Below are 72,089 nucleotides of genomic sequence, written 5' to 3' on the forward strand. Positions count from 1 at the left end.
CCCCCTTTTTTCCATTTTAACAACAATGTCGCACAAATCTTCATTATATCTATATTTAGCAAAAATTTTAAAAATTCGAAGTAAAATATCCAAAGCTACATTAGTAGTAAGATAATAAATACCAATTAATGTATTAGTAAAATCGTAAAAAACTTTAGGAAACGAAAAGAAAAGTTTGCAAACTTCCCAATCAGAATTATTGATAACTTCCTCCAAATAATTCTTCCAATTGACGAACTCTGTAATTTGTGTTGTGCTTGACATAGTTGTTTGCAACATCAAGTACGTGAAGTTCCAATGGATAGGTATGTATGTACATAACTTCTTTGGTTCAATCGGCAGATCCTCTTGGTGACAATATTCGACATACTTAGCCCATCTTGAATTGCTACTAGTGATGAAATCGATAGCCACACGCACCCTTTCAATCGTTGAATTTATAGCTTGTAAACCTACTTTAACAATCAAATTGATGATGTGGCAAGCAAATCTCTAGTGAAAAAAAATTGTCTTTACCAAGCGGATCCAATCTCTTTTCAAATAAATAAATTGTCGAGGTGTTAGCAGCTGTATTATCAAGCGTTAGCGCCATAACTCTCTTTGTTAATAAATATTCTTGCAAAACTTCAATAATTGTGAAATAAATAGTCTCAGCGCTATGTTTTTCATATAATGGTCTAAAACCTATCAATTTTTGTTGTAAATGCCAACTATGATCTAGGTAATGTATTGTGACAGTCAAAAAAATCTATTTTGATCTAACAGCCTATATATCTGAAGTAAGTGCAACAGATATATTCCTAGTGCAACAGATATATTCCTAAAAATTTCAAATTCTATTTTAAGTTGATCTCTTACTTTATTATAAAGTTTTAGTATGTCCTTTCTAATTGTACCTCTACTAACAAGGGTAAATGCGGGACAAAAAGCATTTTTAAACATTTCAACAAAATAAGGATTTTCAGATAAAGAAATATGAGAGTCCATAACATATATGAATTTTGTTATGACCTCTTGTGCTTTGAGTGTTTTATATTGTCATGTTAAGAGAGTTGAGGAATGTGGATTAAAATTAAGTTGAGTTTGAATTTGCTTACTGGGTCCGGTTGAAGATGAACTAGACTGCTACATATATTAGGGGTGCTTCTTCTTCAGGTGCCGCCACATCTTCGAAGTCTCATTCTTAATGTCGATAATGGTTAAACAAAAATTACATACCCTGCACGTCTCTTCCCCCAACCCATTTGGCTTTGGCCATTTTGACTTAGTGAAGAATTGTCATACCTCAAACACGACCTTTGACGGTCGAGTCGTAAAGTCGTACCTCGCTTGTGTTTGGCTAGACCTAATCTCAGTCGTTCGTGGTTGTGGAATTGCAGTTGTTGCCTTTGGAAAGGGTGAAAATTGATCGAATCCTTCTATTTCTTTAGTTGATGGAACGTAAAACTCATTTGAGGATAATCCTCCGAATGCATAATTTCGGGAATCCATTATGAATTTATGATAAAATAATAAATAATTAAAATGAAAGAAATTGAATAATATAAATAATAATATGAATAATAGATGAAATTGAATAATATAAATAATAGATGAAATTGAACGATGGAAGAAATTGAATAATATGAATAAATATAAATATAAATTGAATTGAAGAGAGTTTGAGAATTGGAGTAGAGAGATTGAGAGTTGTGTGGGAAATGGGTGGATTAGACCGGTCTTATGGGCCTAAGACTAGTCTTAGGGACCAGTCCAAGCACTCAAAAATTTCATGGGCCCGGGACTAGTCCCTGCCTAGCTCTAGTTAAAATAAAGAAAACGGTGTTAGTTTAAGAGTGAAAATATGGAATAAATGCAACTAAGAGTATCGACTTGAGATTTTGCTAAACCTTGGGTGGGAACATGTCGTTCGCTCATAATTTTATTATAAATTTATCCTTTAAAGTTTTAAATGAGGGCAACCCTAATGTTATTCAAGCTCCCATGAATTATTAAGTTAGTCATGTTAATAAAATATTTCAGTTATAAATGATAATGAGTTGAAATTACTTTAAACTTAAATTGAAATTTATTTAAATTCTCATTTACACTCAAACTTTATACATCTAATTATTGTTATTTTTTTAAATTTCCAAAAGTGGTATTTTTTTTTTTTTTTTTTTTTTTTTGTAAAGTTGGGGGAACTCCTTTCCTATAGTATAGCTTTTTTCGGCGTCTCCCTACTTGCCTCACCATAAAAGTCATAACTCATAAACCCAGAGTTGAATACGTTGAGGGGAAATTTTAGCTTAACCCAATTTGAAGAAGTCCAAAGAAAGGCCTAAAATATATGAACAAGAGTCCAAAATTTATAAAATGTAGCAAACGGGCCAGACCAATGTGATAGAGCCAACTTGAGAAGTTAGCCCAAGGTGAATGACGTCGAAATATATTAATGAGTGAGGGGCCCTTTGGTTCACTATTATTACCCTATCATATTATAGTATTCTATCCTAAAAACATAAAAATGCATTTATTTTAATATTCTCAAAATCTAATTCTACTTTATTCAACTCTCAAAATATTAATAATTATTTTTTTTCATAAAGATACCCTAACTTTACTTTTTTTTCAAAATATTATTTTAAAAAATATCAAAATAGTCAAACAGAGTTTGAACAATTGACATGATTCATTGCACATAAAAGAGAGATGATTTCTAACAAACCATGATCTACTTGTCTTACACTCCAAATCAATTTCCTGTAAAATAATAATAAATAAATAAGTTGCATTTAACAATAATGTTTCCATCAAATTATATTCAATATAATATCCAATCGTATTATGGAATCACCAATTTCTAATTAAATGATTACTAGAATATTGACCAAATATCATTATCAAGTCAATTATAATGTTTATTTATTTTGACAATTGCAACTTCCAAATAAATTGAACCTCAATCCCTTCTCGTCTCCAAAGGCTTCGTCATAAGAGAGAGATTTTGATATTAAACTACCTGATGATCGAATGGTTCGATAAAAATTCTTAGGTGTATTATTCAAAAGGTCCTAAGTTCAAGTTTCTCCTCAATTATTAACAGGGGTAATCACTGAAACTCTTACTCGATTGATAATTCTAGGATGCTGAAATATTAATTAAAGTGTGCGTAAACTGGTTAGACACCCCCATCATAAAACAAAAAAGAAAAAAAAAAAAATTTGATGTTAAATATTAATAACATCACGTTACGTGTCATGTTACCTAAACGATGATGTAGGTAACTGAAACTTACTCCAAAATTGAAGGATCGATGATGAGAATGAGAAAACCCATTTAATTTAGTATACAATGATGAAGCCATCAAATCTCAATTATTGAGTTTTGTCAACATCATTTGAGCCACAAAAATATTTGATTGTGACCCATTTCCGCGTGGCCTAATATCAAGCATACAAATGTTTAATTTTATTTTATCTTGTGGAAAAAAATTTACATAAATTACAAAATAATAAAGTTTCCCTAGTTTGAACTATGTATATAGGACTGTCATCTTCCCTTTGTCTTATTATGTTATAACTTGTACCAGTATTAATATGTGGCTTCTATTCATTCCACAAGGAGAAATAATATATGTGTGGATCCAATAATAACATCACGATCAAGATCATCCTAATTGAGTGAGAATAAAATTGTGATCATACAAGTTTGCTTGTGGTTTTGTAAATCCCACCATACAAATTGAGTCTAGTATACCCGCATTTGATAAAGTTGGAGGGGGACCAGAATCCAACTAAAAGAGTGGCGTGATGGAGTGATGGTGACGGTGTGATGAATTGGGATAAGATGATCTTGATTTCTAGTTGAATCCTTATGGTAGGAGCGTAAGTTACAAGTGTGAGAAAGCGAATGGATGGAAGGTGACAGCAATGCAATCTCATTATTCATTAATCATGAAGATTGATGTCTGAGGAAGACAAAAATGTGTGTTCGTGTTTGTGAATGCATGTAATAGTTATGAAAATTATGAATGGAGATTGGTTAATGGTTATTAATTGAGAATTTATAATTGGTGATTGTAGCACACAACTGTCATAGAATGAGACCTCATTATCGCTTGAAAACCATTGAAGCTCCAATTAATCATATTCATATATATAATTTCACGTCTTGCTTTTACCACATTAATTCACTGGTCGAATATTGTGTAACTGTTCCCATCGTATCGAATTTATTTTGTGGTCTTGCATGCTTCTGTATTCGTATAGATAACGCCACTATATATAGTGACAACGACTAGTGAAAGAAGTGTAACTAGATATTTCTCCGAATTAATACACTTTTAACATGCCTAGAAATAAAGACTGATACACACTGACATCATCAAGCACCAATCAAAATATAGTAAATTATTCTACCATCCAGAACTTGACACATATCCAAAAACAAAAGAAATATAGCTGTCAAGACTCAAACCGTCTAAAGGATTTGTATTTGAGTTAATTTAGTTCGCATACTTGTCCAAGCCATATTTAATTTAAAGATATAAATGGGAGTTTTCAACGAATGGGAAGGAATGAAGAATCTTCATAACATCAGAGCACTTGCAAAATATAATCACTACATTGAGCAACCCTTTCCATAAAATAGAGGTTAGGCACACACAAATTACACAAAGCAAATAGCAAACACTATTAGAAAGATACTAGTTTGACATTCTCTTAGAACACAAGCAGTTGTAATCTCAAATCGCAAATCACGACCTTTTGTAATCTTGTGTAACAACCAGAAAGAAACACTTATATAAGCAACCACAGTGGATGTAGGAATCATTTTTAAGCTTCTGAACCACAACACAAATTCTCTTATCAACTTTACTTTTCGTATTTGCATTCTACTGTTATCACAGTATCTCATCCACTCACTATAATCTGCTCACGTGTGACTTTTTAGCATTTTACACATGTGAAGTCATTGGTGTCAAAATCAAGCATCAACAACTTTAATTTATAAAGATTGAAAGATATTTATAAGTTTATGTCAACTACAATACTATAAACTCACTAATGATACTTCAATTAATAATTTAACATAAAGTTAGTAATGTTTGAGTGATTTGTACTTAAAATAGTTTGACGAGCTCTGTAAATATATACTAAATACTAAATAGCGCTTAAAACATTTTTTCCCACCTAAAAAGTGACAATATATACCTTAACTCTTATAATTAAGAGATATAATTTTCTCTTCCTTTGCTAACAAACATTAACAGAATTGATGTTTTGACACAAGATACGGGTATAAGGACTAAAATATCATTTTATCTTTGTATTTTGACAGTTTATTATACCATGATATTATTTTTTTAATAAGTTAATTTTTATTGACTATTATTATCTTATTTTCAATAATCATTATTTTTGTTTACTTATCATCTATCTATATTTATCTATATATCAATATAATCCTGAAACATAAGCTATTTGAGCGTCATATAGGATTTTTTTTTTTTTTTTTTGAATAATTCACCATGTAGGATTTTAGAAGCTCTAAAATTGTTGCAATTGTCTGCATGTAATTGATTTTGGCTATTTGATTGTACATTTGGTTGCATGTTATTTGTTTTGATGATGTGAAGGTTTTTTGGATACATGTGGATTAACTTATGATTGGTTTTTGATATTTTGTATTATTAATGATAGGTATTAATATAACAATATACATTCAATTTGTTGGATGTGTTTAATTACATAAATACAAACACTTCACATTCACATTAAATATTAAAGAAATATTTATGTGAATGTAAAGAGATTTATACGTTTTATTATGTTTTATGTTTCACTGTTTTTTATGAATATTCGATGTTTTTGTTGAATTGAATGTGAAGGGTTAGAGATATATTAATATGAATGAATGTGAATGTTAAGGGATTAATAAGGTGTATTATCGAATTCCATTAATGTTAAAAGATACGCTGTATGTGTTATGTAGTAGTATTTATGTGTAATTAATATGAAGGGTTGGAGATATTTATTTGAATATGAAGGGATTCATCACTTGGAATCTTATATATATGTGTAGATATCAATAATGCTATGGACGCTGGAACTGTGCACCAAATTTTTTACACCGAATTATGTGTCAATTGATTCAGACCAGCTACGTATCCCATTAACAAATATTTTGTGAGTGAATAACCGTTCATCAACTATGGACGACTGTTCACTGTTATTGGATGGGAGTCCATTATATGTGGACGCCCGTCCATGCGAAAGGAACGATGGACTCCCGTCTATTAACACATTTAATGGACGCCCGTTTAAACTTTAAATTAAAAAAAAAATGTCTAAACAAAATTTGTAATCAGTTTCTTTTTTAGTGCCTTCTCTTTCTAACATCTCTTAACTCCCAAATGTTAGATTGTCTACTATCCTATAACACTACTTAACTAATAAGCAGTTGTCATGTTTCATTTACTCCTTTCATGTAGATGCATTCATGATTGACTAAATCCTTCTCACAGTGGTAGAATTTGGTTAGTCCATAAAATTTAAATTTTGGACGGGAGGTGGACGCCAGTCCATTACTAAGGGACGCCCTTTCAAAAAATTTGAACAGGCGTCCATTAAGTTGGGCATAATTTTTTTTTTTTTTTAATTTAAAGTTTGGACGGGCGTCCAATAACGGTGGACGCCTGTCCATTATTAAGGGATGCCCATCCATAACATTTAAACGGGCGTCCATTAATTTTGTTTTTAATTTATAGTTTGGACGGGTGTCTATTAAAGGTGTTCGCCCGTCCATTAGTATGGAACCCCGTCCATTGAATATGGACAAGAGTCCATAATTTTTGTTTTCAAATTTTTAAAATTTAAACTATGGACGGGCATCCATTATAGGTAGACACCCGTCCATAGTAAATGGACTCCCGTCCATATTATATGGATGGGTGTCCACCTCTGATGGACGTCCTTCCAATAACAGTGAACGATCGTCTATAGTTGATGAACGACCATTCACTCGCAAAATATTTGTTAAAGTGATACGTGGCTGGTCTGAGTGTGATGACATGTAATTCGATGTAAAAATTTGATATACAGTCCCGATGTCCGTAGCATTATTGATGTAGATATATTAAAAGTTTGGTATATGATTAATCGGAAGAAAGAGAAGCAGTCAATATTAAATTGTTAGATAATTGTTTTCTTTTAATTTTGCCAGTTTATTGTTAATATTTTTTATTGTGATTTGATGTAGGTATATACTATTGGTGGAAACATAAAATTTGTTCTCATAGTTGCAATTTATGTCCTACTGAAGGTAATGTATTGTCCTGAACTCTTTTCAATATTGTATTATATCAATTGACGTTTGATATTTAATTTTAGTTGTGCCTCTTTTTTTTTTTTTTTTGATAGTTTTGTGATGTTGTTGCATAATATATAATTGTATTTCTTTGTGTAGTTTATAATTTTTCATTTTTAAATGGAATTGTCCTTTAATTATTGTCTCCATCTTTTCCATCTTCATTTTCATCTATTTCAGGGAAATCAAGTGATGATGATTACCTGCGAGGATTGGTATCATTCAACCATTTCAGGATGAACAGGTGAGGAATTTTGCTATAAAAACGAGTTCAATTTTTGTGATGAAAAAGGAAAACAAATATTGATTTGTAGTTTTAATTGTATTTGTTCAATCTCTTTTTGTTTATATTTTTTTATGTTATATGCATATATCATGAAAGAGGTTGTTGCATAATATAACCAATTTTATTTGTTTCACAATTATCAACTAATGTTTGATGTCAAACTATGTAACTTTAATAAACCATTTGTAATAATGTCAAACCATTATTATTATCTTTGAAAAAAAAGATGGAATCATTGTTATTATCTTTAAAAAAACCCACCATTTAAATTACTATTGCCAATGCAAAAAATATACTAAACAATGTTTAATTGAAATAATATGCCTATTCAAAGAATTGTCAAACCATTGTAATGTGATCACTTTGTATTATTCGGAACCATTTTAATATGTCAAACCATTGTTATTATCTTTAAAAAATCCACCATTTAAATTACTATTGCCTATTCAAAAAATATGTTGAACAATGTTTAATTTTTATCATCACACATATTTCGGTTTCCCCTGTTTCTCAGTTTTCACTAAGCATTCAGTAGTAAATTGATCATAACTTGCTCAATAAAAATCCAACTGATAAGCGGTTTGAATCTTTAGAAACTAGATAGACAAAGATTTAATTTGATATATTATACGTTAAATTTGAATACTTGTATACCCACTTCTGAACCATTCATTTTATCATCACACACATTTCAGTTCCTTCTGTTTCTCGGTTTCCACTGAACGGTCAGTAATAAATGGGTCATACCTTGCTCAATAAATATGCAATTGATGAGAGGTTTGAATATTTGGAAACTAGACAGACAATTATTTAATTTGATATATTATACGCTAAATTTAGATAACAACAGACTCTCTGTTGAACCATTCATTTTATCATCACACACATTTTGGTTTTCCCTGTTTCTCGGTTTTCGCTATACAATAAGTAGTAAATTGACTATAACTTGCTCAATAAAAATCTAATTGATGAGAGGTTTGAATCTTTGGAAACTTGATAGACAGAGCTTTAATTTGATATATTATACATGGAATTTGGATAACTATATATCCGCTACCGAACTATTCATTTTATCATCACACACATTTTGGTTTCCTCTGTTTCTCGGTTCTACTGAATAGTCAGTAGTAAATTGGTCATAGCTTGCTTGATAAAAATCCAATTGATGAGCGGCTTGAATCTTTGGAAACTAGACAAACAGAGATTTAATTTGATATATTATACGATGAATTTGGATAACTGTAAACCTACTGCCGAACTATTTATTTTATTATTATACACATTTTGGATTCAATACAAACCATTTATATTTACATAAATACTATCACATTAAATTCAATAACAATTAATAAAAGTAATAAATTATCGACAAACTTATTTACTAATTAAAATTTACGACACAAAAAACAACAATAAGTAAAATAAAATTCTATAAACATACAAGCGCAACTCGTGGGGTTTAAACCTAGTTTTATATAGAAACGAAAAGATAATTTAGTATTTTTCTCAATATTTTGGGTTAGAACATGTCAGCGAAATTGGGGAATGTCACTTATTATAGGTATAGTAAAACTTCTCTATGGTGATACTTTATATAGGAATAAACTTTACATAGTCATAAAAATTATATTCTCAATTTGGAATAGTTATAAATAAGAATAAATTTTACATTGTAATAAGTTATAATTTTTCTAATTCCCGTCTTAAGAAAAGTTGCCTCCACATAGTAATAATCATCTGTATATTACAAAAAATATATATGCTATGTTACATTTAAGGTTTAAAATAAAATAAAATATTTATCTAAAATTGTTTGGGATAATGAATTATACTTCAGAGTTGTTATCACATCTTTTAACTTGCGGGTACATCACTTGCTAGCATGAACATCTTGTTGAAACCAAAATATTTCTAACTTCTAAAGTATGTTTATAACTTCTTGACACGAAACTTTTTGTATTTCCATAATATCATTTTCATGATTATTTCCTTTATCTTGTTGCCTAATTGTAGCAATGATTTCTTCTTCTATTAAAGCATACATGACTTGTTGCCCATTTGGATGATTGAGAAAGACATTAATATTCATTTAATTAGTGTAATGAAGTTGTTGAATCTGATTACTTAATTTTACATTAACTCTTTGATTCTCCCCATCCACTTCATTTGTAACTGGCAATTCATCGACATCGGAGGTCCTAATTGTGTAATACTTAAAACAAGTGGCAATAGTTTGTGGCTTCACATCAATTTGACCATGCACCAATTATATTTACAATTCCATCAATGACACTTATCTTTGCTGGTTCCAAGACAATGACACTTATCTTTGCTGGTTCTAAGACACGATCTTCTATTTGTTTCAAAAGTAGGCAATTAAAGTGCTGAATTTAAATCTTAATACTATTAAAACATGAATTGAAATCCTAATACTATACTACTAAAACATAAATTATAAAGAAATTTTTGTAACTACACCTCTATTAAGTTATAATCTCCTCGTAGTAATAAGATTAGTTAGTCTCACTATTATGACTATAGAGAGGTTTTACTATACCAGTGGGTTAAAGATCCTTTGGGTAAACTTGAAGAGGGAAATGGTTTTAATTCCTATGTCTAGCTTACTGTCAACTTCCAATTCTATACAATCAAATTCTATAGGCCACAGTCTAGCCTTTGACAAGTGAAGCACATACGTAAAGCTAAACCAATAGAGTAATGTTACAGTTATTGAAGGGTGTGCATCGAATTTGTATATCGAATAACGTGACGAAATCCTGATCATTGATTTATTATAAATTAATATTAATCAACGGCTAAGATTTTATCATGTCATTCGGTACACAAATTTAGTGTGTAACTTTCGGTAACTTTATTATTTTCTAAACCAATATAAGGTACGAAAGAGATGTTATTCCTACCGTAGTGGATCATTACCTCAGATGTGAGTTGTGGGCCAACCACGTGTTGGAGAGTCAGTGGTTAAAGGTGATAGAGATACCCACCGTATAAACACAAATTTAGCTAGCATGTGAGGGCCACTAATGAAACTGTGGGACAGGTGTCGAAGGATGAGAGGAGTGATGACAAGGATCAGTCTCAGCCAAATTTGGCGTTTAATATAAACAAAATGGGATTTTGCCAATGTAATGTAGCATGGTTGATGGTCCCCAGAAGAGGCTGTGATTGTGCGCTTCCGTCATGCATTGAAACTCTGATGCTCCGCTTCATATGGAATACCACTTCATCATCATCCATCGCCATCCCCAAAATTGAAAATACCAACCCATCCATTTTCCAACATAAATTCAACCGTTATTTGTGAAATATATTTGAGTGTGTAGGTAAATTTAATATGCAACCTATTATGACATGCCACGTATATTCGAAATGATAACTAAGAGGAAAATTCTTTTTACACTCCATGATAATATAATCATCTAACATTAATATTGATGTGATATTATTTATTTTTTTAAATGTTGAAATTTAGAACGGGGGATCAAATAAAATATAAAATAAAGATAAAAAATAATAATTTACTCTAATTTGTTCTAAATAAGAAATTATGTCTAGTATTCAAATAAAAAATTTTATTGAGTATCAAAATTCTATAACAATTACAGTGATAATTTACTCTCACTTTCTATTCTCACCTTACGTTTTTCACTATTATATAAAATACATATATAATAGAAACCTAGTCTCATTTAGACTTACCCGAATCTAACTCGACTTATGTCCAAATTTTAGTAAACTAGTTTTAAACCTAAATAGATATTTGATGTACTGTGAAGGGACCCCCAAATGAGTTACTGTAAGTAGACAATCCGTCAAAGTTAAGAGAAATATACGCCATATCTACCAATAGATTGTGACTCCAAAAATCTAACTCCAAATGCGTAAAGCTCAATCCTTCAATAAGATAAAACAAGTTTTAATTGGCTAATGTATACAAATGTATTAAACAATATTATTGTACAAACTAGAAAATTTGAACTAATATAACCCATTGTATTAAAATCAAAATGTTTTTATATAAGTTTTGTATAAGATTGTTAGAAAAATATTCTCTGGTCAATCCAAACTGAGCAATTAATTTTATTTTGACCATAATGGTGCATAAAGTTATTCAAACCCTCATCCATTTGATAACTTTAATAAATAAAATTGTAGCCGTAGCCAATCCATACATTAGAAATAAGTGCTCATTATTCGATTGACAAGTTTAATGGTTTTTTAGTTTCTTTATAATGAAATTATCACCCTGAAGAATCATTTATAAGACTAATTAAACTAATTTTATTGTTTGCGAGGGGATGGTGTTCAAAGAACCCACAAAGCTTGATGCAAAAAAGTAGTCAACTAAAAAATCTAACCATTCAAAGTGGTGCCAAGACCAAATGTTTTAAATAATGAAAGGGACAAAGGTATATAAATTAACCAGTGTCTTAAGATTAATTAATAAACTTAATGGGAATATATTGATTAATATTTTAATATCTACAAATCGTTGTCTCGCCCACCACCCGCTTTAATCAACTCCGACAAAGTTTTGTTGCGTCAATTAGTGGAGTTTTAATCATAATTAAAGGTCAATTATTATTTTAAATAAAGTCATAAGCTGCCACGGTGTCCTTTTGTTACACATTAACAATTTTCCAAGCATCAACACTTGGCATGTGTATAATGGAGAACGGGAGGAAAAAAATAGTAAATGATGATGAGAAAGTTTTAATTAGAAGGCAAAGTATAGGTTGTCTCATTCATAGGTTCAATAAGACTATTTATAATTATTTCAAATAATGACAATCATACAAACAAAACTTTTGAATTGCTTTCAGAAGCAGTGCAAAAGTTGATATTTGGCTGCCATTTGTAGAGATCTCACCAACGTTTTCTTTAGCTCTTACATGGACCTAATATAGTACTGAGGAAAAAAAAAAAAAGAATAAATACGTACATTAAATTAATTAATTTAGATAGCTCATTTAAAGTTATTAATTTGTTAGAATATCAAACCTTTGATCAACCATTTTTTAAAGTGCGGAACATATTCCTTTGTGAAGAAATATGTATATGTATGAATAAAGTACCCTGAATGAAACCCAAACTACAATAAAATATGATTTTATACAATAATATTAAAATCTCGATATAATTTATTTTATTATATCTTTTATAACGATAGTATTTTCTCAACGTAAAAGAGTATTTATATAAGACAACAAATAAATAGAGGGTTAACCATCACTCAGTGACCTGATGGTAAAAGAGAAAGAGACTTAACATAGGTTTGTCCTCCTAGACACTAATAAGAGTGATCATTGAGGAGATTTATCTAATTGTTCACTTAAAGGTTTTGGAGGATTAGTTGAAGTACTCACAAACTCATTTAGACACCCAGATCACCAAAAAAAAAACAAAAAAATAGAGTTAAATGATATTTTTTACGCCAATTGTTAATAATAGTTTTAATCTCATCATCAAAAGCTTTTTTATGATATGGAACTATAATAGTAAAAGACTTGTGTTATTGTAAAGTCATTTGTAATTATAAATAATATAAATTCTTAATTAGAGGTTTAACATCAAGGATTTTAATGCCCTTATTTAAATTATTTTCCTAATAAAGTTTGATGGATTTAGGTTAGTGGGCATTATAAGTAACACCTGTTATTATAATTAGGTTGCTTAGTTTTATTTTCTTTAAGTGTCAATTTGGTAAGTTGACTAATTAATAATTCCTTTATTGGTTTCAACAGATGATGTATGAGCAATGCTTGCTGCAGCTGTAATGCATTAAAAAAATGAAAGTCGTGACTCGTGATACAAATATCAAGCCATCAATTATTAATCATGAAAGTATTAAATGACAATAATTGTTTTGCAAGAATCCTAATTAATATTATGACAAATAAACATTGTTTTTGACTAATTACCTTCTTATCAGTGGCTCGTCAATCAACAACTCCGCCTTCTCTATTTGACATTTTGACAATCCCCAGTTTCACTTATACTTGCAACTTTTTACAAGTTTATAGACAACACTCTTCAATTATATAATCCTTTTTGCATCAATCTGCCCCCACATGTTCCTTGCTAGCTCCGCCCCAGGTCTCATCAATCAACAATTCTGCCGTATATATATTATTTTTTATCATTAAAGTTCTACGTCCGTCTGCTTTTATCTAATTTTTTAAAATCTTAAAACTATTAATTAGATAAAAATTCTAGTAATTACCTTTACTAATGTTTGGAGAACTCGAATTTAAGAACTTATAAAATTTTATTTTGCTCTTTTACTATCAGGCTATCTACTATTGATTCAGCCGTCTATATTTGATCTTTCATTTTCTTTAAGAGTAAACGACAAGTTCCCACCCAAGGTTTGGCGAATCTGTAGTTCTCGCCCCTAGTTTCATAAATTTCAAATCCTCATCCTTAAATTAATAGAAAATTGTTTAATTTAATGGCGAGGGTGAGGGGTGCCGACTCCTAGTCTCCTTCGCACCGTTGTTGTCGTGGCTTTAGCCGATCTATGGTGCCGATTATGGTGGTTGGGGTTTGCCCAGCTCGTAAGGGTGCAATAGACAAACTTCCATTTTTTCAAAAAGGTTTTAATATTTAACCATCACAATCAAAAGTAAAAGTTAAAAGGGCAGTTTGATAATAATACATTTTATACTGTTTCAGACCATAACATTGTTAATTTAAAGATGAGAATCTGAAATTTATAAAACTAATGGTGAAAATTTGTAGATTCGCCAAACCTTAGGTAGAAATATGTCGTTTACTCTATCTTTAATGAATAAATCAGGATTTATGTTGAGGAATTTTGTAAAAAATTGATGTTAAAATAGCCAAACCTTCTCCTTTATAGAATTTTGTTTATTAAAATTCTCTTCTAATTATTGTATTTGAAAAACAAAAGTTGGCGAGAATTCAATATTCATTCATTAATTCACGTGAAAGCGAACGTGGCTCTGAAGATTGATCACAATCAAACTGACGTGTTAAAGGCCCCACATCCAGTGATTACTGACTACTGAGAATTAAAAAGTAAAAAATTCACCGACCCAAGCCAAAACTTATTAGTCAGGATACTCTGTACAGATGTATATCTGATGTGGCAAAGACGAACACGTAACGAAATTCTCGGGAATTCTGACGTGGAACTTACACGTGTTGAATAATTAGAGGATACAATGCATGAACTGTCGTGGGACCCTTATCTCATGTGCCCCAACAATTCTCTCCTCCTGATGCGTGCTGCTTTGGGTTGGGTGGGCGTATTTGATTTTATGTGGAGTAAATTTTATTTGAAATTTGGTAAAATTTGTTTGTTGTATTGTCACATAGCACAGGGATTATTAACATAGGGAGATTATTTTGTCTTATTTCGTGTTGTGTACTGTTGAGAGAGTTGAAAGCTTTATTCACCTAACGTTCAGGATGTGTCCATCATCATTTTCAGATCAAATTTCTAAATTCTTGAAATTATAACTTATTCTAATTGAATCAATATTCAAAAACTATTCTAACTTATTTGGAGTTGTGTTTATCCAAATATGATAATGGAGTTCTTATTTACAAGTTTTCTGGTATTAAATCATGAATAACTTTTCTAAATTTATTCCATAATTAGGTGGATTTCCACTTCTCAAATCAATTCCACACGGATTATCACTTTAATGATCTTTATCATAATCTCTTCATTAGTTGTAAATAACTAAATACAGAAAAGAAGAAGAAAAAGATTCTTAAATTACTGAGCAGTTTCCTTCAGTAAGTTACTCCTTATATATGATTCCAAGAACAAAATCTCTTCTAGAGCTTTCATTCATATTGACAGGTGTTGAGAAAATTTATCATTATCAATTCATAATAATAACATGCTAATGCTCAAATTATACAACAAAAATAAATTCCCATGTCTTATCTTATATGCTCTATTTGGAATAAAGGAATTTGTGTGAACTTGAAACTATTTCCACATCGCGCGAATTGACATGTTTGTTGAAGAAGTAAGCCAAATGAGTGGTTCTAATAGAAACAAGCAATCCCGTTTTGGGACAACTAGCATATGCATTATTTTGTAGATAAATATATACTTGAAATTATGACCATAAGAAAACCCTAAAATGAAATTTTGGTGCTTATAAGATGCGCAAGGAATATTTTATCATACGAATAAGGATGTAGGGAATTTTGGTGAGTTAGGTTTTGATATATCATTCAGAGAATTAACACGTGGTTATCTTAAACAATTCATAAAGAAAATGTTGATAAGAAAACATTAAAGTCATATTATACATCTTAACATGACCAACCAATTATTCGAATATAAAACTTTTTCCAATTTGTTTATTGTAATTATAGATTTAGGGTTAGTTTGATACAATTTATTCAGGTAGAGTTTATAGAAAAATAGTTTATTAGAGTAGAGTTTTTGATAATTTTGTGGGTTAGGAAAAAATAAAAGAGTTTTCTAAGATTAGTTTACTAAAAGGGGTTTAACATATAAGAATAAATCCAAACAAATTTATAAAATATAATAGAGATATATTTGATTTTTTAACACTTTAAATGAGCTTATTTCGTTGATAAAAATTTGAGTTCCTCCCATAAGCATAAAATAGCTTATCTAAAACTATAAATATTTTTTATTTGCAACAAAAAAATTTTAAAAAATTTAATTTTTTTTTAATAATAATACTAGATGTACATACAAATATTGTTATACAAAATGATGTGACAAAAAATGAATGAAAGTGTGAATACAAAAAGCCACATATTAATACTAGCCAAGGGACTGCTAGTCGCCACTAGAAGTCACTAGAAGGGTGCACGGCTACTGGATTTGGCCAACTGTGGAAATTGCCAGATCTGGTTGTTTTACAGCCAAAGTTGTGGTCGTAGCGCACGATTGGCCGGTAGTGCACCGTTACAACGACTGTTGAAGGTGGTGGCCAGCGGCAGGCAGTCCCTTAGGTGGTGGGGGTGATTTTGTTACATATTAAAATTTTATATGGCTAGAGTGTTTTAACAAAATTTCAAACGTATAGGGTTAAAAGAATGATTCAAAAATTAATATTATATTAATATTTTAAAATGAAGACAATTTAGTAATTTATATAACATACTCAACAATTTATCTCAAACTAAACATATTAATATAATATATCTAACAATTTATTAAAACCTAACAAAACACATTTAATAAACATTCAAAATAATATTTAATTTCATTAATATAACATTTATAGTAATATAATATTATCTTAACCAAACGCATCATAATTTTAAATAAACTATTTAAGCTCATAAATAAACCAAATCAAACAGACTTAATTTTGTTAAACAAATTAAACCTTAATGATAATTGACATAATCACGCTGGCACTTATGATGAACACGATCATCTAACAAGATAATTAAAATGGAGGGGGCTGCAAACCTCAATGCGACATCAAAATTTTAAAATGAGAAGGCATGTTGATGTTTGTGTGACTGTAATTGCTTTCCAATTAGTGCTGACTTGACCCTTGATTGAATTGAGTATCCAAGTTGATGTTTACTAGTTGGTAGAGCTGAGTTGGGAAGTTTGACCCAACAGTCGAGGTAAACAAGTCACGTGAATGCGGTGCGTAGAAAGAGTCAGAGATTTGGCCTTTCCCAAAAGTGAAGGGTGGTGTGCCTTAAAGCCCTATCAAATTTCAGATAAACTTTTACAATTATCTTCGACAAAATCCAACTACTTGCACATTTTAACATGGGAAAACGTGGTTTCAGTTATACCCCGCGACGCAAATTTTTGTTTTAATTCATGTATAATGACTGGTCTTTTATTCAACCAATGATGATAGATAAGTTATTAGTTTAAGAGAAGTAGAGAACAACAAAGAATTTGGTATCATAATTTCTTCTTTCTAATTGAGGGATAATGAGAGATCGTATTGTTGAGATATAAATTGGTTTACTTCCTTGCATACCAATTACATAAAATTATCATATATTCAAACATAAAACGTAATCTCAAGAGGTTGGTTTAACGGTTAAAGAGGTTTGTTTCACTTCTTAAGTTTTTAGATTCAAATCTTGGCACCATCTATCATAATAATATTGTGGTTTACCTGATCCTTTAAACTTGTAGGGTGTTTAATGGATCCAGAGATTAGTTGAAGTGCATACAAACTGGCCCAAACACCTTAATTACCAAAAAATACTTAACCCTTTGGACTTGTAGAGTGTTTGATGGACTACAATATTAGTTGAGGTGTACACAAACTGATTCGAACACCCTGATTACCAAAAAAAAAAAGAAAAAGAAAAAGAAAAAGTAAAAGTAAAACTTATGAAATACATGTATAATACTTCATTTTGACTAGGGTCTTGATAGGAATACGAGATAACATGTTCTTCAACTATAAAGTCTATTGCAAGCTTATCTCATGTTATCCTTTATAATAGTAATAATATTGTATAAATAAAATTGAGATCCCAATTCTTGTGACTGAATTAATTATATTTAATTTAATTGGAATACAAAATTGAGATCTCAGCATTGTTTATATAACATTGTTCCTATAATAGTGACGACTTAGGTTGATATTAATATAACTGAGTTATTTTTTTACTTAAATTGTCAAAAATTTCAAAATTATCCTATTTACTAGATTATTGATAATAAATTTGTATCAATAATTTAAGTTAAAAATGTATTTCTTAAACTTAAGTTAGTAAGATCTCATCCCATATAATGTATTGCTACGGTATTCAATTTTGTTAAGGAGACATTTGCTATCCACGTTTAGTTTTAATTTGTATTGACCATAAAGATAATGGTAATTATTCATTCCAGAATTTAAAAAATTGTTAAAAATGAGGGTTTGAGTACACGCTTTCCTTTGAAACGAAGTAGCTTTACATTCATGTTCTTATCGACTTTACGCGGTTACAGCCGCAAAAAATACTGGAATTCTGCAACTGGGAAGTCTGGAATCACTCAGATTTCAATTAAAAAAAACAATTACTTTATTTTAAATAATTAAAATAAATTCTATTTATTTATTTTTATTTTATTGACGGAATTTACCAGAGAATAAAGAAAGTCCTGAGTGGTCTTTTCCTCCCTCAAAAACAAAAATATCCAAAATATTTTATAATATGAAAACAAATGTCTGTACCAGATTCCACGTGTCCAGATCTGGAAGGATCTAGTTTTGGAACATGTTCGATGTTTAACGCTTACACGGTATATAAACTGCAACACTCAGTGGCCAACTCACTTCATTGCTTCAAATTAGCTATTACTGCATACTGAGCATTGCCTGGTGTGGCGCTTTTCGTTTTTCTCCTCTTAGAAGATAGCGTTCCGCTGTGAATGCGCTTCTGTTGAGTGATAATTTTTAGCTTTAAGTTTTCATTCAGTCTCTCACTCTCGCTCTTTAGAGCTCTCAACGAAGATTTTCGTATCGGCTTGTGAAATCTGGTGAGTTTTGGTGGAGAATTTGGTGAATTTTTTGAGTATTTCAGATTGTTGTTGTTGATGATATTTGTGGATGTTTGAGCAAGTCGAGGCGTTTCAGGTGGTGAATTGAATTTTGCTTCATTAAAATTAAGCAACGATTTGAGTTGCTTGCTTCACTAGGAAAATTTCGAGTTCTGGTTCGAGATCTTTATCATTTCTCGGTGATTGAACTCTCTAAACGGCCATGTGTGAACTAAAATTCGTTAAAAAACGTTGAAATTTCACGTTACTTTCCTCAGATCACGTAGATCCGCGATCGCTTCCACAGTTCAACTTTGATTTTGTTTCAAAAGTTTATTGTCTTTTTTCTACAGTCTCAATCGAGAAGACAGGCTTTGTTTTATATGCATCTTCAAAACTTATTTCATTTAGCTCTTTTTTTTTTTTTTTTTTTTTTTTTTTTTTTTTTGGGAATCCGAATTAATTTTGTATTCTGTTGGTTTCAATATACTCTCTGTTTCGGAAACTTTTACGTAAAAAAGTTGTGTGTGAAGATAGAGCCCACCAAAACCTTTGTGGTCCACCCACACTTTAATTCTATTTATTCTTTCCATCTAAAATTGTTATTATTTCATATTTCTGATTTTTCTTTAACTGATTTTTTTTCGCATCAGAGAAATACATGAATTCCATGTGAGCTAAATTGAAGATCTCGTGACTCCTATATTTTTCATAAAAATAACAGGAAAAGAAGGAAAAATGAAGACTAATTAAATTTAGCCGCCTAATTTTCAGATGTGAACAATAGTGAAACAACAAGCACGAGTTCAAAAAGAAAATAAATGAAAAACCCAAAATTGACCATTACGTAACTGTTAGCGTTTTTTGACTTGCGGTTGAATAAGTTAGTGAAGATTGGAGAAGATAATAAGAAAGAAGCGTTAGAGGTTAAAAACCGGTTGGATTTTCTGAAAAACCTTTTTCTTTCGTCAACTTGTAGGCTGGGAGTATTAATGTAACACAGCTGTAGTTCTTTTCTTTCTCACTTTCTATTGGCGGGTCGTCTCGTTTTTCCAAAGATTTGGTGAGTGTGAATGCTAAGGACTGCACCAGTGCAACAACTGAGGTGGCTCCCTCCTTCATGGAAGTCACGTGCGCATCACTCTGTTCAAGTCTCACGGTCACGGCTACGAATAAGCTTAATCAGAAATTATAAACCCTTAGGTTAATATCATTAGAACCTCCCTTGCCCAAAATTTTCACCCACCTTTTTTACTGCTACTGTTTCATGCGAATTTTACCTCTTTTCTTTTGGTATGCATTATGTTCATGTTTATTTCTGAAGTGGGTGTTTGTTGTATTGATTACTTAGATGGATTTTGTTTATTAACGAATTATGTTTGTTATTTCATTTGGCTTACGTTGATTTACATGATTTGAAGACAGTTATTAGGTGCTCAACAATGACGGTCACACCTAAGATCTCTATCAATGATGGGAACCTTGTGGTTCATGGCAAGACCGTCCTGACTGGAGTGCCAGACAACATTGTCTTGACTCCGGGATCTGGTGTTGGGCTGGTTGCTGGTGCTTTCATTGGTGCTACGGCTTCTGACAGCAAAAGTCTCCATGTTTTTCCCATGGGAGTTTTAGAGTAAGCACTTGAAACCCCAATTTCATAAGTTTGTTCTTCTGCAACTGTGAATTGCATATTTGCTTAGTAAAAGATTGCTTATTCGGTTAAATCCGAGTAAGTCTATACTTTGGGAAAAGATTCATATTATTGTGCTATTATCAACATGTAAACAATTACTGCTCTCAGAAAGTAAAGAAAATAGCTCGGAAAATATTTTTGAGCTGAGAGAAAGGTATCACACAGAGCTCACCCGTTAAAAATTTCTTAAATTCTCTTCTAACCTTTGGGACGGGAAATACCTGATTGCTGGATTGATGAATAGAGGTTGGAATCCAACTAAACTTCAGGACCATTCTCTTTGGTGTGAGTAATTCGATATAGGTTATATTTATTTATGTAACAGCACTGGTTCCGTTACATGTTTAAAACTGGTGCACATAATATATCAATATACCAGGTGCATCTTACCTAATTCTATTTTCAGCATAGATGATCACTTGAAATTAATTTGATGACCACTATTCTTCTCCCCTCTCAGTTCTGTTACCAATTCCTTTAGCTCAAGATATCATTTTTTTTTTTTTTGTTAAATTTTGATTAGTTGTGAGTTAATATGAAATAATTGTGTAGTTACTAAATTCAAATTGGGAGCATACTAATTTGTTTCCTGATGTGATGCATTGGTGCCTGCTCTTAGTATCTGTTCTATTACGTAATAGGCTAATGCAAACAAGCAAATTGAATATTTTAATTTGACTTGCTTAATTTACAATTATCATAATATTATACTTCAATTTTGTCACAGGGATCTCCGGTTCATGTGTTGTTTCCGATTTAAGTTATGGTGGATGACCCAGAGAATGGGAACCTGTGGGAAAGATGTACCTTTGGAGACTCAATTCATGCTTGTGGAGAGCAAGGATAACACTGAAGGTGATCAAGATGATGCCCCAACTATCTACACAGTCTTCCTCCCTCTGCTTGAGGGCCAGTTCCGTTCAGTTCTGCAAGGCAATGACAAGAACGAGATAGAGATTTGCCTCGAGAGTGGTGAGTAGATTATGGCATCCAAATGTACATGGTGTAGGCTATAAGCACCCTGCCTATCATATTATTATCATGCACCGTACCTTAGTTTATTCAATCCCATACATCAGCGTTCAGTCAGTCCCATTTCATCGGCCATTAATGTGGAAGACCAACCATCTGAAATTGTGGGATGTAGCTGTCATTGATGCGAACACACAATGATGCTGGAGAAACCAATCAATGACTTTTCCATCCAAATGACTCAAATAACTGGAGTTAATTGCATTAAAGGAAGAATATAGGTAGAAAGAGTCGAGTTCGAAAGAACCGATACGACTTGTTTTTTGGTTCTTTGGCTTTGCAGGAGATAATGCTGTTGAAACCAACCAAGGCCTTTACCTTGTCTACATGCATGCTGGGACAAATCCTTTTGAAGTCATCAGCCAGGCTGTGAAGTGAGTCCTTAACTTTTTCTGCCTTCTGTGCACTGTTCTAAATATTCCATGGATTTTCTAGTTCAGTTACCAGACAATTTAAGAATTGTGCTTTATTTTGGCAATATGTTGCACTTATTATAGTTTGGATCTTAGCAATGGTTGCTTAACAAGCATTTCTCCATGAAACAGGGCTGTGGAAAAATATATGCAGACTTTCCTTCATCGAGAGAAGAAGAAGGTTAGAAAGATAATTTCCAATTTATTTTTAACTTTTTAAGTGGTAGTTACTGTTCTTGGTTTGTAGTATCTGATACTGCCTGTGTTATGTAAACATGGGTTATGTAAACGAATCTGATGATATTTGTTTGTTCATTGTGTGTAGTTGCCTTCTTTTCTTGACTGGTTTGGCTGGTGCACATGGGATGCTTTCTACACTGATGTCACAGCAGAGGGTGTTGAGGAAGGCCTAAAGAGGTAATCTAGAAATGATACCTGGAAGTCATGTAGCTTTATTTTATATGAAACTGACTTATGGAAATATTGACTATAATTAAAGAACCACTGAATCCTGCACTGTTTTTACTGCAGTCTTTCAGCAGGAGGGACACCTCCAAGGTTTCTGATCATAGATGATGGTTGGCAACAGATTGAAAGTAAATCCAAAGAGGAAACTAATTGCGTTGTACAAGAAGGAGCACAGTAAGATCTCTTTCTCTCTGTCTTAAACAATTTATCTTTTAAAATTAATTTGGAGTCTGGATTTGGTGATTAAAGTTTGAAGGAAGTGCAATATCTAAAAGTCACCTAGTATTCTGTTGATCTCTATGACTGGACTGTAAATTCTTAGGTATCTATTTCCCAACTTGTACTAAAGCAGTGGAAGATTGATCCCTTCATGATATAATTCTTGCAGGTTTGCAAGTAGGCTTACAGGAATCAAAGAGAATGAAAAATTCCAAAAGAATGGCCAGAGCAATGAGCAGGTCCCGGGCCTGCAGCATGTTGTAAATGAAGCCAAGCAGCACCACGATGTGAAGTGAGTGGCCATTAATTGTTGAGAATTTTGCCTACATAAATAGAAATTGAATTTGATACTAATTCCATGTTGACAGTATTGGATTTCTAAAACTTATTTCTATAGACTAAAAGTAAATGAATATTTGAAATATACTTATTCTTCAAGTAGTTCAAGTTCAATTTCTACCCGTAACACTTGATTTACAATTCCTCACCAGTTAGTTTTCTGTTTCCTCCTGCTGTAGGTATGTTTATGTATGGCATGCTTTGGCTGGTTACTGGGGAGGAGTAAAGCCAGCTGCTGCTGGTATGGAAGACTATGACACTGCATTGGCATATCCTGTTCAATCTCCAGGTGTGATGGGCAACCAACCTGACATAGTTATGGACAGCCTTGCCGTCCATGGCTTGGGTTTGGTGCATCCCAAGAAGGTTTTCAACTTCTACAATGAGCTCCATGCCTACTTAGCTTCATGTGGAGTAGATGGAGTAAAAGTTGATGTGCAAAACATTATTGAGACCCTTGGTGCTGGCCATGGTGGCAGAGTTTCTCTCACCCGCAGCTATGTCCAGGCTTTGGAGGCCTCTATTGCTCGGAACTTTACTGAAAATGCATGCATTGCTTGCATGTGTCATAACACTGATGGAATCTATAGTGCCAAGCAGACAGCTGTGGTTAGAGCTTCTGATGACTTTTACCCTCGGGACCCTGCTTCCCACACCATCCACATTTCTTCTGTTGCATACAACACTCTTTTCCTTGGGGAATTTATGCAACCTGACTGGGATATGTTCCATGTAAGTAAAGTTGAACCAACTATACTAGCTGTTATTTCATAAAGCCTTCATTCTGCATAGTTTTAAGTAATGTTGGTAAGTTATGTCAGAGTGCATTTTGATTGACCATTTGTTTTCCATGTGGGATTTCTTATGAGTTCCTTGCTTGTGCTCTTATGTTATTGGACTATTGTATGTGAAATAACATTCTCATGCTTGCTACTTTGAGAGGTTATAAAGAAAAATAAAAAAAAATTACTGATGACGAAATTTATAATTTGCAGAGTTTACACCCAGCTGCTGACTATCATGGTGCAGCTCGCTCCATTGGTGGATGTGCAATTTATGTCAGGTATTGTCTTGCTAAACTTTTGATTGCTTCACACATTGTGGCTAATACAACCTATTAAGTAAAAATGTTCTCATGAGATTGTTATCCTTTTGTTATTATACAGTGACAAGCCAGGCAATCACAACTTTGACCTGTTGAAGAAGCTGGTACTTCCTGATGGATCAGTTCTTCGTGCCCAACTGCCTGGTAGGCCGACACGCGACTGTCTCTTTGTTGATCCAGCCAGAGATGGAACCAGGTTTGTTATATCTTTCCTTTTTAAGAATTGGTCACTCTTTTTTGTTTCTTTGAAAATGTGCAACTTTAAGAGCAAAACTCATAATAAATTGCATATTGCAGCTTACTGAAGGTATGGAACTTGAACAAATGCTCTGGTGTTGTTGGTGTGTTCAACTGCCAAGGTGCTGGTTGGTGCAAGATTGTGAAGAAAACTCGCATTCATGATGCATCTCCTGGTACCCTGACTGCATCGGTCTGTGCAACTGATGTTGAAAACATGGCTCAGATTGCTGGTGCAGATTGGAATGGGGAGGCTATTGTTTATGCCCATAGATCAGGTATTTTGGCTGTTCTGAATTTCCGCTTCTTTTAGCAAAAGTGAGTGGGAAACAGAAGTGACTATTGTTTGCAGAAGCCTATATCAAGTCTTTTTTATAAATATATGACTTTTTAAAAGTGAAAAAGAACATATACAGGATTAACATTAGTAAATTAACGTGTACTGTGATGCAGTCAAATTTAGTACACATTATTACATTAACACTTTGTATTGGACCATCCTATAAGAACTTTTTTTTTTTTTTTTCCTCGTATATCAGGGGAGGTTATACGGTTACCAAAAGGAGCTTCAATGCCTGTAACCCTTAAAGTTCTCGAGTATGAGCTGTTCCATTTCTGTCCGCTCAAGGTGAGAATATTTTCTTTCCTTTTTCCCTTTCAACTTGGTATGTAATTTCTACAATGGTTCACTGAGTGATACTCCCTATTGTGCAGGAAATCACTTCCAGCATTTCATTTGCATCAATAGGCCTGCTCGACATGTTCAACACAGGAGGTGCTGTGGAACAGGTTGAAATCCATATGGTTTCTGACAAGAAACCAGAGCTCTTCGACGGTGAAGTTTCCTCGGAGCTTACCACTTCTCTCAGCGATAACCGATCTCCAAGTGCCACAATAGCTCTCAAGGTCAGGGGATGTGGAAGATTCGGAGCATACTCTTCCCAGCAACCACTAAAATGCAAAGTGGGCGATGCTGAGACGGAGTTCATCTATGATTCTGCAACTGGATTGGTGACCCTGAATCTTCCATTACCTGAGGAAGAGATGTACAGATGGCCAGTAGAGATCCAAGTTTAATTTAGTTTCAGCATTATGATATTTGAATAACAACATGATATTAGTAGATGGTCACCATGTTTAGGGGCAAATGGGAAATGCTGGTGACATTTGTAATGCCAGGGGAGACCCCATTATATGGGGAAAGTATTATGCTATTGTTGTTGTTGTTTCTTTTGCTGTAATAAAAGTGCTTTTATCTTTCCATAACCAATTTTCTTGCTTCGCTTATTCCCTTTGACACAGTTGTATGAAAGCTTTAATCTGATTCGTAATCTAATGATTGAAGTTGTACGCAGGGAGGCAATTAGTAAAGTCTCCATATAACAAGTTACCGTCAATTTAAGATGTGAAAAGAGTCTAACATCCACTCATTTTGTGGGAACATGGCCGAAGCAAAATAAGTAATGTGTGGAATAGCTTTTGTAACGCCACTATGTTTCTTATGAGTAATGATATTTTGGCAAATAATTAAAGCAGGAGCTTGCTTGTACTGCTTGAAGCAGCAACTGCAGTAGTTTGTGTGGAGCAATCAGTTTGACATTTGAAGTTGTAAAAAGGGACAATATTTGGATCTTACATTCAAATCTTTGCTTTTTCTGGGATTTACTTGTATTAGTCAGAAATAGTAGAGATAACCCTACCGCCCCATTGGATAGGTCAAATAGTCAATGACTATTGTAAGATCCAGCAAATGCTATCTCAACTATAAAATATAAGAACACCCATGCCATAATAATAGCAGTGACTAGAAGGATGGCTTTGTCGTAATATTTTCTAAGAATAACAATATTCATCTTAAACATATATTTCATATTCTAGATAATATATCAGCATAGGAGTATCATTCAATCTTTCATCACTTATTTTTATGTCAATGTTACATGTAATGGCCAAATCACTTGAAATATAAAATTTACAAGTATTATTGATTTTATGATTGTTTGGTCACTGGCATTCACAATAATGGTTTAATATATGAGAACAAATTAATAGAATAAACAATAAATTGATTTGATGGGTAATATATTTAATTAATAAAACCATATACAATATTAAATGATAATAATAATAATAATAAACCTAAAATATTATTTGAGTCTGAAATGTGTCAAAATTTTCAATATATAAATATAGTCTTAATTTGTGGATTGAAATATTTGAATAGTGAGCTGCGGTGGGTTATTGTATTATTTGGAGTGATGAAATAATTCTTGTAGAACTCGAAAGCTGAGATGGTTGTGCCGTATGTAGAATTTCTTCTACAACTCCAAAGTATGAAATGGGTTGAGTTTAGACAAAAACAAAATATGAATTTTAAGAGGATTAATTATGTTATGCCAAAAATACACACTGATATCAGCACTATTAATCAGAGTTCAATAAGCACTTAAAGATAAGATGGTATTAACTGTTAAAAACCCAAACCACCTCTAAGAGATATTTTATATCAATCATATCTCATTTTAAGATAAGAATTAAGGAGTGGTTCCCACGTGTCAAGATAACTTGCAAAAATACTCATTACATTGACCTCAAAGGTGTATAAATAGACACATTTTTTTCGTTAAAAAGGGGTTAGCTAGGCACATAAGAGCTAGACAAACACTTGAGTTTTATTATTTTTTTCTCTGTAAACAAAGCATTTTTCCATTTTGTAAATCTTATAAGCAATATCAGAAAAAAAAAGTCAGAGAATAATAAAATAACAGTGGATGTATGATTCATTTTAAGCATCCAAACTACTATAAAAATCTCTATTGTCAATCTATTATTTATGTTTTTGCAAACATATATAATCTCAGCACCATAAACACTTTTCATGAATCATTCACGTGTAATTTCTAAGTCAGCTTAGTACTTTACAAGTGTGAGTCGTTGGTGTCAAAATCAAGCATCAACAGTTTGGCGCTAGAGGAAGGGCATGATTCACATAAGCTCTCCATGTTTTTCCAGCAAGCCTAAAATTTTCACGTTATCAGATGTGAAAATCTGAAGCCTGTTATAGATCAGAGCTCTTAGATCGCAGATCGCACGCATCAGAGCTCTCAGATCAGGTGGTCAAATCACAGATCGCACTCATCAGAGCTCTCAAATCGCGTTGTCAGATAGCAGATCGCATGCATCAGAGCTCTTGGATAGCGTGGTCAGATCGCACGCATCAAAGCTCTCGGATTGCGTGGCCCTATCAAAGATCGCATGCATTAGAGCTCTCAGATCGCGTGGCCAGATTGAAGATCGCATGCATCAGAGCTCTCGGATCGCGTGGCCAGATCAAAGATTGCATGCATCAAAGCTCTCAGATTGTGCGTTCAAGATCGTTGAGATCATGCGTTCATATCATTTAGATCGAGTGGCCAGATCGCACGCTCAAATCATTCAGATCGTACGTTCAAGATCGTTGAGATCACGCGTTCAGATCATTTAGATCGTGTGGCCAGATCGCAGATTGTACGCTAATATCATTCAGATCGCGTGTTCAAGATCGTTGAGATCACGCGTTCAGATCATTTAGATCGTGTGGCCAGATCGCAATTTCACGCTCAGATCATTCATATCGCGCGTTCAAGATCGCTGAGATCACGCGTTCAGATTATTTAGATCGTGCTTCTAAGCACCCAGATTGTGCTTTCGAGCGCTTAGATCTTTGATCTTGAGTGCTCAGATTAAGCTTCGCGTTTTCTAATGGAACTTCTTCTATTCTCAAATCAAGCTTCGCACTTTCTGATCGAACTCCTTGTATTCTCAGATCAAGCTTCGTGCTTTCTGATTGAAATTCTTCTGTTCTCAGATCAAGCTTCGCACTTTCTGATCGAACTCCTTGTGTTCTCAGATCAAGCTTTGCGCTTTCTGATCGAACTTCTTCTGTTCTCAAATTAAGCTTCGCGCTTTTTGATCAAACTTCTTGCTTTCTCAGATTAAGCTTTGTGCTTTCTGATCGTGCTTTTTCTGTTCTCAAATCAAGCTTCGCGCTTTTTGATCGAACTTCTTCTGTTCTCAGATCAAGCTTCGTGCTTTCTGATCGAACTCCCTCTGTTCTCAGATCAAGCTTCATGCTTTCTGATCGAACCCCTTCTGTTTTGAGATCAAGCTTCGTGCTTTCTGATCGAACCTCTTCTGTTCTCAGATCAAGCTTCGCGTTTTCTGATCCAACTCCTTGTGTTTCAGATCAAGCTTTGCATTTTCTGATCGAACTCCTTGTGTTCTCAGATCAAGCTTTATGCTTTCTGATTGAACTCCTCATGCTCTCAGATCGCAAAGAGCTCTCGAGTTCTCAGATCAAAGCTCTTTTTGCTCTCTAATCGAGCTCCTTATGCTCTCTGTCTGAGCTCATAACCATGCTCATTTGCTTGAGATCGCACGCTGTGGATCGTTCATATCGCACGCCTCAAGCTCTTAAGTCGAGCCCCTATCAAATCACGATCAGCTCCTAGCTCTCAAATCGTGATCAACTCTTGGCTTTGAGATTGCGAACAACCTCAAGTCATGTTCTTAGCTCTTAGATCACGATCAGTTCTCAGTCTTAGATCGTGACCAACTGTTAATGCTAGAAAAAAAGCGTAGAAAACTTAAACAGCCCCAAAACATGTCAAAACGGTGGATTTTAGCCCCGGAAATGCCCCCTACTAAGTTCCCCTATTACCATGACATAGATCTCAGAACGAGTTTTCCGTGGATATCTTACGAGCTCCAAAACTCCTCCCAGATAAAAAGTTATAGTTGTTTTAAGTTGGCTTGTCCGTTTAAGGCCTCTAAGCTGTGCGTTTGGGCTTTTGGCGTCAACTCTCTTCGGGAATTCATCTATTGGACATTTTATGTCAATTCTCAGATTGTGCTCAGCTTTGGATTGCTCCAAACACTCATATTGCAGTCCTAGCTCTTAGCACCTGATTACGCCAGGCATAGTTTGAGCTCTTCAGTTCAAGACTGCAACCTATAGTGCGCAACCTTTTAGATCTAAGACATGAGTTTTTGAAGCGTAATTACGCACTCCAAAAACTGGGGGCAGGGGTTCTATTGTGCCAAAAATACACACTGATGTCAGCACCATCAATAAGAGTTCAACAAGCACTTAAAGATAATGTGGTATTAGCTGTAAAAAACTCAAACCACCTCCAAGAGATATTTTATATCAATCATATCCCATTTTAAAATAAAGATTAAGGAGTGGTCATTACGTGTCAAGACAACTTGCAAAAGCACTCATTACATTGACTTCAAATGTGTATAAATGGGCACATTTCTTCGTGAAAAAGGGGTTGGCTAGGCACATGAGAGTTAGACAAACATTTGAGCTTTATTTTTNGTTCAGATCATTTAGATCGTGTGGCCAGATCGCAATTGCACGCTCAGATCATTCATATCGTGCGTTCAAGATCGCTGAGATCACGCGTTCATATTATTTAGATCGTGCTTCTAAGCACCTAGATCGCGCTTTCGAGCGCTTAGATCTCTGATCTTGAGTTCTCAGATTAAGCTTCGCGCTTTCTGATGGAACTTCTATTCTCAAATCAAGCTTCGCACTTTCTGATCGAAATCTTTGTGTTCTCAGATCAAGCTTCGTGCTTTCTGATTGAAATTCTTCTGTTCTCAGATCAAGCTTCGCACTTCCTGATCGAACTCCTTGTGTTCTCAGATCAAGCTTCGCGCTTTCTGATCGAACTTCTTCTGTTCTCAAATTAAGCTTCGCGCTTTCTGATCAAACTTCTTGTGTTCTCAGATTAAGCTTTGTGCTTTCTGATCGTGCTTTTTCTATTCTCAAATCAAGCTTTGCGCTTTTTGATCGAACTTCTTCTGTTCTCAGATCAAGCTTCGTGCTTTTTGATCGGACTCCTTCTGTTCTCAGATCAAGCTTCGTGCTTTCTGATCAAACTCCTTCTGTTCTCAGATCAAGCTTCGTGCTTTCTGATCGAACCCCTTCTGTTCTCAGATCAAGCTTCGTGCTTTCTGATCAAACCCCTTCTATTCTCAGATCAAGCTTCGTGCTTTCTGATCGAACTCCTTGTGTTTCAGATCAAGCTTTGCGTTTTCTGATCGAACTTCTTGTGTTCTCAGATCAAGCTTTATGCTTTCTGATCGAACTCCTCATGCTCTCAGATCGCAAAGAGCTCTCGAGTTCTCAGATCAAAGCTCTTTTTGCTCTCTAATCGAGCTCCTTATGCTCTCTGTCTGAGCTCATAAGCTTGCTCATTTGCTTGAGATCGCACGCTGTGGATCGTTCATATCGCACGCCTCAAGCTCTCAAGTCGAGCCCCTATCAAATCACGATCAGCTCTTAGCTCTCAAATCGTGATCAACTCTTAGCTCTGAGATTGCGAACAACCTCAAGTCATGTTCTTAGCTCTTAGATCACGATCAGTTCTCAGTTCTTAGATCGTGACCAACTGTCAACGCTAGAAAAAACGCGTAGAAACTTAAACAGCCCCAAAACATGCCAAAACGGTGGATTTTAGCCTCGGAAATGCCCCCTACTAAGTTGCCCTATTACCATGACATAGATCTCAGAACGAGTTTTCCGTGGATATCTTACGAGCTCCAAAACTCCTCCCAGATAAAAAGTTATGGTTGTTTTAAGTTGGCTTGTCCGTTTAAGGCCTCTAAGCCATGCGTTTGGGCTTTTGGCATCAACTCTCTTCGAGAATTCATCTATTGGACATTTTATGTCAATTCTCAGATTGCTCTCAGCTTTGGATTACTCCAAACACTCATATTGCAGTCCTAGCTCTCAGCGCCTGATCACGCCAGACATAGTTTGAGCTCTTCAGTTCAAGACTGCAACCTATAGTGCGCAACCATTTAGATCTAAGACATGAGTTTTTGAAGCGTAATTACGCACTCCAAAAACTGGGGGGTGGTTCTATTGTGCCAAAAATACACACTGATGTCAGCATCATCAATAAGAGTTCAACAAGCACTTAAAGATAATGTGGTATTAGCTGTAAAAAACCCAAACCACCTCCAAGAGATATTTTATATCAATCATATCCTATTTTAAAATAAAGATTAAGGAGTGGTCATCACGTGTCAAGACAACTTGCAAAAGCACTCATTACATTGACTTCAAATGTGTATAAATGGGCACATTTCTTCGTGAAAAAGGGGTTGGCTAGGCACATGAGAGTTAGACAAACATTTGAGCTTTATTATTTTTTTTCTGTAAACAAAATATTTCTCTATTTTTGTACGCCTTATAGGTAATATCATAAAAAAAGTTAGAAAATAATAAAATAACAATGGATGTAGGATTCGCTTTAAGTATCTGAACCACTATAAAAATCTCTCTTGTCAATTTATTATTTATGTTTCTGCAAACATATATAATCTCAACACCATAAACACTTCTCATGAATCATTTACGTGTAATTTCTAAGTCAGCTTAACACTTTGTATGTGCGAGTTGTTGGTGTCAAAATCACACATCAACAAATTCTAAAGATGTTTCTTGACTTTAGTTTAGTTATTTTCAAATCTATATATTGACATCAAGTTTAGAAGAAGAGACGAAGATGAAATGTTACATGGTAATGGAGTTCAACCATGTTAGTGAACTCTATATAAGTACAATATATTCAAGGATTCGTTGAATTTAATTATATATTTTCATTTGTGGAATATATATATATATATATATATATATATATAATCTCCTCTACCAAATATACCCTAATACTTATTATTAAATAACAATTATAACTGAACAAATTAACCAGTATTTATATGTAATTCTCATAAAATGAATGCCGATTGAAAGTTTGATTTATGTCAATACAAATTGATTAAGATAGATGGTAGTGATCATTTTACGGTTTCTTATCTCAGTCAAGCTTCCAATTAAATCCAAACTTAAAATAAAAGCAGCCTTTTGTAATCTTCCTTCTGTTTTGTTAAGTCATTCGTCATACCATCATTTTCTAGTACTGTTAGATACGTTTTCCCATTAGAATCATGCTGCCATCGAGCTCACCAATCAGGATATGTTATATGGAAAAGTCCAGGGTTTATAATTTCCAATTAATTGTCTACTCATGTACTATATATCTCATAATAAATTCCAAGCTTAATTAATAAAAAAAATTGATTGATTATGTTATATTACCATACATTTTACAATTAATTAGATGATCACACATATTCTGTAATTAACGGAATGTCTATATATATATATATATAGGCTATCAAAGATTTTATTTATTTATTTAATCTTCTCCAAATTTTACATTTCATTGTAATATCATTATGTTAAATTTCAAAATACAAAATAGGCTATGATTGTTGAGTTAGATGATATATATATATATAACTCCAAGTATCAATATAAATATATAGTTTCAAACTTTCAACTGGTAAAACATATTTTCAAATGATAGATATGAATATAATGTAATGTAGAAATTCTCTAACCATACGTATATGAGAACCCAATTGTATAAACAAGATTTTAATAAAATTAAAATAGTGTAATGATGGCAGCCTATATAAACATGCCACGTGGAGAGGAATAAGTGATAGTTATTTGTTAAAAATAATTGATTACAAGAGCAAATAGTCATATATTTAATGATGGCATAGTTGAATTCAATAGAAATTAGAAGACAAAGTATCGGCTTCTTCAAAGCCTCATCCTCTACTCCAAAAACTTATTACGGCAACTAATTTTGCGTAGATGTATTGCTACTACCTTTAATTTCAACCCCATCGACTTACCCAAATCCACACGCTTTTCTACGCGTACATTACGACTATCTAGACCAATATATTTCATTAAAATTGTAATGTAGATGAAATAAATTATGTATGTGAATCAGTGTGACATGCATCAATGATTGAGATGAAAAATGTTAGGTTTGAGATTAATTATTATGATGATTACAAAATGACATGAATAATTTGTAATTTTATGGTATGGATTGTGAGAAAGTTCATAAAAACATTCCGTGTCCGTGAACCATACCTTCGTGTGATGTCAGGATTGTATGCACATGGGTTATTAAATTCATATATAAATATATATATGAACCGGTCTTATCTTACGTGATCTAATTCCCAATATAAAAAATTATCATCATCTAGAACCATCATTTGGAGAAGAAACATTCACTTTTTTTTATTCATTTTTCAAATCAAACCTACTATATGCTTTCTCAGCCACCATTAATTACATGAAATTTGTTAATTGTCCCTTCAAATTTTTAATATTTTTATCAACTTAATAATATGCTTTAGTGTGTTAAGATTTTCAATTGTTTTAAACTGCATATGATATTTGATTTAGTTAGGAAATAATTAACACTAGAACTCCAACTATTGAACTCGCTTGCCAATGTATTTCTCTTCTATTAGTTAAATCATTTTTTCCAAGCTTCATGTTATTCGAATTGGCTTCATTTTAATTACCTGTAAATGGTAAAATGGTTCGATAGGAATTTTTGGTTGTATTATTCAATCTTAAGTTCGAGTTATTCATCGATTACTAATAGCGGTAACCACTTGAGTTCTTATCGGATTGGTAGTTTCAGGATCTCGAATGATTAATTAAGGAGCGCGTAAGTTGGTCTGGATAACCTTGGTCATTAAAAAAAAAAAAAAAGAATTGGCTTAATTTTTTTATTTTTGGAAGGCGTATCCAAAAATATTAATAACAAAATAAAAAAAAAAAAAAAAAAAAGAATTGGCTTAATTTTTTTATTTTTGGAAGGCGTATCCAAAAATATTAATAACAAAATAAAGATATCATTTTTATTTGGAGGTGACTTGATTTGTAATGATGTGCCTTTACTTGCCGATTTCGCAAACCTGGAAGTTTGTTTTCACTATATATCTTTTTATCTTTTTCCTTCTTTCAGAAAACGATCGAATTCATGAATACGAAATAAATCATAATATATATAAAAGCATATGAAAGCTCTACGATATATATATAAAAATTTAAATTTATAAAGTATATGTCTTTTTACCAGATCTCTAAATTTCAACAAGCGTGTATGGAGCAAAATTGTGAGAGAGATCCTTTCGTCTGAATCTCTCGTTTCTTAAGCCATACCCTCTAGAGTCATGTACACTGACACCTAAACAAAACTCTTTGTCTCAATTTACAAGCCTTTCCTTCTCTATAAATAGCCCATATTCATCATCTCTTTCTCTTCACTTCCATGCCAAGCTAACTATCTTTATCTTTTTTATTCCTCTCTTTGTTTACTTGAAAGAAAGAAGATTATAATAATAATGGCTCTACTGCTACATCCACATCCCTTCTTCACGTTTTCTATTATCTTCCTCTCTTTCATTTCAAGCTATTTCTGTTTCTCTGTTAAGGACCCACCTTATAATTATTACCATCAAGAAGCTTATGGTTATGGACATTATTCTCAAGCCTATCCTTCATACTTCACCACCATTGAAGATGCAAAGTTTAAGGAGTACTTGATCAAGCTCATGAGAAACGAAATCTTGGTCTCCAAAAATGTCGGTACAATTTCCTCGGCTAAAACTACTGTTAACGTTGATGATTTTGGAGCTAAAGGCGACCGATCAACTGATGACACTGAGGTATATATCAATTTATATAGAATAAAGAGAAGAATGTTTGGTTTAAAATTTATTTGATATGTCTTTTCAATGAATAAACATTCATCTTTTGAGTATTGATTAGTTTTATATTTATATTTTTTTTAGCTACCAAATGATAAGACTAATAGCTTTCATGCATGCATTTTTAAAATGTACATAGCCAACATGTCGTAATTTTTTTTTATTTATTTTTTTTTGCATGAGATATTTCAGGCATTTAAAAAGGCGTGGCAAGAAGCTTGTTCACAAAAAGGAGCTGTTCTTGTGGTGCCCGAGGATAAAACGTATCGGCTTAAGCCAATTACATTTTCGGGTCCTTGCAAACCAAATCTAACAGTTCAGGTGAGGTTGCATATATTTATATTAAAGAACATTTCGAGGTTTCAGGACTTGTATAAGGGACAAAATTAACTGAATAATCTATCACTATCTGCAGATACATGGAACATTAGAAGCATCGGATGATCAATCAGACTACAAGAAAGATGGGAGGCATTGGCTTCTGTTTGATAATGTTCAGAATTTGTTAGTGGAAGGTGGTGGAACTATAAATGGCAATGGGAGGATTTGGTGGCAAAACTCCTGCAAAATCGACAAATCCCTTGTAAGTCACTCTTTAATTATCAACTCGAAATTTCTCATAAACTTGATTAATTGATTGCTTTATTCTAGGTTTATTAATTTTTCTTTTTCTTTTTCTTTTTCTTCTTTTCATGACCATTTTGCAGCCTTGTAAAGATGCACCAACGGTATGTATATATGTTTACATAAAACAATAGATTACCTAGTGAATTATTTGGAATTAACTAAACATGTAATTGTTTGACTTAACTATATATGTCTTGGCAGGCCCTGACTTTCTATAGAAGCAAAAATTTGATGGTGAAGAATCTGAATATCAAAGATTCGCAGCAAATTCATGTTTCTTTTAAAAAGACAACAAATGTTATAGCTTCTAATCTCATGATAACGGCACCAAGGAACAGCCCCAACACCGATGGAATTCATATTACTGCTACCCAGAACATAAGAATAACAAGCTCTACAATAAGAACAGGTATACACTACTCATACAAATTAAATATTAATGTCTCCAAATAAATAAATTGTAATATATTTATTTGAATTTGATTAATCTTAATTTTATTTTTCAAGGTGATGATTGTATTTCAATCGTAAGCGGTTCCCAAAATGTGCAAGCTGAAGACATAACTTGCGGACCAGGTCATGGAATTAGGTACTTTTATTAAACTTTGGAAATTTCTGTATTAGTTTTATTTTGTCTTGTAAATTTATTCATTTTTATGGTGAGTTCAGTATTGGAAGCCTGGGAGACAACAATTCAGAAGATTATGTTTCAGGAGTAACAGTGAATGGAGCTAAACTTTCTGGAACAACAAATGGGGTTAGGATCAAGACGTGGCAGGTAAAATAATGCATGAAAATACATTTATATAAATACTAGTCATGCACGTATATATAACCATTCATACTTTATATACATAATGCAGGGAGGGTCAGGGAGTGCAAGCAACATCAAATTTCAAAACATTTACATGTTTAATGTTTCCAATCCCATAATAATCGATCAAAATTATTGCGACCGAGATGAACCGTGCAAAGAACAGGTACAAATATTTTCGGAAATGAGTTATAAAATTGATAATATTATATGAATGATTGATTTTATTATTATTATTTTCTCAGAATTCAGCAGTGCAAGTGAAAAATGTTGTGTACAAAAACATAAAAGGAACAAGTGCTACGGATGTGGCAGTGAAATTTGATTGCAGTAAGAGTCATCCATGTCAAGCGATTGTGCTGCAAAACATAAACCTACAAGAGGAAGGAGATCATACTGCACAAGCCGTATGCAACAATGTTGATTTGGATGAAATTGGATTTGTTTCACCACGCTGCCCATGGGAATGATTAGGAGATAATTAATGGAGTTCAAGTGGGTCAATGAAGCTGTGGACAGCAGTTGAATCAAATTGAGGTAAGACAATAATCAACTAATTACGTTTCAATAATTTATAGTATCTAGTGAATTCGGAGAATATATGAAAGTTTGTCGTAATGTATATCAAGTCTTTAATTTAATAATCACCATACTATTTCCTTTAATTAACTTATTTCAGGTTTCACTGGTGATATATGTCAGCTTGCAGAAGGATTGATGGAGCACTTTGGACTGCATTATTAGGATATTTAATTAATTAGTGTATATATTATATTACACCCGAATAATTCGATGTTGTTTAATTTATTCCAATTATGAATAATGTTGGCAATAGTTTGGTGTGTCATTGTAAATAGTTTCATGAATAAAAGAAAAATAAATAAAAATATTTAAATTTGTTAATGCTGCATGGGGAAGTGATTGTTTAGTTTAATTTCTGGTTTGAATTGGTATCCTATATTAATTTTAATTAAAGTTAATCACAATTTTGTTATTGAATTAATAGCATCCTTTACATAAGTATTCATTTTGTGCGTACAAAACTGCAAGCTCCAAGCTGTTGAATGGATTTTAACCAATATAATCCTCAACTGTTTGATTGCCTACCCACTACAGCATTGATTTTGTTGAAATTTTTAAGTGAAGTTAAAATTCATTTTGGCAAGCGAAAGTCCATGCCTTTTATCTCAACTTCAACTTCGAGTAAAAACAAAAACTCCATAATTGTATTTGAAGGCATTGTCCATTCTTGTTAGCATAATGCCAAATTTCCAATTAATTTAGCAACCCGATTTTAAAAGTTAATTATTTTAGATTTCTCTTACTGTACAAGCGTGAATTGAAGTCGACCCAACTCTAAGATTATAGGGAGTGATAAATTTGTAACAATTGCTAGGTAATGTTTGTCAATTGGAGTTTTCAAAACAGGAGATAACTTACAATTCACTCATGCAATGAGTGGAGTTAGTTGAGTTCCACCAATTCTTAGCTGGTCAAGTGGTCGAATAGAGATTTTAGATGTATCACTTAATAAGTTTTGAGTTCGATTCTTCTCGCTTTCATATTATTCAGGAGGTCTTGAGTTTGATTCCCCTTGGTTGCTAAAAGGAATGACCACTGGAAGATTATTCAATCCTTAACTTCAGGGTTGCCAACAATGAAGAAGAGAGGTCTAGCAAGACAATATGGACCGCTGGTAAAAGGTTCTCACGGTTGGTGACTCGAAATCCCAATCAAAGACAAGTTCAACCAAGGCAAGGATCTGAAAGAGAATATTCACTTTGGGCTGGGTTGTGGTTTAGGTGTTGTAAATGTGTTTTAGATTTTATATATATTTGTATATTTAATAGATTATTTTGTTGAAATGATTTAGATTTAGATTTAGGAATTTGTTACAATAAAATAAATTATAGTTATAGATAAATTATTTATTATTATATTAATGTTTTGGTTTATTTTTGAAAAGTAAAAAATGCTCGTGCTCTATTAATTTTACACCAATGTTTTGGAGGGCGATTTCGAAACTAAAAAATCAAGGGCTTGTTTGATACATTATTTGAAATATGATATTCTAAAAAATTAATCTGAATAAGATTAAATCAAATAGGATGAGATTCTAAGAATGTGTTTGGTATTTTTTTGAAAATATTTAGATTATTTTTTAATCTCCTACATTTGTTAATTTAGCTAAACAACACTCCCAATAAAAGTTTATAAATTAACAAAAACACCTCCACCCACCCAACCGATTGTTGACAGCCAGTTACCACAATTGGATGGATGCCGATAGTCGCCGGAATGGCTCACGATCAGTTGGATCTGGTCGATCGTGCGCTAATCTCTATCCACCGTGTATCTGGCCTGAAACAGCTAGATCTACGGCCAAAATCTAGCTGTCAATGACAACTAAGATATGGCCATCGTTAATGGCCAGATCTTTGGCCATAGATTTGGCTGGAAATAGCCAGATCGATGCATGATCAGCCAGATCCAACCGATCATGCGTCGTTCTAGTGGTGGCAGTCGCGGTGGTTGCTGGCGATTGACAATGACTTAGGTGGGTGAGAGTGTTTTTGTTAATTTAAAAACTTTTATTGTGAAAGATGATTGTTAAATGTTTTAAGTTGAATATTATAGGATTGAATTTTGAATTAAATTCTATCAATATTAAAACAAACACATATTTTACTGTTTACTTTAAGTAGGATAATAGAATAGAGTTTTAAAAAGTTAAACAAATAGGAGAAATGTCTTTGACAATAGACCAAAATTACACACATTATAACGTTTGACCCTAAAATGTCAATATATAACAGTTGAAGAGGCATGGATGCAAACTTGTTCATCACTTCAGGATTTTTGGAATAATAATTAATAAAGCAAATCCTAACTCAATCTTATTAGTATTTTAGTCATATTAAGGTATGTTTGGTTGACAACATTGGACTGCATCAAAGGGTGGGATTGCATTATTTTAAAGTTGCCCCATGTTTGGTGTGATTTTAGGTAACTTAGGATTGAACTAAAATTTCTAAAACTCTTCACTATTTCTTAAAATTAAATCCTCACCCTCCAGGTCCACTTTGTGCAAGACATGAACATTAAAAAAATGTTAAAATAATATATATTTTTTTAAAATAATTTGAAAAGAATGAAAAGTGGTCAACGAGGTCATCAAATAGCAGCGGCTTGCAATGTTCAACCAGCAACGAGTTCGATAACATCATCAACATTCGACACCATTGAATAGATCGCTTGACAATCTATTCAATAGTGTAAACAGTGGAGCCACAAGCAATGGCATTTCATGGAAAAAGATTCATTGAAACATTATTTGTGGAACAACGCTGCTGATTCCTCCGTTGTTTACACCGTAGAATAGATCGCTTGGTCCTGCAATATATAGGAATAAAAAATTGCTTTGAAGAATTGAAATACAAACCCACTAATTACATTGTGTTATCATATAGTCTTGCATCAACGTGTATGTCATCATTTAAATATGTTTTAACATATAATTACTTGTACATGGTGTTGTGTGTGGTTTTTCCGCCAAGCTTGGGTCGACATGAGGATATAGCTTGACCCAGAATGACCTCGATGACTATGATTGATCGACCCAACATAGCCATAGCTCGACCAAGCACAAGCTGGTCGCGAAGAACCCGAATGATCATTCAATCCATTCCCAGATAACTTCAAATCTCAGATATCATGGGGCCGATCAGATTAACAGCAATCTTTGCTTAATCTTAGCACCTAATCGCGAGAATATTAGAGTTGTAGTCCCAATCAATTGTAATCCCCTTATTTTTGCTCTTTCCTTTATGTAAATCTTATATATATATCCCCTAAAACGATGAGGAAAAGGATACCAAATTCTAGTTTAGAAGTTATATTGTAAGCTTTCATGGCAAATAAGCACAATACAGTGGACGTAGGCTGTTAATCTTTGCCGAACCACTTTAAAAGTCCTTCTTGCCATTTATTTTCTAGCATTTTCGCTTACTCATAGCTGATTACCCATAATCACGTACACATTTGTTCCGATCTCGATAAGGTTGACCAGATCTCGCTGGTTGGTGCAGTTTCTGTATCAACATTTTGGTGCTAGAAGGAGGGCCTCTACCAATATTTTAAAGATCCTAGCAAACGTTCATCGCGATTTACGCATCCTGGGACAAAAATGGTGTTCACCAAATCAAAAACTGCCACCGAAAATCACGAAAACATGGAAGCTGCCCACCAGGAGGTGCAATAGGAGAACGCTGGGCACCGACCACCGGTGCCACCGGCCCAATACGTCGTGAACAATCAGGGGACAGGGACATCAAATCCCGAGAACGGCCAGCTAATGGAGATGATCAGAACAATGGTTGCACAAGTGGTGCAACAGAATATGGCTGAGTTAATGAACCAACAGCCAGTCGCCCAAAATCCCGACCAACAGTGCTTCACAAACATTACCCCAACAGGTATAAACTCTGCAGGTTGACAATCTGTTTCGTCATCGCCAGGGGGTGACCAACAGCACCAACCCTGCAGGCAACCCTCACGCACAAGTGAGAGTCTTACGGGCAAACAAACCTCGGATGGTGGCCAGGGAAACAACCAATGAGAGAAAATGAAGGCGACGGATATCACCGAGAAGCTCGGCGGTATCCCAGAATCAACATACCAGTTTTAACCCATACCTAAGACAAGATCGCCCTTCGTAGGCTCGCGAAGCGAGCCATGTGCGTCATTTTGCCAATGACCAATGTTTCGGTCATGACCGACGTCGCGAGCAACACACTAACGAGCTTGATAACACCTACCAACCTAGCCATCATGGCTTAACCTCATGTGACCACGCACGCCTCGGAGGGGCTTCGCAAGCAATAGACTTGGGAACCTACTTGCTCGAGGTACAGCTCAAAAAGGCCAACTAAGGGAACCTAAATGAAGACCTAGATCGCATGCAAAAGATACTGAATGACCTAAAAGCTCGCCAGAATAACCTGGCAGAGGAAATAATAAATTCCCCCTTTACGGAGGAAGTTCGCCAGGCCTCACTTCCACAAGGATTCAAGGCACCAAAGAGCAAGTTCGATAGGAGAAGGGACCCCAGAGATCACCTTGACAACTTTAATGACCTGATAGAGCTGTGCCAGGTCAGTGACTTAGTGAAATGCCGATGTTTCGCGTCACCTTAGTCGGGGATGCCAAGAGGTGGTACAAATGACTCAAGGTGAACTCCATCAACTCTTGGCAACAATTTTTCGCGCTATATTTGTAGCAATTTCAGGTAAGGAGACAATTCGCAATGCCGCTCAACTACTTGAGCAACATTCATCAAGAGCGCGACGAATTGCTAACCTCGTATCTGACGAGGTTCCAAAACGAGCAGGCAAATGTCGCTAATGCCTCCGAAGAATCCATTCAGACGCTTCTGATAGCAGGGATCAGGCCTAACACGGAGCTATAGAGGGAGCTCCAGAGCGAAGACCATGTAAGCCTGGCTAAATTCTACCAAATGGCCGTAAAATACCAACAGGTAGAAAGCTCGTTAGCGCATTAACTGGAAGCTCAACGCGGGAGGTCTTAGACAAGAGACAAGATCACCCCTTTAATAAGCGTGGGGGCCAAGACTGAAGTGACAGGGATTGTAACATGTTCCTGAAGAAACTGAGAATGGATAACCGCAGTGACAAGCAATCTTTCCCGCGGTACGTAGAGTACACCCCTCCTACTCAAGACATCGCCCACATCTTTGAGGTATCCCAGGAGATGAAGAGGTTGCCCACTTCAGAAAGAATGAAGGGGGTTCTAGGGAGAAGAGATCGACAAAAATATTGCTGGTATCACAGGGATGTGGGGCACAATACGAATGATTTCTGGGCTTTGAAGGACGCCATCGAGGACCTGATAAGAAGAGGTAATTTAAAAGAGTTTGTTAAGATAGAACCACCTCGAGAGAATCCTGGTGAGCAAAGTAACCCGGTCCCAAGCCAGATACAGACCCCCGGTCAGTAGGTTCCGCCAAATCCCAACGAGGTATTTGTGAACATAATCTACGAAGGATCGGATATAACGGGAAGCTCGAGGTGAGCCTATGAGTAGTACGCTTGGGAGGCTAAAACGAACTCATCCCCTAAATAATGAGCTGCGAACAGAAGCCACCCAAGCTGCCCAAACAGGAAAGTGAGGTCGTGGGGTTCACAGTCGACGAGTGTGAAACATCCCCTCGTCACAATCATGACGCGATTGTAATCGTAGCAAGGATTGACAATATGAGAGTATTAAGGGTCATGGTTGACAATGGGAGTGCAGCGAACATTATTTTCTTGGGAGCCTTCGGAGAAATGGGATTCACAGAAAGGAATCCGTGAGCTTCCATTCGCCTCTCAATGGGTTCACCGAGGACAGCCTAGTTGTCAAAGGTATTATCGACCTCTCCGTAACTATGGGGACCGAACCAAAGTTCAGAACTGTGATGGCCAAATTCCCAGTGGTGGACTGCCCGACCACATATAACGTCATCCTTGGAAGGCCAATCTTGGATGATTTGAGCGTAGTTACGTTAATACGCTGCTAAGCAATGAGTTTTCTGACTCACGGGGGAGTCGCGAGAGTCTGGAGCTGCTCCAAAGAATCACAAGAATGTTATAATCGGGCCATAAGCACTGCATAGAAATGGCCGCATCCAAAGACCATGATCATCACAGAATCCAATCCAAGCCCTAGACCATTAGAAGACTCCATTGATCCTCGCAGTCACAAAGAAGAGTCTGCAATGAGACCGACTGAGGAGGTGATAGGAGTAAGTGTTAGCGAGGAGGATCCGACTCGTATACTAATGATAGGCACAAATTTGAGTAGAGTGATGGCCAATAAACTGGTTGAGTTCCTGAAGAAGAACCTTGGCATATTCGCGTGGGTGCATGTTGATATGGTTGGGATCAGCCTTGAAATGATATGCTACAGGTTAAACCTTGACTTAGAGGCTCGGCCCATAAGACAGAAAAAAATGGTCATTGATGCAGAGTGCTCTCAAGTGCTCAAAGATGAAGTCGATAAGCTTCTAGAAATCAACTTCATCAGAGAAGTTAGGTATCTGAATTGGCTCGCCAACCTAGTCCTAGTCAAGAAGCCGAATGTCAAGTGGCAAACTTGCGTCGACTTCACGGATCTAAACAAAGCCTGTCCGAAAGACAACTTTCCACTACCACGGATCGATTAGCTTGTAGATCGATGGCGGGAAACACACTACGCAGCTTTATAGACGCGTTCTTGGGATACAACCAGATCCTGATGTATCAACTCGACGAAGAGCATACTTCTTTTATTACTGACCGTGGGCTTTATTATTATAAGGTTATGTCATTTGGCCTTAAGCTGGCACAACCTACCAGGGCTTAATGAACAAGATGTTCGCTAATCAAATCGGCCACTCCATGGAAGTATACATTCGCCAAAAGTCATATTGAGCACCTAGGGGAAATGTTCAACATCCTCAGAAAGTATTAGATAAAGCTCAATCCATTGAAGTGTGCTTTTGGAGTGAGCTTTGGAAAATTCTTGGGTTTTTTCGTTAACCAATGGGGCATAGAAGCTAACCCGGAGAAGATTCAGGCTTTGCTCGACATGAAAAGCCCGACTGGCATTAAACAGGTACAGAATCTGACTGGACGTGTGGCCGCGCTCAACAGATTCGTTTCCCGAGCCACGGACATGTGTTTACCATTTTTTGAAACCTTTAAGGGGAAGAAAGGTTTCAAGTGGATTGAGGAGTGTGAGAAAGCCTTCTAGGAGCTGAAAGAACACCTTGAGCAGCCCTTCTTGTTGTCAAAGCCCATCTAGGGTGAGTCATTACTACTATATCTATCGGTATCTAAATCCGTCGTCAGCGCAACGTTGGTACGCGAAGAGGGAGGAATACAATGGCTCGTGTACTATGTGAGCAAGAGGCTACTCGACATCGAGACAAGATACCTGGAGATGGAAAAGCTCGCATATGCCCTTGTTGTTACCGCTAGGAAATTGAGACCCTACTTCCAAGCACACTCCATCCATGTGCTAACAAACTTCTCTTTAAAGAAGATAAGCAGAAGCCCGAGACATCAAGTAGATTGATCCAGTGGACAATGGAGATGAGCCAACATGACATTAAGTATGTCTTGAGGACATTGATCAAAGGCCAAACAGTGGTAGATTTTATATCCGAGTTGTTAGCTAGACACCAAGCCAAACCCGCCAGAGATAGATACGTCGGAAGGGATCAAGCAACAGACACCTAAGAGCAACAACTTATGGCTATGGACTCTGTATATAGATGGCTCCTCGAATGAGAAGGGAGTAGGAACGGGCATCTTGCTCGAAAGTCTAGAGGGAGATCCAATCAGAGCCACAGTAAGGTTTGGTTTCAACGCCTCCAATAACGAAGCTGAATATGAGGCATTGCTAGCAAGTCTTTGTCTCGCCAGAGAAATGGGGGCAGAGTCCATCAAGGTCTACAGTGACTCGTAGCTCGTTGTCCATTAGGTTACCGGGGAGTACCAGGCAAAAGAAGACAGGATGGCATCTTACCTCCAACAAGTGGAGACCAAGCTCGGTCCGTTTAGATCCTTCACTATCCACCAGATCCCAAGGGAGAGAAACTCGCAGGTAGATGCATTAGCTCACCTGGCCTCTGCTATGAATAATGAGAATGTCGATTCAATCCTGGTCAAATTCCTCCCGAAATCAAGCATCTCCACTTCGCAAGATCCGGTGTTAGCCTCTGGTTAAAGGTATAGCTGGATGGATGCCATCATCGCCTACTTGAAGGATGACACACTTGAACCGAAGCTAGAACACTCAGCACAAAAATAGCATGATACATGCTCGTCAATAATAAATTGTACAAAAGAGGCTTCAACGTGCCATTTCTGTAATGTATTGACCACGAAGATGCAAATTATGTCCTAAGGGAGATACATGAGGGCATTTGTGGAAACCACGCATGGGGCAGATCGCTAGCTTACAAGGTGCTCCACTAGGGATACTATTGGTCGATAGTTTACGATGCCGCGGCAGATTACATCCACAGATGTGATAGATGCTAGAGATTTACAGACATTCCGCGAGCTCCCTCGCAAGAATTGACCACTCTGACAAGCCCTTAGCCATTCGCGATCTAGGGAATCGACCTTATTGGCCCATTGCCTCAAGGAAAAAGGGGCGTTAAGTTTGCTGTCGTTGCCGTAGACTACTTTACCAAGTGGGTGGAGGCCAAGCCATTGGCGACAATAACGTCAAAGAAGTTGAAATATTGTGTCTACAAAAGCATCATTTGTCTGTTTGGAATCCCCCACATAATAATAACCGACAATGGGAAATAGTTCGACAGCGAAGACTTCAGGACTTTCTGTGAATGGCTCGGCATCAAAAAGAGTTTCATAGCCGTCTACTAACCTCAGGCTAACAGACAAGTTGAAGCTGTGAATAAAGTGATCAAACACACCATAAAGAAAAAACTCGATGACCATAAAGGAAGGTGGACCGACGAGCTACCAAAAGCCTTATGGTCTTATAGGACAACTGCCAGGAGCTCTACGGGAGAGACTCCATTTTCCTTGTCTTATGGGTGTGAAGCAATGGTCCCAATTGAAGTGGGAATTAGTTTGTTCCGGAGAGAAATCTTTGAGGAAGAAGCCAACGAAGATCTGCTTCACCTGAGGTTAGATCTGATCGAAAAACATCGGACTAAATCCTAGTTAAGGCTCGCCTCTTATCAGCAACGGGTCAGGTGGCACTTTAACACCAAAGTCAGAAATAGGGACTTTGAAGTGAGTGACCTAGTTCTGAGAAAGGTCGTCCAGGGTACCCAAAACCCGAACTTGGGGGCACTGGGACCTAGGTGGGAAGGTCTCTTCAGAATTTCCAAAAAGCTCGCCCCATGATCTTTCCACCTAGAATGCCTCAACGGCGAAGCAATAATGCGAGCTTGGAGCACCGAGCACCTGTGAAGGTATTACCAATAAGTAGCTCGGGTTCTATTTATTTCTGTCGCCTATGTTCGTTGTAAGGCTGTTTACGACCAAAACACTTTATCAATAAGAGAAATATTATTCAGTACTTGCTTTGTTCATAATTTACATTTTAGAATTCGTCCACAATTAAGTACCGATCGATAAATCATGACCTACATGATAAAATTAAAAAAAAAAAAAAAAAAAGACTCGGAGTCAAGAGTTTTGGAAAGGCAGCTTACTTCGAAAAAGCCATGCCAAAATCCAACTATTTGAGGATAAAATATCCTAAGTCGATGAAGTTAAACTTGAGTTTTAAATCAAGGAAAAAACATGTCGAAGGAAATCGGCTCTAAGCTGGCGACCAAAGAACTCGAAAGGGACAGTAAAATCTACAATTGAAGTTTAATCAGATTTCCTCGTATAATTCAGGGTTGAAAATCCCATGTCGACAAAGTTAAACTTGGAAATTTCCAAGAAAAAGCACGTCGGAAAAAATCGGCCCTAAGCTGGTGATGAAGGCCCGAAGAGGACTACGAGTCCAAAATCAATGCCAAACATCGCATAAAGGTTTATTCACAAAAAATCTGAAAAGCTCCCAGAGAAGCGAACTACGCATGACTTGGGGAAAAATTCAAAAAGTCCGATTAAGACAAATTAAATGACTCCGCAGAAACCATTGCTCGAACAAGAGATGTTTAAAAATGTTATTTCATTGACCAAAAGGTTTGATTACATTCGGGCAATATATATATAAAAAAAAAACAACAACAAAACAAGAAAAAGACTAAGGGTCTTTAGGTCGATGGGCGAGCAGGGTGTTCATCCTTAACTTCATGTTCGGAAACCTCGCTTGGAAGGACTATGGTATGAGGATCCGAGTCTTCGACCTCCAACTTGGGACCAACCTCCTCGCCACCCTCTACGGTCTCTTCCTGTCCCTCGTTGGCATCCCCGGAGTCATCCAAGTACACATAGGTCATCCCTTGGGCCTCGACCTTTATCCTTTCGACCTCCTTCTGATAGGCACGCGGGAGGAAGGAAAAGTCGATTGTTGGATGAGCCTCCCATAACCTCTGCACAAGGAAGACCAATGTTTCCCAAGATTGGGTGGTGACGGCTTCGTCCAGCTCCTCAATCCTAAGCCTGAGTTGCTTGACCTCAGCTTCGACATTTTGTCGACCTACCGTTTCCTGGGTGAGGTCGAGAAAAGCCTGCTCGAACTTGGCCTCCCAGCTCGTTGCTGCTTTTTGGGTCGAAGAGAGCTCATAGTTTAGCTTGTTGTTGGCTCCTCGCTGTTGAGCCAAACTCTGATCAGCCTCCGCTGCCTTGGCTTCAGCCTTGTTACGAGCAGCCTTGCTCGCCTAGAGTTTGTCGAGGAACTCCCTTTCCTTGACCCCAAAGGCCGTAATTTCCTTTCTGAGGCATTCAAGCCCGGCTTGCCTTGCCTCGTTCTCTTTCTCCGCTACCTCGGCTCTGGCCAAAGTGTCCTCCTTTACCGTCTCCGCGAGCAACCATCCCTTATGAGTTCCCTCCAAGGTTTGACCGCATTCTTTATATAAGAGTCGGCTCGCCATGGCAGCCTAAAAACTTGCAAGAAAGTCTACCACGACGACAAGAGAGTAATGGCAAGAGAAAAGCAAGAAGGTGGAAGAATTCTCAGAATAGTTGTTCTGAATATTAGCCACCTTTTATAGTGGTTTTTGCATGGAAGACGAAAGAGCGAAGTTCAATCTCGACCATTGAATCACAATCAATCCTAGCCCTTCATTCGTCGAGCGATCTCAGCCCTTGGACATGGCCACGTGTAGACCATCCACGAGGTGCGACAAACCTTCAGAAATGATAATCGTCGCCACACGACATCTCAACTTCGCGCATGAACAGCTGTCATCAACCATGCGCGACGAAACTTAACTGATAAAGGCTGCTGCATTTAATGCGACACGACCACATGAAAATTACATGTATACCCTGACTTTTTGTATTTTGAGTTTTGACAAGTGGCACAGGTAATAATGTCCAAGTGTGAAGAACGTTGACTAGATGTAAGATCGACTGTGGAAGCCCGATCGAGCATACTCTCAGAGACTCACTACTAAAGCCGAGCTTGGTGTTAGATTGAGCGATAGTCTCCGAAGCCCGAAACAAGCATCAAACACTATGGGACAAATGTTATGTGTGGTTTTCCGTCAAGCTCGGGTCGACGCGAGAATATAGCTCAACCCAGAATGACCTTGGTGACTATGATTGATCGACCCAACATAAGCTCATCGAGCCATAGCTCGACCCATCACAAGCTAGTTGCGGAGAACCCGAATGATCATTCAATCAATTCCAGATAACTTCAAATCCCATATATTACGGGAATGATCAGATTAACAGCAATCTTTGCGTAATCTTATGTAAATCTTGTATATATATCAACTAAAACGATGAGGAAAGGGATACAAATTCTAGTTTAGAAGTTATATTGTAAGCTTTCACGGCAAATAAGCACAACACAGTGGACGTAGGCTGTTAATCTTCACCGAACCACTTTAAAAGTCCTTATTGCCATTTATTTTCTAGCATTTTTGCTTACTCATAGCTGATTACCCATAATCACACACACATCTGTTTCGATCCCAACAAGTCGATCAGATCTCACTGGTTGGTGCAGATTTCTGTATCAACACATGGCTTTATGAAATTTTACCTTTTATATATAGTGTCATTTTGGCTTTATTCTTTACGTTTAATAATTTTTAGAAGATAACAACACACGATTGCGATATAATTTAATATTTATTTTTCCTATGGCCCGACGCTGCCCACCACTTCCAATTTTTTTTTTTTTTAATTTTCAAAATTTTATTTGAAAAATGTATTATTATGTATTTGAATTCTTTTAAACATTTAAATAATTTAATGTTTTAAATAATCATATTTTATTAAATAATTAATTGAATATTTAATACAATGTTGCACCAAATACAAGATAATATTAAATTTAATCAAATCCTGTTTTACCCAATTCACTCTAATTTTGAGAATCTTGACAATAATAACAAAATAAATAAATAAAAAGATCCGGCTATTTTAAGTAGTAGGGCTTCATATTTGATATTTATTTGTATTTGGATCAAACTTGCAATAATAGATGAAAGAAAAAAAAAATTGGAGTTTCTTGGAAAATTTTTTCATATCACAGGATGTTTTGATTGAAAGATTTTAAACCTAATTAATAAAACTTGACTATTTAATCTTTAAATTACACATAACATGAGATGGTCGAAAAGTAAATTTTTTGAACCCTTTTGCAAGGTGAAATTCGGTCTACTTATAATAAAACTTTTCCCAAGTTTAATAGAACAAAAACAAAATTAAGTAGCAAACGAGTAATACAACAGTTTCTAGCTGATAAACCATGTTTGAGGTGAATCGATGCGAAGTCCATTTGACTGGGCCAGGAAACAAGCAGCGGCTCAATAATTCAGTTTTAAATTAGAAAAAAGGCATTATTTTTCACCTTATTTTCTTTGGGTTGTCTTTATTTCTTTATTTATGGAATTGCTTGTTTACTTTGGTCATCGATCTCTTATTTTATTTGGAGTGTCGTGGGAATAATACCGAGCTTTTCAACTGGAGGTATAGGAAATGATTTATTGACGACAATAATACTATACTTACAAAGATTTCTATACAAAGTGAGGTGGTAAAAAATGAATGGAAGAGTGAAACAAAAAGTCAAACTCATTAAATTCATTCTTCCATTCATTTTTTGCCACATCACTTTGTATAGAGATCTTTGTAAAATTTATTTGTAAGTGTAGTATTACTCTATTGACGATGCCTCATTTCGGTAAATAAAATCTACAAACGATTACTGATTTAGACAAAACCTCCGGGTTCAATTTCAATCTTCAACCTCCATTTTATGTTTTAAACTCACTTAACTAATTTCGTTAATCTTTGGTGGGAAAATTCTAAAATACTGGAGTCTGGAAGTAGAAATTGATTTTGGAACAATTAGAAGCTTGTTTGTGAATCAAAAAACCCAAGATCAGGCTCAAGTTTGAAGCTTGAAATTACTTTTGATTAGTGGAGTGGTTTGATAGAGACTCTTAGATGTATTACTCGAGAGATCTTGATTTTGAGTCTCTTTTTTATTGCTAATAGGGATAGTCATTAGAATTCTTATCTGACTGGTAATTCTAGGTTCTTGGGAGATTACTTTTAAAGTACACGTAAAATTGACCCAAACACCCAAGTCATTAAAAAACAAACAAAAATTTGAAGCTTGATTAGAACATCGGGCAGTGACGATTAAAGTAGATATATAAGTGAAACTTGAATGCAAATAATTTAATTTAAGCATGTGGTATCATGCATGTTTTGACATTACTTATTACAAGTCAGCAAAGCTCTGAATAGGAGAGAGCTTTTTCACCCAATGCTTTGAGTGTTGTGCAATGCTTTTATTAAATTTTACTTTTCTTATAGAAAAGAAATGGCAACGGTAAGTTTTTAATGGGTTTAGCCGTTTAGCAATCAGTAAAGATATGGAGCAAAAGGTTGGCTTTGGTAAAGCAACGGTTGGATTCTGCAAAATCAAAACTATTGTTGTCTCTCCGTACTTGTCTTTTCCAGAGTTATCATTGAATTTCTCCTATACCAATAAGTTGCTGTACTTACTCCGCGTGTGCCAAGAATTATGTTTGTCTCAGCCCTCAGGTACGGCAATTGCCACTGTAACTCGCCGGAAAAGTGAATGCAAACTGTACGTCTGTGACATTATCCGGTGGAACTAAATGTTTAACTGGCTATTACAAAAGAACTAATTAAAACCCCATTCCATTTGAACAAGAAAGATGGTTTCATGAGTATCATAAAGAACAATAAAATATGATTCAGCTTAGTGAAACCACTACTATTTTACACTAAAGTCTATAATATTCCAATTCACAAATAAAAATACACGTGATTTAGTAGTAGAAATATTCTTTTATCTCCATTTTGATCACTTCTTTGTTTCTTCTGCTGCTGGCTTGGACTCCTCAGGTGGTGGAGGTGGAGGTGGTGGTGCTGCAGCTGGGACTCCACCGTCAATGCAACTCCGGCACTTTTTTTCAACCCAACCTTCAATGTCATTCTCTCCATTGCCACCAAAATGTCTTCCACCGCAAAGCCTAGCAATGATCCCTGCAATAACGCCTATGATGGTAATCACTGCTAGCACGACCACAAGTGTTTCAATCGATCTGTGAGTGTAACGGCTCGCCTCTGCTCCTGCATGCGCTGTCTCTACTACCGGCGGCGTCATCTCATCTTTTAAGCTTGCCTTTAAAGTACCCATATGAAGGTTGCTGAAAAATAAATGCTGAAAGAGAGTTGAAACTACAATAAAAGGATGTTTCTAGAAGAGGAAAAATACAACTTGAGAGTGAAAAGAACAGAGAAATAATGGGTAGAAAAGAGAATGTGTTTGTGTTAAGAGGTGAGGAGACAGATTGAGGCTGCAAGAAGCAAAAAAAAAAAAAAACTAAGGGTAAATGACAGAAATGAGTTGAACACTAAAAGATTGAGTGTATCAAGAGAATGAGAAGATCATGAGAGTAAGAGAGAATGGAAGAATGTTTATATGAGCTTGAAGCAATAAAATGAAGCCAGTTTGCAAAATAATATGGAGAGGGAGAGAGAGATTTTAGCTTTGTTAAAAAGGTGGGAGAAACTTAAATAGGATTCCACTATTGAAAATGTATTTCATTTCTACTTTTGGGCCTTTGGCACCTTTGCATCTTTGTAATGTATGAGTATTTTTCACTTCTGTAATCTGTCTTTTGATATCTACTTTGGATTATTTTTATTGATTTAAGTTGGTGTGAATTTTGAGGTGAAAAAGAAATTAAGGAGTAGGCAAAGATTATTTTATTATATAAATGGTGAAAGGGTGCTTTTATTGGACGAGTCAGACTGAACCCAGGTGAAAAATCTTTGATTTCTTTTCCCTATTTGTCCTTAGTGATATCACATGTTAATGTCCCAAGAACCAAACTTAATATTTACGTATTCCTTTTTGAAACTACCCCACTTTGTCACTAGTCGTTTGCCATTATCCTGTCTCTTAGAAATGTGAGAACTTCAATCCCTCTCTCTCTCTCTCTCTCTCTCTCTCTCTCTCTCCATCTATCCCTATGTGACCACTCACAAGTTGGCTTTTTTGTCAATTAGTAAGCGAAATTGATAAGTATAAATGACCTAAATGAGTCATTTGGCTCATCCACTGACCTTTCATGGTGAACTTTCAGAAAGCAAGTCCTGACCACTCTGCCTGCACTGCACCATTTCGAGACTGTCGACGACCTGGAAACTTGCTTAAAATTTCATGTTTTTACTGAACAAAATCAGTAGATATTCAGGATACTAATCACCTGGTAGCTATTTAGTTAATGTCCTTAATGTTAAACAAATATTATTCTAAATTTTTAACAATCTGACAGCATTGTGTGGCCAGAAAATTTAATGGGTCTGTATGGAAAAGTACTTTCAGGAAGGCACAGTTTTGGGTATGACAATGAACATACAGGATGCTTAAATGCGCGTCAATTCATCGTTTCTGACAATTCAAGAGTTGGAAAAATATGTTTGAATTAATATTGGCAATTTAACGCACAGATTAGATGAGTAATGTTTTGATTTTCGCACAGGACTTTGATTTGCAGTTGAATGTTGAATGCAGCCCTGAGAAATTTGTATACATAGAGGAATCAAAATTATGGAGTTGATGAAGATTTTAGAATAATACAGACATAACTTCGATTTCCAATGCACATATAACATCGATTTACTTTTTTAATATTCAATCTTTTGGGATAGCTGATGAAAACACAGTTAAGTATTGCCTTGAGAAAGGGTATAGATTGCAGAGATTACCTATTTTATATTCTTAATTTTTAAATTAGGATGGTGGAGATATAAGAGAGAATGAAAAAGGAAGAAGATAATATTAGTGGGTTATTCATTAAAATTTTGAGAAATAAAGTTCAAATTTGGGCAGCCAGATGTTGGGCCGGGTGATGAGTCTTCAGCGTTGTTATACGAACAGACTGAGGGTATTGAGTAATGTAGGTAAGAGGATAAGTTACTTTTATTTGGGCTTTTGTTGGGCTCTAGACATATAGGAAATTAGGAATATATTAAGAAAGCAGTGTACTTAATACAATATGTAGTGGATTTAGGAGGTGTTTGTCTGAGCTTATGAAAATTAGCTTATAAGCATTAAAATTTAAGCAATTACGTGTTTGATTAAAGCACTTATAAGTGACTGATAAGTAGTTGACGTGTTTGGTAAAAAGTGACTTATAATTCTTTATTATAAATAACTAAAAGGGTATTACATATTTATCAAAAATAAATTAATTAAATTAATTTTTTACTATAATATTATCAAAAAATACCAATATCCCAAGTTTTTAGATTCTTTATACAAAATAAACTAATGAACAAATATAATGAATTATAATTATATTCAAAAAAAATAATTTCAATCAAAATATTCGATTCATGTCTCAATTGAATCATATTATCCATTCAATTTGCATATGAGAATAACTACATGGTACAAATTTCAGTTGCAATCAAATCACGCATACCCATCCAATAAGCAATATTTTCACCATTGGTAAAAGCATTATCTCCATCTGACGAGAGTGCTCCATCTCCATCTAATGAAGACATATATGTTTCATTCTCAGCTACTTGAAAAGCCATGTTGGTGGGTTCTTTTTTCTAATGTAGTTGTGGATTGCCATAGTCGCAAGACAATATTCGTTTAGTGTCAATATGGAAGGTAGGTATATCTCTCAAAATAGATCAACGTGCTTTCCACACACCAAAAGTTCGTTCAACAATATTTCAGCACGACGAATGTAGATAATTGAATTTTTCTTCTTTCCAGTTGGTGCACGTAATTGCTGTTTGAGCACGTCGAAAATCTTCCAAGTGATATCTTACATTTTCTCCTTTGTATGGACTCATATACCACGTATGGGGATTTCAGCATCTACCAATAATATTTTTGCCGTTGGATGGGGAAATCCTAATTCTCTGCGGAGTGCCTCAGAAAATATGCGACAATCAGTGCAGCACCTTCCCTCCCATCCAGCCCATGCAAATGTAAAACACATATTAAAATCTACTACTGCAAGAATATTTTGAGTAGGATACCCTTTACGTCCAATGTAAGGTATTTCTTCCCCCCGAGGCAATTTAGCTTTCACATGTGTGCCATCTAATGCTCCAATACAATCCTATTAACATGAAAAAATATAAAAATTACTACTTCATACAATTATAATCATGAATCAAATTAATAATAATAGTTTGAAAAAATATATATTGCATAATAATCGTTACTTACATCGAAAGGTTTGTATTTTGGATTTTGTGGTTTGTGAAATTCCTTTCCTCCATTGTATTGTGGATGTGGTCTAATAATATCTTTAGCTAAAAGAAGTAAAGCAATCAACACCCTATGGAAATGGTTATGAATGGATTCACCAGAATGATTGAATATTTCTTGAATCAATCTATTCCCGCAATTGTGAGCACAAATCATCAAGAATATGCCTACTTCCTCATATATCGACATCCCTCGTGTGGGCTTCAAACCATATTTATTGGTTAAATCATGACATAAATCAAGGAAGACAGATTTTGTCAAGCGAAAATCTTGATAACAACGATTTTCATTCCCTTCCAATATTTCTTGGATCAACATGTGATCAGTTCTTATAGAAGTACGACATGGGATTTTATCAATGTAATTTGTATAATATAAAATAATGCACTTAACTGTGATCTCACAAATAGTCATCCAACTACGATTTTTGTTCTTCCCATTGACTCACCAAAGCTTGTAATTCATCCTCGTTATCGCTATGACCATCAACCACAAAATTGTAATCAGTAGAAACCAAATTTGAAATATCCCACGGCTCCATTAAACTAAAAAATAAAAAAATAATAGTCAAATATATGTCTTCAATAACAAAAAATAGAAAATAATAACAAATATCTTCATCGTAATGGTCACTCATCACAATTATCCAAACAAATCTATCATTCAACAAACAAGTTACTTTGTTTGAAACACAATAACATTAATAAAAATAAAAATGAAATGAACAAAGAATCCTAAGGATAAGACATAAAAGAAATAAAAGAAATGACTATGGACTCTTTCCCTCTGACTTCATGTAGTTATACTTCAGCCAATTCAAACGAACTTCATTACCATCATGATAAAAAAAGAGCTCTCTCATATCTTTCTTAGTAAAGAGGTTAGATGCATAAAAATAAAGAGGACTCGATATTTCAATTCCAAGCATCTTCTTTAGCATATCCATACATTCTGCTATTGTTGGTTCATGTTGCAACGAATTAGAAGATTCGGCAGTACTCTTATCACTAAGTATAGCAATAAGAGAATCTATATTCTCTTTCAATGATGATGCAACCGAGTTTTTCCCTTTCTTCATATTGTTATTGGATCCTCCAATTTTTCTTTTATTAAGAGATGAAGATGGGAATTTGATGGGGACATGTTCAAGTTCTTCTATATTTCTTCCTACCACATCATTGTCATCATCCCTTCCAAAATCAACATCAATTTCTTTATCTCTATTTTCACTCATTCCTAATGATTCACCTGCAAATTCATTTTCAATGTTGAGGGCATCAATTTGGCTAGGTGCCCATGCTCGATCACCAGTGGCAGTAATATAAGAAAACAAAGCATCATAGCGATACCATATTAATGACAAATCCTTGTTTTTAAATTTCTTATATTCTTTATTCACATGCAATGTTGTTAATTTAGAAAATTAGTGACATTTCAAACAATTAATATCAATTAAAAGAAAACATATATAAAAAAAAAAAAAAGCTGCAACTACCTTTATTTTATTATTCCACCATTTGTCATTAGCAATAATTGTTTTTCTCACATCATCCCAACCTAAACCTGTCTCCCCTCTCATCAATTGCTTGAAAAGAGTCTAATCTTTTTTCATGGCATCCCAATGATTTCTCATCTGCTTTCTATTATAATTAATACCAGTCCTTTCATTGAATGCCTTGATCAAATTGTTCCATCCAACAGAAGATAAATGACAATTTGGTCGATTTCCTTTTCTAATTTCTTCTTCGCAAAGTTCAATAAAATTAAGGTGGAGCATGTCATCCCATTTTGCTGATACTTGAGATTGTGTTACTTTTGTTGTACTTTTATCCATCTAAAATTTTAGATTGAAAGATGAGAAAACCATACAAGTCATTCACAATAAATGGATCAGAATTGCAAAACAAATTCTCTACTAAAGTGCAAACCAATCTACTGAAGGAATATTGAATCAAATATTAAGAAAAAATGGTCCCAATAGGATTGTTTCTAGTGGACATGCCCACACTTGATCATAAAACTATATCAATCCATGTTCAACAACATAATAGAAAATAATAAATCAAATTCATCACAAATTCAAAACTTTGAAGAATAAATAATATCAAAATCACAAAATTCCAACACTTAAAAAGCATAGTTTCGGCTCAATTAAACTCTAAAACCTTGACTTCAATGTGCAAGTCAAAATCAAGCAAATGGGTTATTGATAGAGACAACAGATGAAGAAAATAGGCAAAATAGTAATAAGTAACAGGGGACTACTGCTCAAAATATTATATTATTTGTAATAGAGTATGAGCATTAATTATAGAGACAAGTATTGGTTACGTTGATAATGCTTGTGATATGGAAGACAAGTATCTGGTTAATTGCTTTTTGTTTGTGCTCTACTGCTCTTTCTTGTCAATTATTGCGGTTTCAATCACATGATTCATTGACTGTACTATTATAGGCCCACAAAGCTTGAGGAATTGGGTGCTGCAGAAAGCAAATTACTTTAGTGGGTATCAGCAACGACTTGGTGCATTAATTATGCATTAACACTCTTTTTCTTCTTATTTTATGTATTCCGTGATAGAATTTCTTCTACGGCCTCCTATTGACAAAACATCTAAGCCGATTGAGAATACTGTTAAAGGCTTAAAGTTAACGAAACCCCCTTAGTACACTACTAAGAAAATTTGAAATCAGGCCTCATCAACTTTTAGTTTAAGTTGCTACACAAACTAATGCTTCTCTATTAATATCAATATTTAATAATATTTAATATGTTTTTTGTAATATCTTTGCTAATAATAATTTCTTAAATAATTTATATATCCAAAAAAAAAATATAATTAAAATATTTTAATTAATTTTTTAGTACACATAATTTAGTTTTATAGTTAAAATTACAAATATTATATTTGATGATAAATATTTATATTCACAGTATGAAAAAAAATATTTAAACTATTAAATCAGATTAAAATTAATGTTTAAATAATTAATTTATCTCCGTGATGATGAGAGTCCGGATTGATTCCTCGGGGGCATTAGCCCCTGCTTAACTCGGAATTAAATCATTCCAAGTGGATTTCAATGTCTTGTCTTGTTCCTAGCGAATGTTGCGTCAGATACTCAATGGTACGAAATTTTCTATTCACCTGAAAATGTCTAAGAAACAATGAACTCATCTGTTTCCAAGACAAAATTGATTCAGCGGGCAGCAATATGAACCATCTCTTCGCTCCCGCAACTAGAGTGACAACCAAATAACAGTATTTGGTTGAATCTTGGACCTCATGTGACTTGATGTAGTGCCATCAGGTTGTTAAAAACATCCAAGTGGTCTTGGGGATCACCTTTCCCATCAAAGGACTTCACATCAAGCATCCTGAATCGTGATGGGAGAGGTGCGTGAAGCCTAGTTAGTAAATATGGGTACGACAAAAAAAGGGTATGGGAATTTTACAGGTACGATACAGCAAATTGTGAAAAATATGTTTGTAAAAATTCGGTCATAAAATTCAAATACGGGAAAAATAAAGTACGGGTATATACGGGTTTAATAAGATACATTGTCAATAATACATTTTAAAAAATACGGTAATATCAATCCTAGTTTTAGCACTTTTCATGGGCCACTTAGTTAAAATCAATATAGCATTTCAAATGCAAAGTATTTAATTAACTAATAACCATTAGACCTAATAATATAACACAAATACACAATATATAACTGATTCAAATTATAGTCTCCAGACTCAAATACAATATGTAGTCAAGGTTCAATTATAGTCTCAAACCAAACACATAACAAAACCAAAATTTAAAGTCGAACTAGAGCTCCAAACAAATAAAATAAAAAATAATACAACCAAGATTCAAATTATAGTCTATAACAAAAACTCACAAAGTACATAAACAAACAATAACAACTCAAAAAAGAGCATCATCCAACCAAAAAATGTCATCATTATCCATCAAGTCATCCATGTAACCCTCAATTGTCGGTGTAGAATTAGCATCTTCATCCATATGAATTTCTTCATGTTCATAGTTTGGAACCTCCCCCAATTTCTCAAAATATATTGGTTCCAAGTTGCGACTCATCGTGGAAGTGAACTTATCTATTATCGTTGTGTTTATCCTCACATACACAAGCGTGTCTAGCATTTCATGTGACAACCTATTCATTTTTTTTTTTTTTTTTTGTTTGAGCAACTTCAAAGGCACTCTGATTTCTCTCACATGATAAAACGCTACAAGGTTGACTCAAAATTTGAATGGCATACTTCTTGAGCACAGGAAGATCATCCCCATTGTAATTCCACCATATTTCTGCAAATGACATAACAAGCTTTCTTGAATACAAAAAGAGAAGCAATGTGCAAAAAAGATATACAAATTTTTTTTAAAACTTATGAGGATGACTTGTTTGTAACATCGTGTTTGCCGTTACAGTAAATAAGGTTGTTGGCCTACTACGATACAACTAAACCTCTCTCATAAATGGATGTTTTTCTTCTACTAGAAGCAGGTTTTCATGAATGAAATTGATGTCATATATCGGATGAATGATGTTGTTGACCTAGCAATTCTTTAACAATTCCCAAATTTTCTCATACTTGCTTGCCTCACTATTACATCTTTCCTTGATTGCAACTGTTGCTCTCATCATTGCTTCATATAAGTAACCAACAGTAGATCTATCACCATCAACCAAGCGAAGAACTCAAACCAATGGCTCAATAGATTTTGTAACCTCCCTTCCTTTAGCCCAAAAATCACTCTGAATAATATTAGGGACCCTTTTACTTTATTCAGTCTTACAATAATCAAAACCCCTCCATTCAGATGAAGCAACAAAGAGTTGAAGTTCATTCTCCAAATCCAACACAGATTGAAGCATTAAAAAGTTTGAAACAAAACTTGTGGCACAAAGTTCTCTCAATTGTCTATCTTTGGTGTACTATTTCATTGCTGCATGAAGAACTATGTATCGTGTCATGAACATAACTATTATTCTTGCTTCATCTTGGCAACTTTCACCCAATTAACTTCATTATATATGTCTTTCATAAGAAGCTAAATTCCATGAGCGACACACCTCATCTTATACATTTGAGGATACAATCCAATGAGCATGTCACTACAGATGTGAAATTTATATTTCTAGTGGCTTTAGCAAAATACAGGACATTGTACAAATACAAAATGTGTCCTAATGGGAGCATCAAACTACATGTTCCCATGGCTTCGGTAGCAACATTTGTTCTATTCGCCATTCTTAACATGACTTGATCTTTTGCTAGAGCAGAACTATTCTGCAGATCCTGCAAACAAACACAAATGTGTTCACACACATTCACACATTTGTGTTTGTTTGCAGGATCTGCAGAATAGTTCTGCTCTAGCAAAAGATCAAGTCATGTTAAGAATGGCGAATAGAACAAATGTTGCTGCCGAAGCCATGGGAACATGTAGTTTGATGCTCCCATAAAGACACCTTTTGTATTTGTACAATGTCCTGTATTTTGCTAAAGCCACTAGAAATATAATTTCTGTTTCTGTATTATGTAAATATGGTTAAAGTATACAGTTCAATAGAAATGAATGTTTAGTTTATTTTGGAAATAAACTTGTTGGCAAAGCTATCAATACAAATGGATTGTATGTGATAGAATTAAATGGGCATAGCATAATGAATTCCATTACTAATAAACGAACTCGAAATGAAATTAATCCTAAATTACTTTGATATAGATTAGGTCATATAGGAGACAGAGAATAATCCAGTTAGGAGAAAGTGGACTTTTAAGTTCATTGGGTTCAGAACCTTATCCGACCTGTGAACTTGTCTTCAAGGAAAAATGACCCATCACCCTTTAAGGTAAAGGGGAAAGGGCCAAAGAATTGTTGGAATTAATACATACAGGTATGTGGACCATTTATGAAATGGCCGAGAGAGGTTTTCACTAATTCATTACCTTACTAATGATTATTCAAGGTATGGGTGTTTGTATTTAATGAAATACAAATCAGAATCTTTTGAAAAGTTCAAGGAATTCAAGAATGAAGTAGAGAAACAAACTGGAAAGAGTATTAAATTCTACGATCAGATCGTGGAGGTGAATACTTGAGTATGAAATTTCAAGAATTCTAAAAGAAAATGGAATTATATCACAATTAACTCCTCCATTTACACCACAACACAATGGTGTATCTGAAAGGAGAAATCATACTTTATTGGATATGGTGCGATCATGATGACTTTTATGGACTTGTCGATTTACTTGTGGGGGTATGCCTTACAAACAGCGCGTGCATATTTTAAAAGAGCACCATCTAAATCAGTCCAGAAAACACCAATGAAGTGTGGTATGGCAAACCACCTAGTCTTAACTATTTAAAGGTTGGGGTTGTCCAGCTTATGTCAAGATTGTTAAAACAGACAAAGTGGACGTAAGATCTGAAAAGGGCGATTTATAGGATATCCTAAAGAAAGTTTAGGATATTATTTACTTCCTACTGATCAAAGAATTTCAATCAGTAGAAATGCACATTTCCTTGAGAAAGATTCTTAGAAGAAGGAGGTGCAGGAAGAAAAATTGAACTCAAAGAATTTTCTGAAGAGTCTCAAATCGATCATACTCAGATAGGTGAACCAGATCAAGAACCTTCAAAGCATGACACAATGGTTCCAGCCCGTAAATCTTCTAGAACATCTCGACCTCCAGAGAGATATTATGGCTTTCTACATGAAAAAGATTTGAATCTTTTCAGTGGGAGAAGTTGATCATGGAGATGATCTAAAACTTATGAAGAGGCGATATTAGATATCGATTCTGGAGATGGCTAGAAGCGTAGAATTCTGAAATAGAATCCATGTAGAGTAATCAAGTTTGGACGCTGTTGATCCTTCAGAAGGAATAGTTCCTATTGGTTGTAAATGAGTCTTCAAGAGAGGTTGGCGCAGATGGAAAGGTAGAGACCCATAAGGCTAGATGGTAGCGAAAGGTTATACTCAGAAACAAGGGTTAGATTTGAGGAAACTTTCTCACCAGGTGTAATGCTTAAATTCATCAGAATTTTGCTAGCCATAGCAGCACACATTGATTATGAAATTTGGCAAATGGATGTCAAGACCGCGTTCTCAATGGATTTATTGAGGAAAACATATATGCAACAACCTGAAGGTTTGTATCCATGCGAGAGACATAAAGTGTGCAAATTGCATAGATCTATTTATGGATTGAAGCAAGCTTCCAGAAGCTGGATATCCGATTTGATGGAACAATCAAAACTTTTGGTTTCATAAAGAACCGGATGAACCGTGTGTATACAAGTGGGTAAAAGATCATGTCATGATTTTCCTCATATTATATGTGATGACATATTATTAATAGGAAATGATATTGGCACGATGATTGAAGTTAAGATGTGGTTGTCAAAAGCTTCTAATGAAAGATTTGGGAGAAGCAAATTACATCCTAGGAATTCGCATCTATAGAAATAGAGCGGAAGGATTGATAGGGTTATCTCAAGCATGTATATAGAGAAAATGTGAAAAAGTTCAACATGTAAGACTCCCAAAGAGGTTTTTCTGCCTTGCGGTCATGGATTACATCTTTCAAGGATATGAGTCCTAAGACTGATTAGGAGCGACAGCGGATGCGTAATATACCATACGCTTCAGCCTAGGGTGTCTTGTATGCAATGCTATGTACAAGGCTGATATAGCTTATGCTGTAAGTATGCGAGCAAATATCAATCAAATCCAGGAGGGAAACATTGGTAGTAGTTAAACAATCTTTAAGTACTTGAGAAGGACTAAAGATTTAATACTGAGTTATGGAGGTTCAGAATTGAAAATCAGGGATACTCAGTTTGATTTTCAATCAGATGTGGATGATAGAAAGTCTACATCCGGATTCATCTTTACATGTAATGGAGGAGCCGTAGTTGGAAGAGTTCCAAACAGTCGACCACTGCCGACTCCACTACATAAGTGAATATATTACTGCTTCAGAAGCAGCAAAAGAAGGTGTGTGGATACGCAAATTTGTAACTGAACTTGACGTGGTTGCGAACATGAGTTATCCGATAACCTTGTTTTGTGACAATAATGGTCCTATTGCACAAGCAAAAGAAAAGAAGAGCACACCAAAAATCAAAACTATTCAGCGTAAATATCATATTTGAGAGAGCTTGTGAGCTGGAGAAATTTTGGTGTAGAAAACACCTTCAGCGGATAACGTAGCTGATCCACTTACTAAAGGATGACACAAAGCAATTAGATCATCATCTTGAGAAGATGGGTATTAGATACCACAACGATTGGCTCTAGTGCAGTGGGGAGTTTTGTTAGTGTATGCCTAGGAACCAATCGTGTCGCGGTTCCAAGGCATTATGTTTTGTATATATATGTGAATGATATAGTTTGTATATACTTTTATCTTATCAATAGAAGAAAGTGTTTTTATTACCATGTGGTTTATGCTCATTTATATATATGTATTACATGTGAAATGTCCGGATGATACAAATCTTTAGAAGACAAAATCATCAAAGTATTCCTACATAGGTAATATAATTGGGCAATAATATTATATAGTAGGCATGCTAAATGCCTCGTAGAATATCATGTGATGTATTGGTGTGGGTGATTATAAAAGTATATACTAGGGCATTAGCATGGATACGCGGTTAGTGAACTGGTTTATCGAATATGGCCATTTATGTGAATCACATGGACATTTAAAATGTAGTCAATGATTTATCATAAGATCGTACTAGGGTATTATTAATCCTTAGACCTGAGATATCACGGTTGGATTCTGCATAAACGCATATGGTTCATATGGTGTATACAGAGGCAATCATGCCATGTTAAAAGCCGATTTGGCCATGTGTTGTATGTGTGAGGACAAGTGATAGTTGAGATGGGATCCGTTGACTTGGTATAGATTGATATCAAGTTCCTAGACAAATGTCAAGATATTGGAAAAGGGAAATCTCCTGCCGGGGTATATAAAATGTACAGTAAGGTTGTTTCATGGTGACACGTTCCGTATGATATGTATTAAAATTAAGATAAGGATTTTGACATACCATGAATCCATTCTTATTGGGATTAGATAACGGAAGGATTTGATTATACAACGTGTATGATTGTAAAAGGTTCATTGGAGTATATCTTCATTGTGACTTAAGGGTTATGGAGCATTGCTAGATGCCTACCATAATCAGTGGGAGTTTTGTTCATAAAGAGTTATGACAAAACATACGAAAAAAACTGTGATATTAGGCCCACGGCTAGGCCACAGTGAACCTAGAGGTCACACATAAAAACTAAGGAGAATGGAGAATAGCCAAAGAGAGTTGATTATCCAAGGCTGGCTAGCACCTACCAAGGGTAATAAAGTTATTTATATTAACATTTTCTTTATATAAATTGGATTTTACAAGGGGTTGAATTGTAAACAATTTAAGGGTTAAATTGTTATGTAAACAATTTAAGGGTTAAATTGTTATGTAAACAATTAAGAGTTAAATTGTTAATTGTGATTAAATGTTAATCCAATGTTATCATTTAAAGAAGTTTAACAACTTCATAACAATTATAGAATTGTTTAAGGAAGTCCAAAACAATTATGAATTGTTACAAAGATTCCTATATAAGAAAATGATATATCAATTTTTGGGTAGAGAAAAAAAATCTCTAAGAACCCCAAACCTTTCTCTTGGTCAAATTTCTTCTTCCCTTGGTGTGGATACTCTTTTGCTTAATTTCTCTTGATTAAGAGGCTCCAAGGTTGCTAAGGGCTTAAGGTAACATGTTCTACCTTACTTATCAATTTGATTGATTTTTTTTTGAAACTATGATACTACTTGTTATAGTATGATTGATTGATCTCCATGCATCCTTTTCAGCAATCAAATAGGAGAGGTAAAAATACACTTTTCGAAGTATATTTCCATATGAAAACAGGTATGGGAACCCGCAAAGAGGCGAAACATCTAGGGAAGCTGCATCAGAAGAAACAAATGAAGACTTCTACTCTTGAGGTGCATTGAATAGGCCAAAGAGGACCCGAATCCAAAGCACAGCCTCCTCTTCAGAAGCTCCAAACAACAACAACTAATGTACTGTCTTCCATGCAGTCGCAGAGTAATGAGCTCAACAATATTTAGCAACCCTTAAAATGTTACCAGTAGATCCACAACAGAGAGCCAACATTGATCTAAATGTTTTTCCGGTATTATCAAGACTTGCTTGGATGTTTTCGCTGTTCCTGTCTCAACCGTCTCATCCGAACAAACATTTAGGCAAGTGGAAGAATTTTAAATGAAAGGAGGACTAAACTTTCACAAAAAATGATTGAAGTCCTCACATGTCTTCGATATTGGAACGGTCGCGCCATCAAGGTCAATACGAGGTTGTCGACGATACTTTAATAGAATCATTTCAATTTTGTAATATAGATGTACGGATGGGGAGGTCCTAGTGAATCCCAAAATTAGTTGTTTGAGAATTGTAACTTGTAAATTAATTGTCAAATTATTGCACTCTTTTTTCCTTACCAAGTTTTTGTCCCATTGGGTTTTTCTTGGTGAGGTTTTTAATGAGGCAATAATTATTGTAATTTTCTTATTTTATTTTTTAATAAATGAATAAATTTAATTATTCTTATATTACAATTTTAATGTATTAAAATTGAATTAATATTTGGAATGTTAACAAAAAAAAAAAAAAATTAATTTAATTTAATTATTGATATTTGAAAAGAAATTAACACTTAACTAAAAACAATTACATTTATTCATTTATAAATTGTTAATTATTCATTTGAAAAGTTAATTAAACATTTAAACTTAAACAAAATAAAACAAAACAAAATAAAATAAAATAAAATAAAAATCAAAAAGAGGGTTAACCCGGCCCAACTCGCGGCCTAACCCGATGGGTTAGGGTTGGTGGTCCGGGTTGGGCCAGCCAATTCCCCAACATTGGTGGGCCTAACTCGGCCTTCCAATGTTGCCGGTCCTGACCCGCCACTTTGCACAACCCACCGCGGGTTGGGTCGGGTCGGGCTACTTTTCCACCTCTAGTGGGATCGTTGGGTGATTGCTTCCTGCAATCTCAATGCGAACTAGTTGGCTATTTCGTGGCACCCTCGCGTTGTCACGGTGGCCTTTGTGTAGGGCTTTTCGCCCCTTTTCCCCAATCGTTCAAATACGTTTGAACGCGTGTTATTGTTTGACGAGAATGAACTACCTGTATGAGGGGAGTGCTCTCTTTCTCGTCGTGAATGCTGACTAACGTGCTGGTCATGGGCAAAGTGAGTCAGGTTATCTCCAGGACGTCACCCTTGAGTGTTGTCGCGACGTGAACCGTGTTAGTCATTTCCATTGCGAGCACCTTCTTGGCATGAGTTATTACTATCACGCTTGGTAGGATTTGGAGTTTCGCATTCTAAGACACCTTGCACGTGTCTCCGCCGGTTGGATTGTTCATTATCTTCATCTGAACTCTACGAAGACGTTGTAGTTCACGCAGATACAACTCGCTCCCTCTAGCTATCGTCATCAGGATAATGTTCTCCTGGTTGAGATTTGGGGTCCTTGGTGTCATTGTTAGGATCGTTAGGACAATATCCAAATTTTGTAACAAAGTTTGGAGAGTGGTAGTGAGTGTCCCAAGGACATTTGCCATCTGGGGGTCCACTTGTGTGATAGGCGGTGCGTTCTTTATACTAGTGGAGGACGTTACTTAGAGGCTGGCCTTGGGTGGCTAGTAGAAGCCTTTTCGACTTGGCTGGTGACAATTTTATTCTTTGAGTTAGCTTTTGTGGTGTGTGTCATGATGACATCAAACGAACTGGTGAAACGAGAAGGAATGTGTTGGAAAAACTAAAGAGATCTATAGGGCTCCTTCTAGCGCCAAAATCTTTTTGTGTTTTTTACACCAATGAGAAGTATGTGAGCCTTTTGGGGGAGTTCGTGCAAAGGGTATGTGCGAGATCGTGCAATATGATGCTGAACCCATGGGCAATAATAAAAATATAGCGAGTAAATAAATAAAAAGAATAGACAAGAGCAATTTTTAAAGTGGTTCAAATGCAAGGTGCAAGTCTTATGTCCATTGTTATGTTATTGATGTGTTTACAAATGCTAGTTTCCCTCAAGTGAGGCAATTGCTCTTAGCTATAGAGAGAATATGAAAGTTTGCATCCATGATTTGGCGTGGGAGACCCCTATTTATACTGTTGCATAAGTGGTCTTGCTTACGAAACAACCCTTTTATCGTATGACACGTGGTTTGACAGACCACCCTGATTGGACACTTAATAGTGAAACAGTCATCTCATAAGGTGACATACGACCTAGATGACAACTCAACTATGAATCTTACTGTCAAAGTAACCCATGACAGTCTTACAAAGGAAGCCACCCTCTCTTGGTATAACACGTGGTTCAAATACATGCATGGTCATAAGGCACGTGGCAAGTGATTATGTGCCAATTTTCTAGTCGTAGGATACGTGTCAAGCTTTTGTGCCTTATGGATTTACCGTATAATAGGTTATTTATCTCTTTAGGGTGCGTTTAGTTCATGGAATGTTTTATTAATGGAAAGATAGATTACCTTAAAGATTACTGGAAATGTTTAGGGAAATGTGTTTGGTTAGGTTGAAATAAATTGGTGGGTATGTTATATTGATATGTTTGGTTGAGAGGAATAAATTGATGGGTATGTTATATAGATTACTAAATTACCCTCATTTTTAAATATTAATATAATATTATTTTTTTAATCATTTTAATCCCTCACATTTGAGACTTTGCTAAAACACCCTAACCACATAAAAGTTTAATTTCTAACAAAATCACTCCCACCCACTCCAAGCCACCACCGCCAGTTGCGATGGTAATGGCCACGGCGCACGACCTGTTGGATCTGGCTGACCGTGGGCCAATCTAGCAGTTTTTGACCAGATCAATGGCTGAAAATGATTAGATGGCCATTAGATTTGCCCGAAAATGGCCAGATCTATTATGGTCTTTTTTGACCAAATCGATGGATCTGGCCATTTTCGGTCGGATCTATGGTGGTTAACGGCCACAATCGACAGCAGTGGCCAAAATAGTGCATGGCCGACAAGTCGGTTGTGTGCCGCTCTGGCGACGCCATCCAGTGATGGTCGTCGGCGAACGATGGTGGTGGTTGGTGGCTTGCAATTTGTTTTAAATACAAGGGAATTATTGTCCAAAATCTTAAATAATTAAAGGTAAAATTGTAATGACAGTTTATGTAAATTAATTTCAAAATAAAAGCATTATTGTCTTAAAATTTTATTAATAAGGGGTAAAATTGTAACAAAAATAAAAATTGCTAAGTAATCTCAAAATACCTAAGAAAATGATGGTATTCAGATTACCACTTATATAACCAACAATAATTACTATTGGTTTTGAAAGATTACTGGAATATTATATTATTTAACAACTAAACGTGATAATCTAAGTAATATAAGATGACATTACCTCAATCATGGGGGATAACCCCCAACCAAATGCATCCTTATTATATTGAATGAAAACGTTGAGTTGTAAACCTATATAGTTATTTACCCTTAAGGGTGCGTTTGGATGGGGGTAATATAAGATAACGGGGGTAATCTTCGTTTATTTTACAAGATTCCGTTGTTTGGTTTGCAAGTAATAAAATATTACGGGTATCTTTTATTGTAAATAGTATTTATTGTTGGTAATATATGAGATAATTAGATACCCTCCTTAGGGGCTGTTCTTAAAAGATTAGGGGGTAATTTGATTTTTTTTTTACACTTTTTACCCTTAATTAAATACCATTTCGGACGCAATTGCCATCAAATATTTACCAAATAACAATTATCCAACTTCTCTACATTTGATAAATTAGCTAAAACACCCTAGCCACAAAAAAGTTTAAAAGTTAACAAAATAGCCTTAGCCACCCAAGACCACTGCTAGCTACCTGCGGTAGTCGCCGTAATGGTACACGATCAGCGGAATCTAGTCAGTCGTGTGTCAGTAAGGTCGTTTCTATGGCGGTTTGACAGCCAAAGATGTGGTTGTTTCATGGCCATGAATTTGTGATCCATGGTCAGAAATGGCTTTGCTAGCGCACAGTCGGCCATATATGGCTAGTGTGGGCCATTTCGTCGACTACTAGTGGCAACTGGTAATGGTGGTTGGCTGCAGGCAGTGGCTTGGGGTGGGTGGGGGTATTTTGCTACAAAATAAAGTTTTATATGGCTGGGTTGTTTTAGCAAAATTTCAAATGTAGGGGGTTAAAAAAATGATTCAAAAAATAATATTTAAAAAGGAGGTAATTTAGTAATTTATATAATATTCCCACCCATTTATCCTCCCAACCAAACATATTATTCACCAATTTATTCGAATGAACTAAACACATTTCCTAAATATTTTCAATAATCTTCAAGGTGACCTATCTTTCCATTAATATAATATCCCTATAATAAAACATTATATAATTCAAACGCCCCCTAAATATAAATAAAAATACTACAAAAGATAATATTATATATACTCAAATTTCTCTTAACATAAAAATTGTATTACAAAATTATGAATAAAGCAATTCTACAAGATTCTCTTACGCAAATTTCTGGAAAGTAATGCAGATAGAATATCTAAATCCATATTGGATAATCTAAACTATTCAAGGAGGTATACAATTACTTAAATAACAAAGAGCATCTTCCAGATGTTGAAGTTTGTGGGAATGAAATACTCAAAAGTTCTAAAACTATCATATCATTTAGCTGCTCAGAAGAGGTACGTCTTCGTATTCCTAATTTTCTTGGTAAGCTTTTCCTTTGTTTTGTTTTCAGTTTGTTTATCCGCTTGCTGTGCCTTCTCCATTTTGCTTTCTTGGTTCCTGTTTGTGGACTGTGGTCATTGAAGTGGATTACATACTTTATCACCATGCCCAATGAATCTCCCAGTCTTGAAGCTCTTGATATATTTTATGAATGAACATAAATACTTCAATTTCAAATCCATATATGCATTGCTGCCTGCATTATTTTCCACATTCTATATTGTGCTTTAAAATTTCTCTTATTTTTCTTTGTAAAAGCGTTTTTATTGATAAATTTATTTCATTAAAATAGGGTGTTAAAGAAATTTGAGAATATATAAGCTGCTTTTTTAAGGATAAATTTGTCAGGGGGCTTAAAATCATTCCCCGAATTGGAGAGCCAGTGAGTGTAGTTAGAGAGTGGAATCTATTAAAGACGCAGTGAGCTTCCTAGCAATAATTCTAAGAAGCAAATAATCCAGGCCCATTAATTGTTTTGGGCCTTACGACTAGGCTGAAACCAGCCCAATCCTTGTCGACAATCCAAGATTGTGTTAAACTCTAATCCAAACAGGCGCCACAAACCCTAACTTCCCCACCCTTGCACATATATATATCCCCATTTTACTTTCTTAACTCTCTCACTCTGCCTCTCGCTTCAGCATTTTGCTCTCGCAAAAAACCCTACCCAAAGCCCATTCTAACCAAAAGCAAGCATGGCAGAACGAGGCGGCGAGCGTGGATCCTTCGGGCGTGGATTTGGCCGAGGCCGTGGCGACCGTGGCGGTCCTCGTGGCCGTCGCCGCGCTGGCCGTAGAGAGGAGGAAGAGAAATGGGTTCCAGTCACTAAACTCGGTCGTTTAGTTAAAGAGAACAAGATCAGAAGCCTCGAGCAGATCTATCTCCACTCTTTGCCAATCAAGGAGTATCAAATTATCGACCAGCTGGTCGGCCCCTCGTTGAAGGATGAGGTCATGAAAATCATGCCAGTTCAGAAGCAGACACGTGCCGGTCAGAGAACCAGGTTCAAGGCCTTCGTTGTTGTCGGTGACGGTAACGGCCACGTCGGACTCGGCGTCAAGTGCTCGAAGGAAGTGGCCACGGCAATTCGCGGAGCGATTATACTGGCCAAACTGTCGGTTATTCCAGTGAGGAGAGGATACTGGGGTAACAAGATCGGTAAGCCACACACCGTGCCCTGCAAGGTTACGGGGAAGTGTGGTAGTGTTACCGTGAGAATGGTGCCGGCACCACGTGGAGCTGGAATCGTGGCTGCTAGGGTCCCAAAGAAGGTTCTGCAGTTCGCTGGGATTGATGATGTTTTCACATCCTCTCGTGGGTCTACCAAAACTCTTGGAAACTTTGTGAAGGTTTAGATTTTTACCTTTTTTTTTTTTTAAAAACTTTTTTCGTTTATAAGTTTTATTTATTTCTGGTATGGCTTTGATTTGATTAATTATTTATAGGTTTAGTGACTAAAAAAATGTGACATTTTAACTAGGGTTTAAAGTCGTGATGGAGGTTTAAAGATATGTTGAAATCACTGAATAACGTTGTCTTATTCAAAAATTAATAATAAAAATAATATTATATTAATATTTAAAAGAGGGTCAATTTAGTAATTTAAATAACATACCCACCAATTTATTCCCATAACCAAACATATTAATATAACATACCCACCAACTAACCAAACATATTTTCTTAAAGATTCCTAGTAATCTTCCAAGGTAATCTATCTTTCCAGTAATCCAATATTCCTAGTAATCTAGCATTCCTGAACCAAACGTCCCCATATAGTTATTTACCCTTAAGTGTGCGTTTGGATTGGGGTAATGTAAGATAACAGGGGTAATCTTCGTTTATTTTAAAAGATTCCATTGTTTGGTTTGCAAGTAATAAAAATATTATAGGTATCTTTAATTGCAAATAGTGTTTACTGTTGGTAATGTAAGGGTAATCAGATACCCTCCTCAGGTGCTGTTCTTAAAAGATTAGGGGGTAATCTTACTTTTTTACCCTTAATTAAATACCATTTTAGATACAATTACCTTCAAATGTCTACCAAATAAT

At 35.1% G+C, this 72,089-nt stretch overlaps 4 protein-coding genes across 5 annotated transcripts in view; 3 read left to right on the plus strand and 1 right to left on the minus strand.

Annotated features, from left to right (window-relative positions):
* Positions 1-18,916: 18,916 nt before the first annotated feature.
* Positions 18,917-25,906, plus strand: LOC116129349 (probable galactinol--sucrose galactosyltransferase 2). Of its 2 annotated transcripts, none has more exons than XM_031415092.1 (14): positions 18,917-19,130; positions 20,552-20,763; positions 21,551-21,795; positions 22,139-22,229; positions 22,401-22,449; positions 22,594-22,685; positions 22,800-22,910; positions 23,125-23,247; positions 23,474-24,026; positions 24,290-24,357; positions 24,461-24,595; positions 24,697-24,914; positions 25,176-25,264; positions 25,351-25,906. In XM_031415092.1, exons 2-14 carry the CDS (start codon positions 20,573-20,575, stop codon positions 25,711-25,713), a joined length of 2,328 nt encoding a protein of 775 aa, XP_031270952.1. In that variant the 5' UTR covers positions 18,917-19,130; positions 20,552-20,572; the 3' UTR covers positions 25,714-25,906. The 2 variants fall into 2 exon arrangements, with proteins under 2 accessions (XP_031270952.1, XP_031270953.1); XM_031415093.1 differs by having other exon boundaries at positions 20,556-20,763.
* Positions 25,907-34,853: 8,947 nt separating this feature from the next.
* Positions 34,854-37,191, plus strand: LOC116129378 (polygalacturonase-like). Its single transcript, XM_031415126.1, has 9 exons — positions 34,854-35,238; positions 35,473-35,601; positions 35,696-35,863; positions 35,988-36,008; positions 36,109-36,316; positions 36,415-36,496; positions 36,577-36,685; positions 36,771-36,887; positions 36,967-37,191. The coding sequence occupies exons 1-9, from the start codon at positions 34,915-34,917 to the stop codon at positions 37,189-37,191; spliced, it is 1,383 nt and encodes a 460-aa protein (XP_031270986.1). The 5' UTR covers positions 34,854-34,914.
* A 14,524-nt stretch (positions 37,192-51,715) lies between these two features.
* Positions 51,716-52,201, minus strand: LOC116129354. The gene has a single exon (XM_031415096.1). The coding sequence runs from the start codon at positions 52,049-52,051 to the stop codon at positions 51,716-51,718; it is 336 nt and encodes a 111-aa protein (XP_031270956.1). The 5' UTR covers positions 52,052-52,201.
* Positions 52,202-70,641: 18,440 nt separating this feature from the next.
* The window catches only part of LOC116129355 (40S ribosomal protein S2-4-like), a 5,134-nt gene continuing 3,686 nt past the window's right edge, over positions 70,642-72,089 (plus strand). Inside the window, exon 1 of the mRNA XM_031415098.1 lies at positions 70,642-71,386. Coding sequence (XP_031270958.1) covers positions 70,733-71,386 — 654 coding nt within the window. The 5' untranslated portion in view covers positions 70,642-70,732. The remainder of the gene's footprint in view (positions 71,387-72,089) is intronic.

The sequence above is a fragment of the Pistacia vera genome, unplaced genomic scaffold (genome assembly GCF_008641045.1).
Source record: "Pistacia vera cultivar Batoury unplaced genomic scaffold, PisVer_v2 Contig211, whole genome shotgun sequence".
Taxonomy (NCBI): Eukaryota; Viridiplantae; Streptophyta; class Magnoliopsida; order Sapindales; family Anacardiaceae; genus Pistacia; species Pistacia vera.

Coding starts and splice junctions, on each gene's coding strand:
- LOC116129378 (XM_031415126.1), top strand. CDS start 34,915: ATGGCTCTACTGCTACATCCACATCCCTTCTTCACGTTTTCTATTATC. Junction 35,239..35,472: donor GATCAACTGATGACACTGAG/GTATATATCAAT, acceptor GAGATATTTCAG/GCATTTAAAAAGGCGTGGCA. Junction 35,864..35,987: donor GCAAAATCGACAAATCCCTT/GTAAGTCACTCT, acceptor ACCATTTTGCAG/CCTTGTAAAGATGCACCAAC.
- LOC116129349 (XM_031415092.1), top strand. CDS start 20,573: ATGACGGTCACACCTAAGATCTCTATCAATGATGGGAACCTTGTGGTT. Junction 22,230..22,400: donor GTCATCAGCCAGGCTGTGAA/GTGAGTCCTTAA, acceptor TCCATGAAACAG/GGCTGTGGAAAAATATATGC. Junction 25,265..25,350: donor TCCATTTCTGTCCGCTCAAG/GTGAGAATATTT, acceptor CCTATTGTGCAG/GAAATCACTTCCAGCATTTC.
- LOC116129354 (XM_031415096.1), bottom strand. CDS start 52,051: ATGGGTACTTTAAAGGCAAGCTTAAAAGATGAGATGACGCCGCCGGTA.